The sequence below is a fragment of the Silene latifolia genome, chromosome 2, assembly GCF_048544455.1.
Source record: "Silene latifolia isolate original U9 population chromosome 2, ASM4854445v1, whole genome shotgun sequence".
Taxonomy (NCBI): domain Eukaryota; kingdom Viridiplantae; phylum Streptophyta; class Magnoliopsida; order Caryophyllales; family Caryophyllaceae; genus Silene; species Silene latifolia.
In genome coordinates this window covers 131,123,216-131,195,304 of record NC_133527.1, presented here as the reverse complement: position 1 = coordinate 131,195,304, position 72,089 = coordinate 131,123,216, and the positions used below count along the sequence as shown (strand labels likewise).

Below are 72,089 nucleotides of genomic sequence, written 5' to 3'. Positions count from 1 at the left end.
TAGCTTCTGGAACCCGATGGTTGGTCGATCGACTAAGGTTGGTGGTCGATCGACTGCTTGAGCTGCTACTTGTCTTTTATAATCTCGTGGATTTGTCTTTTGGGCCTTGAATTGCGCACCAAGCTCGTTCCTCGGGTGAATACTTCACGTTATATGTGATGCAGGATACTCGGGGACGGATTTAGCTCGATTTTCGCTGGATTCTTCACATTTCTACAATAACGTACAAAAATACGGAAGTAGGGAGAAATGTAGCATAAACTACATGAATGAGCTCTGAAATGCGTGTAAAATGGGATGTAAAACATCATATAAAAAACACGCATCAAACTTCCCCAAACCAAACCCTTGCTTGTCCTCAAGCAAGAACTAGACTCGATCTAATGACCTAATGGAACGAGTTCAATCTCAGAGCGAATTGCAACATGTGAAGCCTAAACCAATTTAATGCTTTAACCAACAATCAATTAGCAATGCGAATCATGCAAACGAGTTATGGAGTCGTTAAAAACATGTTGAACCGTCAACTGTGGAAACTTATCAAATTGGACTCTCACGGGTCGCTCAAATCACTCAATAAGTACAGGTGAATATATGTAAGATAGAAAGAAGTAATTGTAATGACGCTCACCTAACTACGACCTATAAGGACATGCCTGCAATATAACATGAAAGCAATCTCTACAACCGTACATACGCATTCCAACCAACAAGAGACCATGACACATGCCGAGGTATGAATATGGAAATGTGAGGTATGGGTAAGAAGAGGCAAAACATTTATGGTAAAGTGGAGGTACAGGTGATCAAGCTAGTACCAAAACGGAACCGAATGGCAACATCCAACTTCTTGCTCATAATCAACAGAAACGGGGCTATAGCAAGCACAAAACTCACAATCTCCAAAATAGTAGTAATCAACCAACTCCTCAAAAGATATGAATAACACATGGGAGCAAAAATCGCCAAAAGATAAAGATTGAATTATGCGAATTTGATTTTTTTTCTCTTTCTCGAACCTCGGTCGATCGACCTATAAGGGCAGTCGATCGACTGCTTAAACAGTACATAACTCTTTTTTTCTTTTTTTCGAATCATTTTTTTCATCTCCTTTTTTTTCTTTTCTATTTCTTTCTTTCTTTCTTCATTTCTTTCTCTCTTTTTTCATTTTACAAGCATCACCTCAACAGAGCATATGCCACCAAAACAAGTAACAATCCCAAAAACTAAACTACTAGCTTGACAAGGCAGGCTAAATGTAGGATGTAGTAAATAGGACAAAAAGGATATTTTTGGCAGTGTGGAGCTTATGGGTAAAATAAGAAAAGGGAGACCTCTACCACATGTGTCAACTAACCACAGACCGAATGCGTACAGGTATTAAGAAGATCAAGTTCATATTTATGCACATTGATATGACATGTCTTATAAGGAGTACTACTCACATTCCTAAATAAACCGGTCATAGATGTCACCAGTTATAGGCTCTAAATCTCAGAATATATAAGTAGTTTGCCAATTTTCAAAGTCAAGTCTCAAGTTCAGCAAATAATTAACGAAAACTCGTAGATGTGCAATTACAATTCTACAAATAACATGTTAATCAAGCAAGGCTTAGGCAAAAACAGGTGCAAAATGCAATATCATCCTTGAAATACTACCGTTCCGACTCGACCTATATGCTAAAATAAACGTGCATTTTATGGAAATTTTTGAAATTTTTCAATTTTTTTGGAATTTTTGTATATATATGAGAAATGAAATAAACAATGCAAAACAAAATGTAAACGTGAATGCAAGCAAATGATATGCGACGCAAAACCCTTCCCCAAACCAAATCGCACAATGTCCCCATTGTGCAAAATCATATAATGAAAGAAGAGAAACGGGAATTTGCGAGAAAATGAAGTAAATAAGACATGAAGTGAAAATCGGGAACTCACAAGACTTTAAGCGCAGCAAAAAGAAAACCTCCCCAAACCAGCGTGAGCTAGGAGGTTTCAGTAGCCAGCAGTGCTACTAAAAGTTACCTGAAAAGACAAACAAAATCCACGCATAAAATCGAGAAGACAATTTGAAGCGGTAAAATTGTGTACAAATGAGAAAATAGAAGAAATAAATAATTGAACGGAAAATAAAGTGGAGTAGAAAACTCCCTTAAGTCCGCATATCGACCAAACACAGCCGGGGAAAGGTCGTGAATAGGTACAGCAGTGTCCTCGGTCGATCGACTAAGTACAGCAGTCGATCGACCAATGTGGCAGGAACAGTAGCTCCTGGAAAGTACAACTCAGTCGATCGATCAATGTGGCCAGTCGATCGACTGAAAATACTGTTGTACTCCTTATTTCTTCGTATTTGCTCAATAACTTGAGCAAATGAGATCTAACAACCTGCAAATGCACAATAATACGCGCCCAAAATTGCGCAAAACCCAAAATATAGTCTTAAACGTATAAAATCCTAAGCAAGCAAAATAAAATGCGAAGTTTTCGCGCACACAAAAGCAATAAAAAGTGTCTAACAAAAGTAAATAAAAAGAAGTTTATAGAGAGCTCGATCAACTAATAGTTGATCAAGAAACACCATGGTATGGCCCACTTCGTCGGCTTCTGGCTACTAGAGGTAGCCTCAATGGTGCTTATCTGAGCAGCTACACCCTTCTTAGCTTCCATGTCCGTATTGCTCAACGGATCAACCTTCTTATCATCTCCCCAGTCAAGGATCTCCTCGGGCTTGTCAGAATCCAAATCAGACTTTCTGGCTTTGACCGGCTCGTCATCAACTATCTCATCAATTCCATAGCTCAGGCAACCAAGACCTCCTCTTTGAATGATAGGCTTCTTTACAGCTGGAACAACTTGCAACACTTCCTTCCCCAAACCAGCTCCTGCAACATCTAAAACAACAGATTCTTCCTCCTTTTTGCTCCCAGTCTGGGGCGGAGGGGTTATCACAGAAGTAGTAATAGAGATAGGCAATTCAGGAAGCACAAAGTACGATTTCTTTTCAGAAACCGTGTTACAAGTCACAGGCCACATGGGGTCCTTTTTCTTAGCAGGTTGGGCAAAAACAATAGAATGCTTTCCCACTTTGAAAGTCAAGGTTCCTAGACCGACATCTATGACTGCACCAGCAGTGTGCAGAAATGGCCTACCCAAAATAATGGGTATATGAGCATCCTCAGGCATGTCAAGTACAACAAAGTCGACGGGGAAAAAGAACTTCCCTATTTGGACACGGATGTCCTCTAAGACCCCTATTGGCTGGACCGCAGATCGGTCGGCCATCTGAACTGTCATGTCTGTCACTACGAACCTAGTCAATTTAAGCTTCCTAGCTAGACTCAAAGGCATGACGCTTATACTAGCTCCTAGGTCACATAATGCCTTCTCAATAGAGAAGGTACCTATATTGCAAGGAACAGAAAAGCTACCCGGGTCCTCTAGCTTATGGGGTGCAGTGTGAGACAAGTAAGAGCATGACTCTTTAGTTAAAGCGACAGTGTGAACATGTTCAAGCGACTTTTTCTTTGACAGGAGTTGTTTCATAAATTTAGTGTAGGCAGGCACCTGATTGACCAACTCAAGGAAGGGTACTTGTACATTCAAGCTACGAATAACTTTTTCAAATTTACTGAAAGATACCTGTTCCTTTGTTGGCACTAGTCTCTCCGGATATGGGGCTGTAAGAAGTACCTTAGCCCTCTCTTCTAAGTTGCGTATGCCGGAATCCGTGGACTTAGGCTAGAAGTCCTCTGCTTTCTCCTTGTTAAAGCTCGAATCCTCCTCAGACCGTCTCAAATGTGAGCCATTGACCGGCATCGGATCGAACTTCGGAGTTGGGACGAACCCATCAGCACTCGGGTCTGGCCCTAATACTTTCGGAGCTGTCGTACCCCGAAACAAATATTCCCCCAAGTTGTCGGGCATCGGAGGACGAACAATCTCGCTATCAGCAGTAATCTTGGTCGATCGACCACTCTCCTCAGTCGATCGACCAAGGTGCACAGTTCCAGAAGCTGCTGTAACCCGCATATCAGTCGATCGACCGGGTGGATCAGTCGATCGACTGATATACCTGGTAGACGCCTTTTTCTTTGAATTATTCGTTTCAGCTTTCTTTTGACTCGCATCCGCCTCATTCTTTTCAACAGCATCCTCGACCATGGCAGGCCCCTCCACGGTGGACCCACTCCTCAATGTGATGGCGTTTAAGGTCTCCTTTTGGTCGGTTTGAGTCGGCAAGTGTCCCGGAGCTCGAGAGGTACTCTTACTAGTCAATTGAGCAATTTGGCTCTCTAGTAGCTTCATCCCGGCCTCTCGTGCTTGGGACTCCTTCAGCAACAAGTTTTTGAACTCAGCAAAATCAGAACTGTGAGATTGTTGTTTCTTTGCCTGCGGCACATAAGGAGGTTTCTGATATTGTTGTTGCTTTTGATGAGGGGGCACATAAGGTTGCTGCTGCGGAGGTGGAGTTGGATTTAGGACATTCTGGCTACTCCACCTCAGGTTGGGATGAACATTGGGCTCATAGTAGGTGTTTGTCTGCCTATAATGTTGAAAGGCAGCACAAGACTCAAAAGGACGTAAAATTCGTTTTACGGCCGTCATATGCGATTCTTAGGGAGATGTTTGATATCACGCACAAACGCATACGCTAAACATAATATCGGGTCTACTTGCGGTCAAATATAACAGTGACCTAATGATCCCACGGTAAGTAGTTTCATCAACTGATTTACCGTCTTCATCTAATATCAATTTCTTATCTGCAACCATCGGTGTAGGCATGGCATGAGAATTTTCCATTCCAAACTTACGAATCAATTCCTTGATATATTTTTGTTGATGGATTTTAATGCCTTCATCAGTTTGTTGTATTTGCAGTCCTAAGAAGAATTTCAATTCTCCCATCATACTCATTTCGAACTCGGAAGTCATTAATTCAGAGAAATATTTGCATAGGCTTCGGTTGGTCGATCCAAAGATGATGTCATCAACGTAGATTTGAACAACGAAAAGGTCAGAACCCTCAGATTTTAGAAATAGGGTTTTATCAACTGATCCTCTATTGAATCCACTGTCAAGTAGAAACTTAGGTAATCTGTCGTACCATGTCCTAGGTGCTTGTTTCAATCCATATAAAACTTTATCTAACTTGAAGACGTGATCTTCAAATTTGCTATTTTTAAATCCAGGGGATTGTTCAACGAAGACTTCCTCCTGTAGATATCCATTTAGAAATGTTGTCTTGACATCCATCTGGAAGAGCTTCATTCCCTTATGTGCTGCGAATGCTATCAGAAGTCTAATAGCTTCAAGACGAGCAACAGGTGCGAAAGTCTCGTCATAATCTATTCCTTCTTGTTGATTATAACCTTGGACCACCAATCTTGCTTTATTTCTATTAATGACTCCGGCATCATCCAGTTTGTTCCTATAGACCCACCTAGTTCCAATGACAGATCGATCCTTTAGTCTAGGAACTAAGTGCCAAACTTTGTTTCGTTCGAACTTTTGTAGCTCTTCTTGCATAGCTATAATCCAATCTGATTCTACAAGAGCTTCATTGATATTTGTTGGCTCAATCATAGATAGAAAAGAGTAGAAAGAGCAGAAGTTATTCAAGGAACGTCTAGTTTGAACACCCTTCTTAATATTCCCTAGAATATTGTCCATGGGGTGTGAACTCTTGTATTTCCACTTTGTTGAAGTACTTGGTTCTTCATCGTTATTTGAGCTTGACCCAACTTCATTTGGCTCGGAATTAGAGGAAGTTTCCCCTGAATCCAATCCGGGTGTTGTATTAGAGTCGTTTATAACATCGGACTCTACGCCTTGATTTGGATCCAATGTTATAGTAACATCACCTATAACATTAGTTTGGGAGTCCTTATTTTGAGTCAATGTTATACTATAACTTTGGTTTAATTATTTTTATCTTTTAAGGAACGACCAAGTTCATCACTTGTTCCCTCAATCACATTGTCCTCCAATTCTAATTCTGGGGGATCGTCTCTTGAGAGACGGAAGTCGGGTTCATCCAAGTCTTCTTCCTCATCTTGTAAGGGCTTATCAAACACGTTATCCTCATCAAAGATAACGTGGACACTTTCTTAAATACAAAGAGTTCTCTTATTGAAGACTTTGTAAGCCTTGCTATGATCTAAGTATCCTATGAAAATCGCCTCATCACTCCTAGGGTCGAATTTACTTAACCGGTTTTTACCGTTATTGTGAACAAAGAATTTACTCCCAAAGCAACGAAGATGGGAGATATTAGGTTTTCGACCTCTAAGGAGTTCGTAGGAGGTTTTCTTAAGAATAGGTCGAATCATAGCACGATTATGAATATAGCAAGAAGTACTAATGGCTTCAGCCCAAAAGTTACGAGGTAAACCACTACACAAAAGCATTGTACGAGCCATATCTTCTAAAGTTCTATTCATACGTTCAACGACACCGTTTTGTTGAGGAGTTTGGTGCAGAAAAGTTATGCCCTACACCATTAACTCTACAATATTCTATGAAGGCTTGATTGTTAAACTCGGTGCCACGATGCGTATGAATAGATACAAGATTAGTCTTATATTTGTTTTGAACACGTTTCATAAGACAATCAAATTCATCAAACGTTTCGTCTTTTGAATGAAGAAAGATAGGCCATACATACCTTGAGTAATCATCTACAAGAACAAAGACGTACCTGGATCCTCCTCTACTCCTTACCTTCATTGGTCCACATAAATCCATGTGTACTAATTCCAAGGCTTGATCTGTGCTTACTAATCTTTTCGGTTTGAACGATGATCTTACTTGTTTGCACCGTGCACACGTGTCACACATCTTTTCTTGGTCGAACTTGATCTTAGGTAACCCTTCAACCAAGTCCCACTTTTTGATCTTGTTCAAGGTAAGTGAGCTAATGTGACCGAACCGTTTATGCCATAAACAAGGATCATCAAGTGTAAAATTCATGCATGAGAAAGAGTTAGTAGGCACAACATTTAAATCTACCATATAGACATTTCTTTTCCTGTGGCCTTCTAGAATAACATTGCTAGTTCCTTCAATAATAATGCGACAACTATCACTATGGAAGACGACTTTGTTACCTTTGTCGCACAGTTGAGATATGCTTAGCAAGTTATGTTTTAGACCGTCCGCGAGATAAACATCACTGATCGCGTGAGATTTAGTAATTCCAATTTTGCCAACGCCGATTACTTTTCCCTTTTTGTTGTCCCCGAACGTGACTTTTCCTCCGTTGAAGGGCTTGAGTGAAAGAAATAGATTCTTATCTCCGGTCATGTGTCTTGAACATCCACTGTCAAGATACTATTGATTGTTTTCTTTCACTACTTCCTGCGGAAAGGATTAGATACAGTTCTTAGGTACCCAAGCTAAGTTGGGTCCCTTATGATTAGTTACTCTATATACTAAATCTTTTCGAACCCAAACTTGTCTAATAACCGTTTTTTATAACCCTTGGGTTATTTTGCTTGGGAGGAGTTCTAGGTTTAGGGTTTTCTCTTGGTCTAGAAATTTCTCTAGGTCTATCATGACTGTTTCCCTTGTGAACAGGTTTACTAGGTTTAGGTCGACAAGGGTTTTGTGAAGTGCTAGGTTTCTTGGTGTAGTCGAAGGCCATGTCATAGAACCAAAGAAATTTATTGTTCCTTTCTTCTTTAGGTTCATTTATGGGGGTTTCATCATCCTTGACAACTGTGTCGACATTTTTATCATAGTCAGCATTTTTTTCGTATATCATGAGCCTTTTGACACAATTGTTTTGGATGTGACCCGTATGACCACAGTAATTTCAAATCATATATTCAGGAAGATCGGCATACTTCCTTTTTCTGAAATCAAAATCCGAAGGTGTTGATTTGCATTTAGCGTGATCTCTACGTCTGTAGCACTCATGTCCTAACCTCATCTTCATATTATTGTCAGATTGTTCGGTTAGGAAGTTTAGGACTTTTGTGCTACCCTCCCACTTACCATGTACCTTCCTAGCATGGAAGAGTAGATCCTTTAGGGTTTTAATCTCTTCTTGACATTTCGTGTGATCTACATCATTATCTTTCTTAAAGTTATCACGAAAGTCTTGGGAATCGTTTGTTAAGAATAAATACAACATCAGAATGTTGTTTCTTAACATTGATCATATCGGTCTTAGATTTCTTTAATTGCTTTGAGAGGGAATCTATCTCTTTCTTTTGATCTAAGATCACTGCTTCATCAGATGTGATCCTAGTTTCCAAAAGTTCTTTGGCATTTCTAAGTTCTAAAGTTATAGCTTCATTAGCTATAACTTTGGCTTGAAGATGCTTGATATTAAGCTTTAGGTCTGAAGTTATAGCTTCATTAGCTATAACTTTGGACTCTAATTCCTTCTTTTCAGCCATAGTAGAATCTAACGTTGTTGCTTTCTCAGCTATCATCTTAGATTTTAACTTCTTAGCTTTGGCCTTCAGAGTATGATTCTCTTCTGTAATTTCGAGAATCTGTTCCTTTAGATCTTTTAGCTCCAAGTCCTGTTCGTGACACTTATCGAGAGATTGTTCAAAGAATTCAATTAAAGCACTTTTAGACAATTTCTTAACGCGTTTTTTAAGCTCAAGATAACTTATCTCTTCATCGTCATCTTCGTCTGATTCTCCAAGAAAGCAATAGTTTGAGTGTGAGTTTGTGCTTTCATCGTCGCTGTTGGAGATTAGTTCAAGACTAACACTGCTGAGACAAAGGTTGGCTACTTCGTCATCTTCAGATCCCTCGTCATCTTCTGAATTAAGGTCTCCTCAACACGAAGCCATCATTACCTGTTTGAATTCTCTCTTTGTCTTCTCGCGTTTTATCTTGTCCTTGCTCTTCTCCCATGTTGGACAATCCTTGATCATATGATCAGATTCTCCACACTTGAAGCAACCTCTGTTTGCGAAAGATGACCTTGATTCTGTAACCTTTTTGTTGGATGACTTGTTGTTGTTGTTATAGAATGATTTTGTTTGTTTGTTTCGAAATATTTTATTTTTGAAGCGGCGTGCAAACAAAACAGTCTTATTCTCTAATTCAGAGTCAACTTCTCCACTCTTCAAGGCCATACTCTTATTTCGGCTTGGTTTAGCGTCATCTTTGTTAAGAGTAATTTTATGGGCCATGAGAGCACCGATGAGTTCTTGATAGGATAGGTTTCAAGATCTCGTGATTTCTCCATTGCAGTGACTTTAACACACCACTTCTTAGTCAGGCTCCTAAGAATCTTTCTAGAAATGTCCTCAGTACTGAATTTCCTACCTAGGTTTTTCAGTTCGTTTATGATGCTTGAAAACCTTGCGGACATACTATCTAAGGACTCATTAGGTTCCATAATGAATAGCACATATTTTTGCATAAGCAAATATATTCGGTGCTTCCTAACAATGGAAGTACCATCATAAGCTAGTTCAAGCCCATCCCATATCTCCTTGGCCGTTGAACACGAAGAAAAGCGATCGAACTCTGTAGAAGTCATGCCGTTTTGTAAGGGACTTATTGCTTTGGAGTTCTTTTCGGCCTTTTTATAGTCGGCCTCGATATAGTCTTCTTCTTTCTTTTCATAGGTAGTGCCTTCTTCGGATGCTACAAGAATTTTGTGCGGTCCATTTTGGATAATCCTCCAGCACTCCCAATCGTGACCTTTAACATAGTGAGTCATCATGTTTTTCCACAATCCATAATTCTTCCCATCAAAGACGGGACACTTGAGATATTTGGAATCCATTTATCGCGTGATAGGCAGCGAAATATAAAATGATAAGATAATAAAAACAAGATAGATCAGCCTCTTTACGGTTAGGCAATCAAGAACACGAGGCTCTGATACCAATTGAAGAGTCTATTGATCCTAAATACTCAAGAAGGGGGGTGAATTAAGGATTTAAAACTTTTGAAAGCTTTTTCGATTATGTGTATATAATTGATTATTTAAAGTTTATTGATCAAACTTTAACTAATCAACTAATGAATGTAAAACAAAATAAACAAATGAACCAAAGAGAGGAGACACACGGTTTTTGAAGTGGTTCAGTTTCACAAGTCGAAACCTACGTCCACTATTCTCGATTAATAAATTTAGTACCTTTCTACGGATTACAAATTTACTAACCCAACTCGTACAACTAACTCTAGCTGTAACTCAATGAGTACCGTTAAATACTCGAGTGACTAACTTACGCTAATAAGAAAGCACTAATGATTCTACTAAAAGTTCACGTTAATGAACGAGTAAGAAATCAAACAAGCACTATTATCTTATAATGATAACTTAACAAATGAATATACGAGTTTAAAACACACGACCTTTCAAAAATAACAAAACGGTTTTCTGCTTTGAAACACGCGAATTTGCTTTGTAAAAATAAGATCAATTTTTATGCTTAAGGTCTCTATTTTTAATGTTGCAAAGAGCAAAGTATTTATAGGAAGGAAAGAGCAAGGCAATTCGGTTCTGAGAAACCCTAATGGCCGAAAATAGGAGATATGTTAACAAATCATATCTTCTATTATTTCTTTCCTAAAAGTCTAAAAGATAATAAAGAATATTCCAAAAGATAGAATATAATCTATTCAATTATTATCTTTACTGTAAATTCTAAGATATGATAAGATTTTCGATAACAAGAATATCTTTTATCATAAACAAATATATTAAGTAAGATATACAAGATATGTAAAGATATTCCTTACAAAATAAAATCTTTACCAAATATACCTTAGGTTACACGAGATGTCATGGCTCATATGCCTCGTGACTCGTGCAAACTCTAGCTTAATATATGGGTTAGAATTTAGGTTTTAAGAGTAGCTTTGTTGAAACCATAATTAGTACCATGGTCCAACTCAAAAGTTGACCCAAAACACTTACTAGTCAAGTTCAACATAAAACCAAACTCCGCACTAAACCGGGCTTTATTAAGTAAATACTTTTATCAAGACATTTAAAATAAACTTTAAACAATTTTTAAAACAATTTTAAAACATTATATGTCGTGTATAATAAACTCAACATCTCAATGTTATAGTAGAAGAACTATAACATTGAGCTCTTTTACTAGCAATGTTATAGCTGCAAAGCTATAACTTTACCAACTCAAGAAACTCATTCTTGGTTACCATTACAAGATAATCACCTATACTATTCTAATCTTCAGGGAGATCTCTTCGAGTATAGGCTACGTCATCATCCAAGCTTGCTTAATCTTTAGACGGACTTCGTCTTCACATAAATCTTGAATGAATCTTCACATCGTTTGATCTTGAATTGAGGTTTGACTATTGTATACTTCTATTACAATTTCCTTTGTGCTTGTATTAGATAAGTCGAATCTAAAAGACTTAGACAAACGATTACGCGCAACAAGTATATAAATTATAAAGTACCTTGACATCATCAAAACATAAACATATAAACTATATGGTTCAACAACCACCATTAAGCTAATTTGCTATCATGGTCATACATAGAGCTTAGGACTGAGTCAGTATTGGGTCATGGGGTAGAGTCAGGTTTGGGTTAGGAACCTGGGACAAATAAGGTGGTTATCAATTGTCGGTTTAAACTCAAGACGGTTTAGTTTGATTCGGAGAACCCTGTTTTTGATTCTATTGGGTCGGATTTCAAGTGACTCAGTTTAGGTAAGCTTTTTCCAACTTTAGTCTAGTGGAGGGTGGAAGGATAGGTGAGCAAGAAACTATTATCCTTATATAGGATAAGTGAATAATGCATAATAATAAAGCTTAAAAGAACCAGAAATGAAAATACGTGTAGTGAATTGAGTTAAGAAAATGTCAAAGTTGCTCCATTAAAGAAAAAATAGTTATCAACACAATTTTTCTTTTTTACCCTCCACAATCTCTATTTTTCTACTATTTATCGGGATTAAGAGAGTATTTTCTGCTCGATGTCATTTCAGTATTAGAAAACAATTCTTATACCCTACACGGCTACACCCATGTGTAGGGTACTCCCTACCCCCACTGTTAAAAAAAAACTAAAACAAAAATTAACATATAAAACCACCCACTATTAAGTAGTTATAAGTTTATTATTAGCATAAACTTATCTTCCTCCTATTTCAAACCTAAATTTTCCCTATTTACCAAAAATATTATGCATAAAATTTCATTTTCAATCCAACTTGTTAGTTTTGTATTTTTTTTTTGGTGGGATGTAAGAACTTCTCATTAAGCACAATAAACTATTACATACTATATAGCAGTTTTGAAGATCAAAGACACAATTACAAAAGAGTACAAGTTGGTAATTGAGTTGATCTAATTCATCTCCTGAGCATGTTTTGCAGAATCCATTTTCAACCTCATTTGGCTTCTAATCAGCCTGATAATATGAACGATTAAAACTGATGGCCTCTACAACACTTCTTCTATTCTGGCTGTGTTACGCTGCTGCCACACAGAATAATAAACAGCCATTATAGCAACAAGACACACATTCTTCTTGTATGATGACGATTTCCTTCTGCCTATTCATACTATACCATTATCAATTGGAACTGCAATATACAAATACAAGCATACTCCTTCCAAGACAAGTTTGGTATACCCGCACTGCTGAAACAAATGGCAGATATCCTCTTTCCCTGTACCACAGATACAAAAATCTTCATTATCACTCACTCCATACCTGAATAATTTTACTTTTACATTTAAGGCATTCCTGAGCATAAGCCAGCAGAAAAAACTGTGTTTAGGCAAGTACCAGCTCTTCTAGATTAACCTTTTCCATCCTACCTTCTGTTCCTTATGTCTCAACAATTCATAACCTGAACTGACAGTGTAACCCTTCAGATTAGCAAGCCAACATCCATTTGTGTGCCCAGAATTAAAAGTATCTTTAATCATACAGATGGTCTTCCGGTTCCTACTCATGTGAGCCTTAGGAACATAAGTAGACCAAGCATCACCTTTCAGATAAATCTGGTTAATCCATTTAACCCACAAACTGTCTGGCTTGTTGTAAATCCACCACACTAATTTCCCCATTGTAGCATTATTCAGGTAAGAATATATTTGATACCTAGCCCGCCTTCATTTTAGGGGGTACAGACCTGATCCGAACTGACCAAAGGGGTTCTCAAATAGGTACTTATTCTATCCCAGAGGTAATTCCTACAAATGCTATCAATATTCCACATGACACCTTTGAGAATTAGAAAAATATTAGCCCAGTAAGTATAAAGTGATGTAAGCACGACTTTGACCATCACCATGTTGGAGCCGGTGTCCTCCAGTTAGTGCGGATAACGTTATTGCACGTACACTTGTACGGACAAGTGGGAGCTTGTTGGGGCTGGTGTCCTCCACAGTTAGTGCAATGACATATAAATCTCTAAAAGGATCAAAGGGTATACTTTTGTTTTATTATCAGTTGGTCCATGTTTATCAATAACGATTGGCTTGCTAGATAAGTTTGACGTTATTGTCATACAGATGGCGGTGATCAACTGGTCCCTAAAAGTCACACCTATAGGATACGTTTGAGAGATGTGACGGTATGAAAATATAGTCATGTTGATGCCTTATATGACTAAGCGGTTAGTCGGAGTTATTGACTAATAATTAGTCAAACGCGATGTTGAGATAATTATTTAATACGGATTAAATAATACTGGCTAAGGTGAATTAAGCGGTTAATTCGTAAATTGAATATAAACGGTTATATTTAATTAATGTATATTGAATTAATTAATTATACAATATTCTCATTGTCGGACAAGTATTAATGTGTCGACTGATTCATGTTACTAGTCGATATTTTAATATCCGATAACGGATGACGATTTATAATTAAAACCCGTCATATACATTTAGCAAAACGAGTCGGACCACGAGTTAAATAAGGAGAAAGTGGAAAGCCCACTCCCTCCCTTAGTAACCGGTCGGTCGACCGAGTAGAACAAAAGGAGAGACCTTCTCTCCTTTTGACCTAATCCTTCTCAGTTGAAGAAAAATTAGGGTTTTGGAGTCTTTTTCTCTGAAATTCTAGATCTCACATCAGAAAACTCACAAAAGCTCTCTCAATATTGCAAGGCAATCAGAGAGCAATTTCTAGCACAAGGGGCATAGTCTCAGACGATCTTGGGTGCAACGATTAGAAGGAAATCTGCGTTGATTTCTGTTCTTAGGCCGATTTACACAGGACCCGAGGTTGATTCTTATTCTTTTATCGTTTCTCTTGTTTTTCGTTTATGACCATTAATCACATGATAAATTACGTTATAGTCCTTAGTTTTAAGGGGTGTTATACGGATATTTCCCCTCAATTGGTATCAGAGCGAGGCCACGTAAATTTTTCATCGTGATTTTCGTAAAATGATTTGAATCGATAATTTTGCCTTGAAAACCGTGACATGTTGTTCACGTCTGATTTTCTGTGCTGTTGCAAACAGTCGATCGACCCATCTGATCAGTCGATCGATGACTGTAGTGTCTCGATCGATTGGTTTTGTTTTCGTTTTGTTTTTGCATATTGTTATTATAAACGGTCATTATAGCAATATGTTAAGGTTTTGTCAATTGTAGATTTAATTTAATACGGATTAGGTCAAAATTGCAATTGGTTTTATTTTGTCAAATCGATTTCACGAGGGTTGTAATGTTTCAGAATTGTTTTGCTCTCGGTCGAGCGTAATACTACTCGATCGAGAGCTATTCTGTGTTGTTTTACTCGATCGAGTACTCGCAGTACTTGATCGACTTTTTTTTAAAAAACCCTAGTTGTTCGATCGAGTGGAAAAGTGTTTTGGCAGGGCTGAAAAATTATTTTTCCGAGTTTTAATTTTTCTTTTGGCCATAAAATGTACATTATACGGATTATGTACACTCGCTTGATTGTGAAACGGTTCACACACGTACCATTTAGTTATTTTAAAGCGGTTTAAAGTAACGGATTGTAATGGATTAAAATTAAGTTGATAAAAGCGGTTTTGTCACATAATTTTAATCGTTAAAAGGTGGTTTGGATAAATTTAACATAATTACGGAATTATGTCACGAATAAATTTTGTTTTAGTTGATGCATCTTTTATTTATCGTTACTTTTGAATGCCATGAATGTTTTTATTACGTATTTAATTTTACAAACGGTTGTAACTTAGTGTGGCCTTAGTAGAACGTGTTACCGTAATGATGGAATACGGTCTTGGTTGTATTTTGAGATCTCGCATCTCCGTTTTGGATTTTTCCTTGTAATTACAGTTTTAATTTAGAATGTAAATAGGTTTATATTTTGTAAATTTTAAATTGTAATTTTGAGAAGACCAAAGATGGAGATCGGATGCTCACTCCCGCTGCATGAACCAAGATGGAACATCAAGACAAGTTTCTCGGATCCAACGGTGGATTCCAAAGTTGTATTATGTTAACTTTGCTAGGATAGGCCACACTAGGACTTTTATTTACGTTTTGCATTTTTTTTATGTTTTTCATCGTAACGATAGTTTGCATCATATTCCGCCTAAAACCAAACCACCTAATATTTGCATGAAAACTGACTCATATAGAGGTTACGCGTTAGTTTTCTATGACATACAGAGGCACACGGTCTTAATAAGCCATCACCTAAGTTAATTCATTCACGTAATGCTAGATTTTCGTTCACTTAAAATGAATTAAAACTAAGTTGATGGGATCTTCCTCGTACAAGCAAAAATTGAGAATAGTCTTTATAGGTCAAACTCCAATGAATCCCTTCTTCGTCGGTAGGCATAATATGACCCCTTCTACGTCGGGTAAGTTGGAACTGATTGACCTATTTTATCTCAACACTATGATCACTCGTACGATCCTGTGATTATGGTGGACTAAATATGGGATTTACGGAAATCTATCGACCAAGAGTTCTAACGGTAGAACTAGCCAAACAGTTGGCTTATCAATTTACGGAAATTGAGTCTTGGGATCATTTGTATAATTCTTGAGGTAGATCGATTATACAAGTGCAATGAGTCTACACGTTAAAATGAATTTTAAATAGACTTAAATCACCTCGATGAGTTGCTTATTACGTTTTGTTTTTCCTTTTTTTTCAGTGTAGAACACGATCATTCAAACTGCTAATAACAAAATGGTTGGCCGTACGGACGACCCAATGCCAAGTGCCACATTGGACCGTGAGTCCTGGCTTCGGATCTTCATGAATCAGATGAATCAGTCTACTCGACTGAAGAATGATGGATCAAACTTCGCGGACTGGGAGGCGGCATTACGGAATGCTGCCATTGCCGACGGGAAGCTCAAATATCTGATAGAGCCCATCCCGCCAAACCCAGGCCCCACGGCTGGAGCTAACGAGATCGCCACGTATAGCGATTTCGTCATGGAAGCGGGTGCGATAAAGAACGTACTCATTTTTGCAATGGAATCCAATTTGCAGAAACGCTTCATAGCCTAAGGTGCAAACAAGATTTTCACCACGCTCACTAAGGAATTCTCGAAAGCACCGAGAATCGTGACCTATGAGCATACTTGTCGCTTCTTTGAGGCGAAACTCCAGAAGGGCCAACCGATTAGCCCACACATTCTCAGCATGATTGAGAATGTCGAGAAACTGGAGGCACTTAATTGTAAGATCAGCGAGAACATCGTGATTGACCGCATGCTTCATTCACTCCACGATGGTTTTGCGCTCTTTAGAGCCAATTACTATATGAATGATTTGAAGAAAAGTCCTCATGCACTACACTCCCTTCTCGTACAGACCGAGAAGGACATGAAGTTTAGTGGGAGCCTGAAACAGGATGTTCTAGTTGTGTCAAACAAGGGCAAGGGTAAGGGCAAATATCAGGCAGACCTAGCAGTAGGTAAGCCGAAGTTTAAGAAGTCGGGATCAGGTAAGAGTGGGCCTGGTGAGTCGAGCACCTCACTAGGCGCGACAAAGAGCAAGGACGGTAACATGGAATGCCATCATTGCCACAAGACTGAGCATTGGAGGCGTACATGTTCCGTATACCGTGAGGATATAAAAGCAGGTCGCGTTACTCCTGTTGGTATGTCTACTTCTTCTTCTTTTATTCATATGATTGAGATTAACCACGCAAGTTACGGAACTTAGGTACTAGATACTGGTTGTGGTTCTCATCTGTGCAATCATGTGCAGGGGCTCCGAAACATCGAACCCCTCGTAAAGGGTGAGGTGGACCTGCGTGTCGGGAATGGAGCACGAGTGGCTGCCGTCTCGAGGGGAACATATGTGATCCAGCTTCCTAGCGGATTTGAGTTATTTTTATATAACTGCTATTATATACCCAGTTTATCTAAAAACATTATTTTAGTTTCTGCACTTGACAAACTTGGTTTTTTATTTGTAATAGAGAATAATAGCTGTGTTTTCTCGTTACACGGTATGATTTATGGCAAGGCAGTCTCCATGAATGGAATTTATGTTTTAGATCAGACCACCGAAATATTGCACGTAATGAATAAGAAGTTAAAGGTTGGTGACAAAGATCAAACTTATCTATAGCACTGCCGTATGGGACACATTAATGAGAAACGCGTTAAACATCTCATACAGAATGGAGCTATCTCGGCCTTTGATTTTAAATCATTTGGCACGTGTGAATCATGTCTCATTGGTAAGATGACTCGAATTTCCTTCAAAGGTGTTGGAATGCGGCACGACCTATTAGGACTCATACATACGGATGTGTGTGGACCTATGTCAATCACCGCACGAGAAGGCTATAGGTATTTCATCACTTTCACGGACGATTTAAGTAGATATGGCTATGTCTACTTAATAAAGCATAAAAGTGAGTCCTTTGAGAAATTCAAAGAATACCAGAATCGGGTACAGAACCAACTGGGTAGAAATATTAAAACACTATGATCAGACCGTGGTGGCGAGTATATTTCACACGAGTTTGATCAACACCTTAAGGACTGTGGGATTGTCTTACAGTTAACTCCACCTAGAACACCTCAGTTGAATGGTGTGTCCGAACGGAGAAATCGAACACTACTTGATATGGTTCGATCCATGATGAGTCACACCGTATTGCCTGATTCATTGTGGGGTTATGCTCTTCTGTCAGTTGCTCTAATACTTAACCGAAGTCCGTCTAAAGCTGTTGACAAGACTCCATATGAACTATGGAAAGGAACGGTCCCCAACTTGTCCTTTATACGGGTTTGGGGCTGCGAGGCTTATGTCAAGTGGAGACACGAGGATAAGCTCGGCCCGCGATCGGTCAAGACATACTTTATAGGTTATCCTAAAGGAACATTTGGTCATTACTTCTATTCGCCAACCGAACAACGTGTATTTGTTGCGGCTAGTGCGACATTCTTAGAGAAGGAGTTTTTCGAGAACGCGAAGAGTAATAGAACCTTCGAACTGTCGGAGATTCCAGAACCAAATGCCGAGCAACCATTGGAGGAACCAGTTCCTTCAATCCTGGCTGCGGTTAGTATTCCTGAGGAACCTAGGAGGTCGGGTAGAGTCTCTATTCCTCCGGACAGATACATTGGTATGGTCGAGGAACATGACATAGATGACATTCTGCTCTTAACGAGTAGTGAACCCGCAACCTATAAAGGTGCCATGACTAGTTCCGACTCAAAGCTATGGCTTGAGGCCATGCAATCCGAGATGGACTCAATGTATGAGAACAACGTATGGGATCTTGTTGACTTACCTGCTAAGGTTCGTCCCCTTCAATGCAAATGGCTTTACAAGATAAAGCATTCTGTGGAAGGTCAACAAGATATCTATAAAGCACGACTAGTTGCTAAAGGTTTCACTCAAGTGCCAGGTTTGCACTACGATGAAATTTTTGCACCCGTAGTCATCTTTGCGTTCCATTCGGATTATCTTAGCGATTGCCGCTTTTCATGACTATGAAATTTGGCGGATGGATGTGAAAACCGCCTTCTTAAACGGTTATTTGGAGGAAGAGTTGTACATGGTACAACCCGAAGGTTTCATCGATCCTGAACATCCTAAGAAAGTGTGCAAGCTTAAGCGTTCCATTTATGGACTTAAGCAAGCTTCTCGGAGTTGGAATCATCGTTTCGACCAAGTGCTAAAAGAGAATGGATTTACTCGATCGGTCGAGGAACCATGTCTATATATCAAGTCGAGTGGGAGCAAGATTGTCTTCCTAATATTGTATGTTGATGACATACTCCTGATTGGGAATGACATACCTCTCTTAACTTCGGTAAAAGTATGGTTGAAGAACCATTTCCAGATGAAAGATCTGGGTGAGGCACAAAGAATTTTGGGCATCCGTATCTATCGAGATAGATCACGTCGGATGTTATCTCTCATCAGAGTCTTATATAGACAAGATTCTAGAGAGATTCAAAGCATGACTAACTCCAAAAGGGGTTTCTTCCTATGGCTCCAGGGGTGCATTTGAGCAAGTCTCGTGCACCAGACAGGAAGAGATAGAGCGCATGACCCGGATTCCTTATGCTTCGGCTATAGGATCAATCATGTATGCCATGATATGCACACGTCTGGATGTGACATATGCATTGAGTATGACGAGTCGATTCCAACAGCATCCAGGTGAATCACATTGGATGGCTGTCAAGAACATTCTTAAGTACCTACGGAGGACTAAAGATTGGGCATTGACTTATGGAGGCGATCAAAAGCTATGCGCAACCGATTACGCAGATGCTAGCTTCCAAACGGATCGAGATGACTCGAAATCTCAGTCTGGATTCGTTTTTACTCTTAATGGCGCTGCAGATCGGCTCAAGAGTTCCAAACAAAGTGTTACAAAGAGATTCTACGATCGAGTCCGAGTACTATGCCGCGTCTGAAGCTGCAAAGGAAGCGATATGGATGCGTCAATTCTTACAAGGACTATCAGTAGTGCCTAGTTCGAATGACCCGATCACCATCTATTACGACAATAGAGGTGCCATCTTCCAGGCTAAGGAGCCTAAGTCTAGCAACAAGTCTAGACATGTACAACGGAAAGCTCATCTAATCCGAGATTACGTGGAGCAAAAGGAGGTAGTGATAGAAAAGATTGCTACAGATGATAATATAGCAGATCCTCTCACTAAACCATTACGACAAGATAAGCATGAAGGGCATGTTATTTCCATGGGAATGAAACGTGTTCCTGAGTTGTAGTACTCTTTTATGGATTAGATTCATTTTCTCGTGTACTCTATACGACATCATCGTTTTGATATTTATATATTTTGTTTTTCATGTGGAACTGTACGACAATTTTGAACACCACAAAGTGAACTGAACAAACATTATATTTTGGTCCTTAATTGCCCACGTGAGCTGATAACTCCGGCAATTATTTTGTGACATTGGTTGATGGTGGGTTCAACGAGCCATAAGTCAAACGGTTGACTGACCAATCACAGAGGCGAGTTTTACGGATATCTCGTAGGAAACAATTGTGACAACGACGTGGAGTCCTAAATGTTTTATAACATTCGGTGCCAGGTCGTGGATAGGACCTCCATGGTGATCCTAAGAGTCGATTCTTTTGACTATCGACCGTCTCTTGAGATTAAAGGCGATTTTGGGTGACTTTGGTTTCTTTCTCACGGTCATCCGTAACAGGGGGCCAAGTAGATTTTTTCTGGGTCATTTCATGCTGTGCTTAGATCGGCAGGAGTCGAGTTGAAGGAAATATTCAGCCTTTATCAGGTACTCGATATTTCTCAGGGCCACTCGAGGAGTCAGAATCGAAATGCATGGCCATGCTCGAATACGGATTCGTTTTATCAATTAAGTTACTCTCTATTCGGGGAAACCATTCTTGATACAGATCGATTGTAAAATACGACCTTTGCGAATACGGATCTGCAAATTGTTTTACATTGAGTGGGAGAAATTTTAAATGGATATGAGAATCGGTTATCGCACATATACTTGTACGGACAAGTGGGAGTTTGTTGGAGCCAGTGTCCTCCAGTTAGTGCGGATAACGTTATTGCACGTACACTTGTACGAACAAGTGGGAGCTTGTTGGGGCTGGTGTCCTCCACAGTTAGTGCAATGACATATAAATCTCTAAAAGGATCAAAGGGTATACTTTTGTTTTATTATCAGTTGGTCCACGTTTATCAATAACGATTGGCTTACTAGATAAGTTTGACGTTATTGTCATACAGATGGCGGTGATCAACTGGTCCCTAAAAGTCACACCTATAGGATACGTTTGAGAGATGTGACGGTATGAAAATACAGTCATGTTGATGCCTTATATGACTAAGCGGTTAGTCGGAGTTATTGACTAATAATTAGTCAAACGCGATGTTGAGATAATTATTTAATACGGATTAAATAATACTGGCTAAGGTGAATTAAGCGGTTAATTCGTAAATTGAATATAAACGGTTATATTTAATTAATGTATATTGAATTAATTAATTATACAATATTGTCATTGTCGGACAAGTATTAATGTGTCGACTGATTCATGTTACTAGTCGATATTTTAATATCCGATAACGGATGACGATTTATAATTAAAACCCGTCATATACATTTAGCAAAACGAGTCGGACCACGAGTTAAATAAGGAGAAAGGGGAAAGCCCACTCCCTCCCTTAGTAACCGGTCGGTCGACCGAGTAGAACAAAAGGAGAGACCTTCTCTCCTTTTGACCTAATCCTTCTCAGTTGAAGAAAAATTAGGGTTTTGGAGTCTTTTTCTCTGAAATTCTAGATCTCACATCAGAAAACTCACAAAAGCTCTCTCAATATTGCAAGGCAATCAGAGAGCAATTTCTAGCACAAGGGGCATAGTCTCAGACGATCTTGGGTGCAACGATTAGGAGGAAATCTGCGTTGATTTCTGTTCTTAGCCGATTTACACAGGACCCGAGGTTGATTCTTATTCTTTTATCATTTCTCTTGTTTTTCGTTTATGACCATTAATCAGATGATAAATTACGTTATAGTCCTTAGTTTTAAGGGGTGTTATACGTATATTTCCCCTCACACCAACCTCCCTACATAAGACAATTTTCTTGCACCAAATGATCAGATTTTCTCAACTATTGTAACACCCCCATTTATTCACGAGCCTTTAGCTAGACATCCCAAGTAAATATGAGCGTTACCATCTCGGTTTCCCGAGGTAGTGAATAACAAAGTACAACAAACCAAAGTACTTTAAATAAAACTTTAGCGATTACATGTTTATTACAAATTAACCAACTAAACTTAATATAAATTAAAGTACAACTCGCAGCGGAAATAAATAAAGTGATCTAATAATCTACGTGGTCTAGACTTCTAGGTAGACTGGCCAAGTCCTCACGCATCCCATAGCTCGCAAGTCAGCTAATTTTTAGTACCTGTCAAATCTGCTCCCCATTATGGTTCATCACAGGTGTTCATGAATACACAGTCAACCACGAGGTTGAGTAGGAATAAATACTAACAATAAGAACAATTGAAAGGCAATTCAAATTCCATTCACATTGCACTACTCCCTTAACAATGTGATCCTTCTCATAAATTAGAACACCTCCCTTAGCAACGTGCTCACATTACTTTGGTACCCCTCCTTTAACAACATACCGCTATCATGCAATAGTACCCCTCCCTCACAACGTACATATTACCATTCACCCAGAGTGCAAACTCCCTCAACAACGTACATCTGACTGTAGCACAGCTTATCACAATTTCCACATTCACAATCATCATTTACAATTAAATCACCTCATCACAATTATTAACTACAACCAACACAATGTAATATAATTCTCTCTTCCAACAATACAATAATGTCAACATATGAACAATTCACTTATCAACATATGATCAATTCCACTTATCAATATATGAACAATTTCACTTCATTAAAAATCATCCACCATACCGAACATTAATAAATAAGAGGTTAGTAGGATTTATCCCTACTTGACAAGCAAATCCAATTAACGCAGCTTAAGTCCGATTTAAAGAACTCCTTTAACGTAACCGTCACCTAAAAAATATAATAATCATATACAATTACTAACAATCTAATTATATAAAGTAGTTAGACTAATTATAAAATAATTTACTAATTATATAACTAATTATTCATTAATCATTATTAATAATATTATTACGTGAATTAATATTTATAAACCCGCCTCAAAAAAAAACAAACTCGACCATCAACCAAACCCATCTAACAACTCCTAAAATATAATAATAATATCAAGGTCACATGTAAAACAATTTTTACAAAAAAAAACCATACCAACACATACACCCCCACACCCACGACAACACCCACAACAACAACCCAAAATCCCGACTCTTAACCACCACCCAACCACCACCTAGCCACCACCACACTCACTCACCTTCCACGGCACCACAAGCCCAGACCAACACAACCAACCTCCTCACGAGCCCCTCCTAAACGCTTGCCCTAACCTGCAACAATAACCTACATACGAGATCGACGCAACTTATACAACTCACGTTTATAGCACTATTCACGACCACCACCACCCTTTTTCACCACCACATAAACCACCCATGACCATGGGTTCAGCCAATCCTAACCACCGCCATCACCACCTCTACACATGGCCACGAAACAGCCCTAGCCAACTGACACCATCGACACCAACAACAAATATACACATGACACAAGAAACCAGCAGCACCACCATACACCACTAGCAGCAGCCACCACGGTGGTCCCATAAGCAGCACCACAATACCACGGTCAGGTCTAGCCAAGTTGTGAGGGTTCTAACACACGGGTTCATGACAAACACCAACAAACAACCAAACATGCGACAACTCCGGCAACCACCCCACAACCCACCACCTTTAACCACCCTAACGCATCCCCAATGGCCGACCAACTACAATGGGTCCACCTGCCCAGGTCCAAGTCCGGCCAAGTCACAAACAAGGGTGAAAACGTATGTTAATCGTATGCAACAACCACCCACAAACCCGCCTGAAAAGGCCCTTTACTGAGGTCCCTGGTGGTCAATGGTGGGTTCTGGCTACTCCCCAGTGGTCTAGAAAGCGAGTTATAAAGGTTATAAAATCAATACATTAAGTTATAAGACGGTCTTACCTTGAGACGATAATATAAGTGAGTTCTTCTCTTTTCTCCCTTTTAATCTCCCTCTCTCTCTTTATTGTGAGATTATGAATTTTATGAGTGAATAAGGTCTCCAATTAGATCATACCATTTATTTATAGTGATAAGACAGGTCATATAGAGCGTTATTTAGGAAACTATGTTATATACTATTATTATTAGTATTAGGAAATCCAATTACTATTAGTATTATTGTAATTGTTTTTTTTTTTGGTAACATGTGAGCTTTTTTATTACTTAAAATTGATCACCATACACTAAGTCATTACATTCCTCTCGATCAAAATAAAATTCTACCAACTTCCTTGCATTAAGATATCTAATTTGTTCAACCAATTTTTGTCACTTGTTGATACTGCCCCTGCAATCTTCATCTTAAGTCGAGCATGTATCAATCTCATAATCTCCTGCACAATCCTCTCAGGCCTAGTAAGCTGCTGAGCAATCCTGAAGGTGTTCCTCTCAATCCATAGAGTATACCAAAATGCTGCAATGACCATCCTACATACCCTTAGCTGTAACTCAGATTATCCCATACAGTTAGTAGTAAGTTGAATCTGTAGCCAAGTCAACTAGTTGAATCTTAATCCTAGCGCCATATCTGCATCCTGAAAAAGAGATGCTGATGGGTTTCAACCCCATCTTCACGTAACACACATGCATTACTGTCACAAATCTGCAATCTGAACAACTTTTCACGAGTATTTAAAGCCTCATGATGAATCAACCAGCTGATGATTAAATGTTTAGGCACACACCATGCATCCCAAACATCTTTATGCCACACAAGAGAGGGGTGTCCTCCCTGCAACAAACAGTAACCTTACTTAATACTATAACCCTTAAGGTCATGTATCCATTGGTTATTCACATATCCATTGGACAGCATACCCCTAACCTTACATATATATGTTTCTCCAGTTCCAGTTGGAATCTGAAGGAGGAACATAAGAATGCCAGTCCTGACCTTTTAAATAGATATGATTAACCCATTGAATCCAATACCTGTCTGCCTTAGTATATAACTAGTGAACCAGTTTTCCTACACTTGCAATGTTCCAAATCTCTGCCTTTGATAGGCTATCTCACACCTATGCAAAGATAATTTCCCTAGACACAAATTAATGTAGTAATAGGGGTCGAACACAAGGAGACGGGAATTGCGCTATGAAATGTTATGGAAAGATTTCTATCAAGGTCGATTACGTTTGGTTTGGTTTGTTGGTTGGTTTGATGATTAGCAAATATAAAGTGATGTAAACTATATGATTAAAGGAGTCTAGGGGAGTCGGGTCACACATGCAAATGTAAATATATATTCATGCTAAACTCGGTAATAAAAACATTGTCAATTGTTTAGGATTAAAGACACCCACCTCACGATATTAGTGTCAACCATAGACCGGGTCCTAGAGAAACTCTTGTTTATGACTAGGTCTTCCTACTACACATGCTCAGTCTAATCCGATTCCCTGCCTCTCGACTTATAGAACGAATTAACAAACTTAATCTACGATTACGGCCAATAACCAAAGATTAAACGTGACAATGCAAACATGTGATAGAAACAATTAGACAATATTATATCAACCTAATTTATCATTTTACATATATTAGATTTTGCATGGGTTCCCTAGACTAAGGAAATTTAGCTACTCATGACGAAATGTAAACCATAAACAATATTGTATGAAATGCTAGACATGTTTATAGAAATGATATGAGCTAAGTGTTGAATCATAAAATATAATGACAAACAATGTGAAATAATAAAAGTACTAATGAGAAGACTATATAATAGAAATATAAACTAATAAAATAGAATTAGAATTACCGTAATGGAAATGGAACTTGAATTATAAACTTGCAAAGAAGAACATAAGAGAACCAAAAGCTTGAATAAATAACAAAATACTTAACAATATTGAAACTACAAATGAAAACTAAGAGAGAATTTTGCTTAAGGCTAGAGAGTGAAATAGTGTATGAAATGCATAAAGAAGATGTATATATGATATCCCTAATGACGGATTAAGGCCCCTATTTATAATAAAATAGGGGCATAACGTAAGAGTCCAAAAGAGGGTCAACCCCGATCGAGGGCGTGGTTATTCGGCTATTTTCCTTCATTTCTTGCTTTAATGTTATAAGGAATCTCATGCAACTTAATTAAGCCTCCTTAATCACGCGGTTAAATATGATAATTAGCACCTTAAGACCTTCCAAAGAGCATCCTAAGTTGAGCATCTTATGTAGAATTTTGTGGACTTGTAATGTGGGCTTCATTTTGTGATCATTCTACATTTCACATTTCTTCACGTTTGGCCTTGTAATTTCTTCCATGGTCCATTTAGCTTTCATACTTAGCCATATATTGTAGTGCTTGCACATTGATAGGAAAAATCCTCTAAATGCTTAGATTCCTACAAAATGTAACAAATACAAACAATACACCTAGAACGCAAGATTAGCTCACAAATATACTAATTAAAGTATGATATGCAATCACATCCGAGCTAAAATGAGGGGTAAAAGTATATATATAAAATGAACACATCAGCCTTCTTGACACTCAAAACTCCTTCTTTTTTGCTGCAACAAATCTTATCCCATGCCACCAGAGGTGCCCTCTGATATTTAGTCCCCCCTTCCTAAAAATAGCACCTACAGATAGCCTCAATTTTCCTTACCACAGCTTTAGGAATCAGGAAGATTGATCCCCAATAGTTGTGTAAAGTATTCAGTACAGAGTTGACTAGAATTAATCTTCCAGCATAGCTCAATTTTTTGCCCCAATGCCTCTTACTCTGGTCACAATTCTCTCCACCAATATATTACAGTCCATCCTTGTTAATCTCCCAGGCTGGATTGGGATACCCAGGTATCTAAAAGGTAGGTCCCCTTCCTTGAATCTTGATATCTGGAGAATCTCAGCTTTCAGTATCTCAGACACACCCCTAAACACAACCTCAAACTTAGAAGCATTCACCTTCAAACCAGAAGTTGCAGAAAAGGTGGAAAATGCTCTAAGAAGCAGCATGATGGACTTAACATCACCTTTGCAAAAGAACAAAAGATCATCTACAAATAGAAGATGGTTCAGTTTCAAAACCCAACACAAAAGGTGATATCTAAAGAACCATCTATTATTAGCATAGTCCAAAACTCTAGTTAGGTATTCCATACAAATGGTTAACAACAAGGGTGAAATAGGACCCCCTTGCCTTAACCCCCTCTTTCCTCTAAAATACCCAAACATAGCACCATTAAGATTGAGAAAAAAAGTTGTACAGGTCAGACAACTCATTATAAGTTGCCTACTTCTCTCAGGGAAATTCAGAGCTTCCATCATCTAATCAATAAACCCCCACTCAATTATCATAAGCTTTATGGAGATTAAGCTTAAATATACATCTTGGGGATACATTGCTCCTATTATAAAGCCTAATTAAATCTTGACAGACCAAGATATTCTCCAAAATGCTCCTGCCTTGAATGAATGCGCCCCGGTTCCTGCTAATGATGTCAGATAAGATCACAGCCAACCTTGTGCAAATAATTTTAGATATAGTTTTGTAGAGCACATTACAACATGCTATGGGCCTGAAATGTTTTACACTAGCAGGCCTATCAACTTTAGTTATCAAAGTAATAAGTGTTGCATTAAGGTGGTTCAACTTCTTCCCAGTCTCAAAAAAAATTAGGATTGCAGCAGTCACCTCTCCTCCAATTACTTCCCAGGCATCTCTGAAAAATTGGCTTGTATAGCCATCAGGTCCAGGGGACTTCTCCTTAGGTATACTAAAGAGAGCCAGTTTCACCTCTTCTGCTGTCACAGTTCTGTTCAAGACCTCCCAATGCTCCTCATTACAACATTTACCCCTTCTAACCGCATGGAAATTAACTGGTTCAGTTGCAGCTTGGGAACCCAGTAGATCTATGTAATACTCCAGAAATGCATTTTGATTATGATCGCCATTAGTACACACATTACCATTCTGGTCCTCAATACTCAGTGCTTTATTTTGTAACATTCTCTTTCTTATGGAGTTATGGAAGTAGGCAGTATTGATGTCCCCCTCCAAAGACCGCTGAATTTTGGCCTTTTGAATAAGGAAACTATCGCTAGTAGCAAGTAACTCCTTCAATTCTTGTGCCACATCATGTTCTTGCTGCATAAGTTCAGTATTTCGAGGAGTGATAATCAATTCTTTTTGAATGTTCTCCAGCATTATAACAGTTAAATTATAACTAGTCTCAATGTCTGAGAAACATGTTTTGTTCAGATTTTTGAGAACAGGTTTTAGTTCCTTCAGTTTTTTTACCACCTAAAACATCTTTGTACCCCTATGCTTTCTCTGCCAAACATTAGCCACACATTCTTTAAAAAATTCAGATTGCCCCCACATGTTAAAATACTTAAAACACTTTTTACCACTCATGCCACTCTTCCTGTCAGATATTGTACAAGGAGAGTGATCAAACAATCCAGGGGTGAAAATGAGCCATATAGTCACCAAAACCTTCCATCCACTCAAGATTACCCATTACTCTATCAAGTCTACTATACACCCTATCCACTGGTTCTTGCTTATTAGACCAGATAAAAAGAGCCCCAGTCGCCTGAATATCCTCCATGTAGCAAAGAGATACATATTCTTGAAATGGTTCCATCTCCATGTCAGTAGTATTCCCTCCCAATCTTTCAAAAGGGGACAAAACAGTGTTAAAATCCCATGTCCAAAGCCAAGGGTCAGTACAATGCAATGTTTCAACTTTAAGAAACTCCCATAATTCCTGTCTATCATGAACTCCATTGTGGGCATAAATCATAGTCAAAAGAAACAGTCTATCATCATTGCAATAATTGACTCTCATATGGTTAAATTGAGAGCCATAAGCTAGAAAATGAATAGTGAAGCACTCAGGTTTCCAAAAAACCCAAATCCCCCCCCCCCCCCCTATGCCAACTACAATTAGTAGAAATACTCCATCCATCACACAAAGTTATATTCTTCTTTAACAAATAACTAGGTTTAATTTTTGTCTCTAGTAAACCAAATAAACCCACATCATTATTCTGCATAAACCACTTAACTAGCTTTTATTTATTGATGTCATTGAGGCCCATTACATTCTAAAATCCAATGCTATGCATTTATATTGGTAGGAGGGGGATCCTTATCACTCTGATCTACATCCCCCTTTGGTGTAGCCAGTCTATTCAATGCCTCTATGAAAGTGTATGGCCCTATACTGCCAGAAACCCTAGCACCAATAGGATCACTCTGTTTATTCATTCTTATAATCTGCCTAGCAGGTGTAAATCTAATAGTTCTAGCCAAAGGAGGGAACACTTCAGGTGTGAGGAGGTTATTCAGAGGTTCAGTCACAGGAGGGGTAACTTGGACCTTCTGAATAGGTCTCCACACCTGTTTTGGTTTGTTCTGAGGTTGCATTGCCCTAACTCTGGTTTTTTGAGGAGATTTCCTGCATTTTTCCTTCACATGCCCCATACCCTTACACAAACTATAGGTAACTGGTAACCATTCATACTCAACCTTCACCTCAATCACTTTCTCAGTCTCATCCAAGAATCGAACTTTATCAGGTAAAGCTTGGTCAATCTGAAGTTCAACCATAACTCTAGGCTTACTCAGTCTAAGTCTGTCTGTGGTTGCTTTGTCCTTCTGCACATACTTTCCAACCAGACCAGCAATTTTAGGTAAACAGTCTCCCCAGAATTTTATAGGGATACCTGTCATTTTCACCCAAACAGGAACAACATCCACCTTTTCCTTTATCAAGTAAACTTCAACATCTCAGGGTTTAATGATGATAGGCTTATTCTCAAACATACCCAGAGGATAGAAGAGTTGTCTTACATTCAGAGGTTTTAAACCTAACTAAGAAGATGTCATTATCCATAAATGAGACTCTATCAACATTAAACTTCTCCCATACTCTATAAACGTACTCCTCAATTACCTCCCACGGAGGATTGGCACCAAGGATATTACAAAATACAGAGTTGTTCCAGAATTCTACCTCAGTTTTAATGTCTTCATGGGTAAATTGTAGCATATCACAAGGTTCTTCTTCCTCTGCAATCGTCTCCATGATTGGAACATTCCTTCCACCCGTCCTCAACGTCCAACCAAGTTGACTCGGCTCCTCAACAGCTTCACTCAGGTTTAGAATAGGAATCCCAGTCAGCTCCCTCATCGTCTTTGTATGTCGGGCATCTGCTGAAGTAGGACCTTAGAACATGAAGCATGAGCTGGCTGAAAAACAACCTTATCATTCTGTGGTACCACTGGTTCAGTAACAGCCGTCTCCTTTTGTTTATTAGACACAATAGATGATTTTTTTGGTGTTTTTTATTTAATTTGAGTACCTGAAGATGCTAAAGGAGAGAACTGATTCTTAGTAAAAGTCATAATCGCCATTGTTAGCTGAGATTTCTTACAGCGGCTTTAAAATTTAGGTTAGAATTTCAGAACATTTTCTCTTTCTATCTCTAAACATTTTTTTGAACTATTATTATTATTATTATTAATTTTTTTTTGCAAGAAAGATATTTCTCATATATATAAAAAAATATACATGAGTGAGAGATTTCTTACAAACATATCCTCTAAAGTGACGACATTAACAAAAGGTATTGAAAGCCTCTATAATTGCATCTTGTACAGTGATCTGAGATTTGTTAAGCAGTATAAAACAAGTGACTACTTGAATCTCCTTAATGATGATGCATGCCTCTTGCTCCCGATTATCAAACACTCGTCTATTGCGTTCTTTCCATAAACAGTAGCAGCCACACAACATCCAAACCAGCGAGTTCTCCAATGATTCCTAGGCTTCATGATATAAGCTTGTGCAAGCAGACGGTGCAGTTGAGAAGAAGCAGAATTAACACCAAACCAGCACAGAACAAAGGACAACACAGTGGAAGAATAAGCGCATTTAAAGAACAAGTGTCTTGAGCTTTCTGCCTGGCACTTAAAGAGATAGCAACGATTAACCAAGCACATCCCTCGTTTAGTGAGCAAGTCAGTGGTAGCAAGCTTCATTTGAACAGAAGCTATAGGATGACCTTAAATCTAGGAAGAAGGAGGCAGCTCTTAACCACTTTGAAACATAAAGTGAGACTCTCTTTTGGCCTGAGCAGGTTATAAGCCCCGCCAACATAAAACTTGTCAGAGGTGCCACAGCTTTTCAGAGCAGATTGAGCTTCAAGGATCCCTCCCAAACGACTAATCAAAGTATCCCTAACATTTATAACCCCTCGAAGACTTTCAAATTGGGAGTTCTGCACAGAGAGATCCCAAATACTACACTGATCTAAATAGTACTTAGCCACCCAAATGGTCCAAATAGAGCCAGACCCTCTATCTAGATGCAAAAGCCACTTGAGCATACTATCCTAGTTCCAAGCTGTGATATCCTTAACCTGAAAACCTAGCTCTTCCTAAGGAGTACAGATGCTTTGCCGACTCTTAAAAATCTGCTTCTTAGTGCCTTCATCATAACCCCAGAAGAGCTAACGACAAAAAACTGAAATGGCACTACAAATGCCCTTAGGCAAGAGTAAACTACCACACCAGAAGTTGTATAAGCCAAAGACAATGGAGTTAATAACCTAGAGCTTACCAGCATAAGAAAGAAACTTGGAAGCACATGAATGAGCAAGGGTTTGAATTTTAAGAACCAATGCTTTATACATATGACTAGTAAGGCTAGCAGGATTAAGAAGGAGCCCCAGATACCTGAAGGGGAACTTCCCCTCTTTGAGGCCAGTATCCTTCAAGATCAACAGCTTTAGTTGACTAGTGACACCACACCAAAGTAAGCTTCAGTCTTCTCAAAACTGGCTTTCAAACCAGACCAGCAAGAAAAAATCTGGAGGGTGTCAGTAGCTTTCCTGACTGGTGGTAGATCCCCACGCATGAAAACCATCAAGTCATCCGCAAAAATAAGGTGAGTAAGCTTCATTTTAGCACATTTTGGATGGTAAGAGACCTGCTTATCATGGCACATAACTCTAAGAGCTCTAGACAAAACCTTCATACTAAGAACAAAGAGAAGGGGGGAAAGAGGGTCACCCTGCCTAACCCCACTCTTGCCTTTGAAGAAGCCATAATTAGATCCATTAATTTTTAAGGAATACCAAGCCCCAGTGATACAACCAAGGATCCATTTAGTGAAGAGCATAGGGAAACCAAAACCAAGAAGCATATTCTTCAAAAACTCCCACTGCAAGGAATCAAAAGCTTTGCTAATGTCAACCTTGAGCATACACCTACGAGTAAGATTTTTCCTAGTATACCTCTTAATCAAGCTCTGTGTAAGCATAGTATTCTCATGAAGACTCCTCCTAGGTATGAAGGCAGCTTGCTCCATGCCTACTAGTTTGGACATGACTGACTGTAATCTGCCAGTCAAGATCTTACTAATGGTCTTGTATATAATAGAGCAACAAGAGATTGGCCTGAAATCTTACACTTTGTACATATTTCTTCTTAGGTATCAAAGAAACAAGAGTAACATTTGCTTGGTTAGGTAAGAAGCAGGTTTTCAAGAAGTCTTCCACTGCAATACAATAATCCTCCTCAACAATACCCAAAGCAGACTTAAAAAATCCAGCAGAGAAGCCATTTAAGCCAGGGCTCTTGTTAGAGTGGATGGAAAATAGAGCACTCTTGATATCAGACCTAGTGATGGGGCCAGTAAGTAAAGCACAATCATCAGCAGCAAGGCAAGGGCCATTGTTCATAATAATGGGGTCAATTTCCTGAACAGGAACAACAGTCCCCAGTAGTTGCTGATAATTATCCACAAAAGCATCCCCCACATTCTGAAGTCCATAGTGAGTGACCCCCTGGACATCCTGAATCTCACTAACATACTGACTTTGTTGCCTTCCCTTAATATTAGCAAAGAAAAAAGAAGAGCAGGTATCATTATGCTTAAGGTCATGCAGTTTAACTCTTTGAATAAGGATTTTTGCTTCTACTTCCTTCAATTTCCATAATTCCTGAGAGAAAGCCTGCTCTTTGTTAATCAGAGACTCAGACAAAGGTTCCTGCTGGAGCTCCTGAAAATAGCAGTTAAGCTCCTCTCTCTTGACATCCAGTCTATGTTCAATATTAGAGAAGCTAGCAGAGTGGAGGTCACGGAGAGCCAACCTAACTTTCTTTAGCTTCCCCATAAGTCTATGCATAGAGTTACCCTTAACTCTGCAAGCCCAAGCACCCTCTACAATGTCCAAGTAATCTGGATGATCAATCCAGCAGTTAAGGAATTTGAACTGCTTTCCAGGGATAGGATCATCAGTAAAATGCAAAAGAGCAGGACAGTGATCAGAAATATTAGGGGGTAAAAAACTAGCAGTAGTCTGAGTATAAGATAATAACCAGTCAGCATTAGTTAAAACCCTATCCAGCTTAGAATAGACTCTAGTACAACATTCCTGCTTATTATACCAAGTAAATTCACTACCAGTGCCAGATAAATCATCTAGGCCACAACTCTCAAGGCACAAGTTAAAATTAGTAATGTCATTTAGATCAGGAGGGGTGTTACTGATCTTTTAGTGTGCATTCCTGACAATATTAAAATCACCCATTCATGACAATATTATTATTATTATTATTTTATTATTATTATTATTATTATTATTATTATTATTATTATTATTAGGGTAAATTGATAACTTATACCTAATATAACACCAATTTTTAAATTTTATACCTAAGATAATTTTTTTTCAAAACTTATACTTAACTTCCTATTTTCCTTCTTACTTAATACCAAATTTCATCTCCGGCAAGAAAAATGACCGGATTCCGGCTAAAATCAAATTTGACTGATAAATTATGTTGTTGTTTGCCAAATTTGCCCCTAATCAACTTCACCTAATAATTTTTAATTTCAACCTTCAACACCCCATCATCACCCCCGAACACCACCACCATCGCCCAATGCCATTACCACCCTCCACCGCTGCCACCACCGCCCAGCAATACTACAACCCACTACCATCTAAAACAACCGCTTACATACACCACCACCGTTGTCCAATACCTACCATGTCCATCTAACACCACCAACATTATCGCCCAACACGCACTATTACTACCTAGCACCACAACCAACATCCTTCAACACCATCACCAATACCACTCATCACCACCACCTCAAGCATTTCTAAAAACCAAAACCACCACAACCACGCCCTATACCTCCAGATCTGACCCACCATTCACACAAACCAACTACCACAAGCCGCGACTAGATTAATGGCGATGGAAGAAGGTCGTTGCTGAGGGTGCATATATTCTGGTGGCTACGTTTCACCATGGTAATCAATTGGCTGAGTTCATAGGCGGAGGCACAGGGGAGTTTGGTATTGCTCGGTGGCTGTCGGAGACGGCTTAATGAGGATGGGACGCAAAACCGCAATGGGGATCAATTTTGGATTGGTGGCGAGAGGCAGAGAGAGGACGCTTGTGACGGGGTAGCAGGGAGGTCGTCGGTAAGGTGGTGTTCGTGAATGTTTATGAGGTAAAGTGGTCGATAAATTGTTGTTGGTTTTGAATTATGGGGGAATGACTAATGAGTATAAGATGGGTTAAAAATTAAGGGCAAAACGGTCCCTTCATCATTTTTTTTGCCGGAAATGCAACTTGGTATTAAGTTTGGAAGAATTTGGGAAGTTAGGTATAAGTTTTGGAAAAAAGTTATCTTAGGGATAATATTTGAAAAATGACATTATACGAGGTATAAGTTATCAATTTACCCTTATTATTATTATTATTATTATTATTATTATTATTATTATTATTATTATTATTATTATTATTATTATTATTATTATTATTATTATTATTATTATTATTATTATTATTATTATTATTTTACATAAAAGTTTTGGATCTATATTTCATAAAGATAAACATGACGTACAAGATCCTTGCCACTCTTTCCTACAAAGGAGACCAGGAAGGCCCCCTAAAAGAGAAAATAACCTACTAAAAAACTTAAGTCAATGAACCACACAAGCGCAATGTTATAGCTTGCTTAATAACAATACAAAGAGAAACAGTTGAGGACTTAGTCCCCTTAAAAATTCTAGAATTCCGTTCCTTCCATATAAAATGAAAGGAAGCCATCAAGCTTGCCTTTTGTTTGCTAGATCTGAAAGCAGAGGTGAATTCTTGAATAATAGTGTCCAGAGAGAAGCACAGAGGGAGTTGAACCCATTAAACAACATCAGCCCAGACTTGCCTGGAGTAGGGACAGTTGAAGAATAAATTATGCAAGTCTTCCATACAGCATTCACAGAGCACATAACGATTAACCAGATGCAATCCACGGGTAATCAGTTTAGCCACAGTAGGGAGGCTATCAGTCATGACCATCAGACCGGTAAATGAATATTTAGGGTGACAACCTTTGCCATGGACAATTGAATGCCAAGTGACAGGTGCACGCCTGAGTCTTACCAAATTATAGACAACATTATAATCATACCTCATATGAGAATTACACCTCTCAAGCAGCTGCAGGGCTAGAGAGGGAGAGCCAGCTATTCCAAGAAGAATATCCTTCATCTTAACCACATTGTTCCAATACCAAGAGTTAGAAATAGTTTGTTTGGCTGACCAAATACTATGTCCTTTAAGAACATAAGCCTGAATCCATCTAGTCCAGATAGAGTGAGGTTTATTATGCAGTTTCCAGACCCATTTGACCATTTGCGCACATTTCCAACTTAGTACTTCTTTAATACCTATCCCCCCCCCCCCCCCCTCTAGTTTAGGGGAGCATAGTAATTGCCATTTGAGGAAAACATGCCTTCTAGCTCCATCAGAAATACCCCGCATAAAATCCTTACAAATCTTGTTGATCTTCTTGACTACCACCTTAGGAAGCAAGACACTTGCTCCCCAAAAATTGTTTAATCCAAAAATTACAGAATTAACAAGTAAACTTTTCCCTGCATCACTCAAGGTTTCAATGCATAATTTTATCTTTGAGTTTATCAAGCAGGGGTTGATAGTCTTGATACATAACTTGAGTGATCCGTGCATTGAACAAGGGCAAACCCAAATATATGAAGGGAAACTCACCCTCACTGAAGCCAGTAGTAGCCAAGATAAGAGTTTTGATATCAGGTGCAACACCTCCAAAATAAAGGTCAGTCTTAGCAGGGTTTGCAGTCAGTCCAGAGAGAGTACTGAATAGGTTAAGGCAATCAGCAACAGCTTTGACAGATGGTAGATCACCTCTAGTGAAGACAAGTAAGTCATCAGCAAAAATAAGGTGAGTAAGGTTTAGCTGAACACACTTTGGGTGATATGAGAAGTTTTCCACCTTAGGAAGTGTTCTTAGGAGCCTTGACAACACCTCCATACAGAGGACAAATAGGTAAGGGGACAAAGGATCCCCTTGCCTGAGACCACATTTCCCAGGAAAAAATCCTTGAACCTCACCATTGATCAGCAAGGAGTAGTGAGGGGAGGTAATATAGGCCATTATCCAGTCCACAAATGCAGAAGGAAATTTAAGATAAGCATACAATCCTTAAGAAAGGTCCAATTTACAGAGTCAAAAGCTTTCCTGATGTCTACCTTTAATAGACATCTAGGGGTGAGATAGGCACGACCATATTTAGAAACAAGCTCATGGGCTAGCATAGTATTATCAAAAATATCTCTGTCAGCCACAAGTGCAGCCTGTTCAGGGCCAACAATGGAGTTCAGGACCTGCTTAAGTCTATTGGCAAGTATTTTACTTATAACCTTGTAAAAGGTAGTACAACAGGCAATAGGCCTGAAATCTTTGACAATGAGGGGGGTCTCCATCTTGGGAATAAGGACAAGCAGAGTGGAATTAGCCACCTTAGGCATGGAACATGTATAAAAGAATTCTAAAACAGCATTTTTAAATCCTGGCCCACCATATTCCAGGCATCCAGAAAGAATCCAGAAGAATAACCATCAATACCTGGGCTCTTGTTTCTGTCAATTGATTTTAATGCATCCAGAATCTCTGGCACTCTCACAGGTTATACAAGGGAACAACAGCATTCTGCAGGCACTGTATCATGAAGAAATAAATGGGATGGCAAAGGCAAAACTGAAGTTGAAGTGCCCAGCAAAGATTTATAGATGCAAGAAACCCCTGAGCAACCTCATGAGAGCCAGTGCATTATCTACCAGCTTCATCAAGGATGCTACCAATATTATTTCTAACATTTATGGCAGAGATCTTAGAATAGAAGTATTGAGTACTGAGATCCCCAAGTTGGAGATGCTGGACCTTTGCCCTTTGATAAAGGACTTGCATCTCAGCTTTCTTAACCTGAAGATACTCCTGCACCAAGACCTTCTCCTCCCTAAGAACATTAGAATCCAAGGGAGAACATCTGAGCTTGTCCTGACAATGCTTAAGAGCAGATTTACAAGTTGCCACTTTGTCAGTAAGATTGGTAAAGGAAGAAGTGTGAAGCTTCCTTAAACCACTCTTAAGCCTCTTAAGTTTCTGGAACAAAGAGACAATATGCCCACCATAGTAATAAGAATTCCAACCCATGTGCACAGTATCCTGGAACTGAGGGGAGAGAGCCCAGCAGTTCAGATATTTAAAGGTAGATCTGCAAGGAGAAGCCATACCATCAACATTGACCAGGCAAGGAGAGTGATCAGAGACTCCTGCATTCATAAAAGTTGCAGTATAATGGAGACTAGCAAACCATTGAGGAGAAGCCAAAATTCTGTCCAGCTTTACCCACCTGCTGAGACCATCACCCTGTTTATTATTCCATGTATAATGGCAACCAGTGGCAGGGTGGTCCACCAAACTACAAGTGTCTAAACACTGGCTAAACTCAGCAATGTCAGCTAACTGAACATGGGTAGAGCCCAACCTTTCATCCATATTTAAGACAACATTGAAATCTCCAAAACATAACCAAGGCACTGACATCTGAGATGAAATGGATTGAAGATTTGTCCAAAGCTCCCGTCGATCATGTCTTGCATTAAAAGCATACACAAAAGTAACCTCAATATGCTTTTGAGAAGCAATATGAAGTAAGGAACAATGCATATGTTGAGCAGACCTATGGAGAACTGTGAGAGTTATAGCAACAGGGTTCCAAAAGATCCATATACGACCATTGTAATGCATATCATTATTATGAACTAGCTGGTAATGAGAAAACTTACTACTAACATCCTTGATGGCTGTGTGCTTAACATGAGTTTCAATTAAAGCCCCACAGTCCACCTTATTATTATTATTATTATTATTATTATTATTATTATTATTATTATTATTATTATTATTATTATTGTTATTGTTATTGTTATTGTTATTGTTATTGTTATTGTTATTGTTATTGTTATTGTTATTGTTATTGTTATTGTTATTGTTATTGTTATTGTTATTGTTATTGTTATTGTTATTGTTATTGTTATTGTTATTGTTATTGTTATTGTTATTGTTATTGTTATTGTTATTGTTATTGTTATTGTTGTTGTTATTGTTGTTGTTATTGTTGTTGTTATTGTTGTTGTTGTTGTTATTGTTGTTGTTATTGTTGTTGTTATTGTTATTGTTATTGTTGTTGTTATTGTTATTGTTGTTGTTATTGTTGTTGTTATTGTTGTTGTTCTTGTTGTTGTTGTTGTTGTTGTTGTTGTTGTTGTTGTTGTTGTTGTTGTTGTTGTTGTTGTTGTTGTTGTTGTTGTTGTTGTTGTTGTTGTTGTTGTTGTTGTTGTTGTTGTTGTTGTTGTTGTTGTTGTTGTTGTTGTTGTTGTTGTTGTTGTTGTTGTTGTTGTTGTTGTTGTTGTTGTTGTTGTTGTTGTTGTTGTTGTTGTTGTTGTTGTTGTTGTTGTTATTGTTGTTATTATTACTATTCTTTAAATACTCGGTCCAACACGTCTTCCTGACTCGTCCATTATTTTATTATTAGTTACCGACATATTTGCAATTAATAATATAAATGTCATTTAATTAATTATTCAAATTACATAAATTATTCTTATAAATACTTATTAAATTACGGGATATTACAGTCTTTCCCCCTTAAAATGAACTTCGTCCCAAAGTTCGCCCATAACTACTACAACAACATTTATAAACATCCACACAACTGAGCCTCATTCCAACTTATGATCATTGCAACATAATTAACTTACTTAATCATTATCAAACTATATCATACTTATAAAAATGTATCACAAAACTAACTCAAAACATGAAAATGTATCACAAAATAAACTTAAAATATGAGGTGTCACATTCTACCCCCCTAAAAATAAACTTCATCCCGAAGTTTCGGAACTACTATTACTTTATTAAACTACTAACAACTGAAATATTTATATAAATGATGAGACTCTAATCCTCTCAATAAAACTAGTTACCCTTCTCCCCATTCCCTTGCACTGTACTATCTGTTCCAAATGTCTTTCCACCATAACTCTGATTACCCCCATTTCCTTGCCTATTGTTGTAGCTCCTCTGGGTACTTCATTGTCCCGGATACCTATTGCTCCCAATACTTAGTGCTGGAGTTCGATAGTTCCCTTTAGTAGCCCCTTTATTGTTGTTGATGGGTGCACTTATACACTCAAAAGCTCGGTGACCCAACCTGTTGCAATTGTAACATCTCTACCCAAATATTGCACTAGAGTGTTGACCCCAATTACCACCACCCAAGCTCACTCCACCCCCATAACTAGATCCTCCAACTGAGAATTGTTTAGGTTGAGTACTGTTTTCCTTCTTGCTACCCCCAGCTCCCTCACTTGGTGTCTCAATCTTCCTCTTTTCCCCCTTCACCTTCCTCTCCTCTTGCAACATATCAGCAATCCTCTCCGCATGCCCAGCTCTTTGATAAACATCATCCATGCTACTTGGCTGACTAGCTGCAAGCCTCTTCTTAATAGTTGTTGTCAACCCCTGTTCAAACCTTAATGCTAGTATCTCATCACTGAAGTTCAAATCAGACACATATTCTGCCAATTCCATAAATCTATTGTGATAGCTCTCCACCGTCATTTCATCAGTCATCTTGAAAGAATCAAATTCAGCCCTCATTTTACTCCTAATATGCTCTGGTACAAATACAACCCTCATAGTCTCCTTGAAACCCCTCCAAGCTAGTAAGAAAAGATCCATCACTCTCCCTCCAAGCTTCCCCTATGACCTCCTTACTACGCTTCCACCACAAACCAGCTTTTCTCCTCAAATAGTAAGCAGCTTGATCTACTTGCAACTCCGTAGGACATCCTAGCAACTCAAAAAGGTTTTCAAACTCTCTATGACAATCCCCAAGTAAAGATGGTTCTCCTAATCCGTCATATTTCGTCGGGTTGTGCCTTGCAATACTAGCACTCATCTTTGCTGGATCCTGAACTGATCCCTTAGCCTTCAGTGCCGCAGTCAAATCCTCATTCATAGATATCAAACGGTCAATATCCTCTTGGGACATAGTAGAGGGTGTAGGTGTATATCTCTTTGGAGGCATGGTTTTATAAAAGTAAAACAAGACAACATAAGTTTCTACCCGAGGAAAGACGGCTTAACATTTTTAAATATTCTATACCTATAAAACAAGGTGTGGTCAATTCTATCCTTTCTTACCCCTCTTTAGGTCCTCCTATCATCACTCCCACATCCCAACTATCATAGGTTAAGAATTGATAAAAATATTTATATTAAACTTTTGGTAGAACTAGCGTTTTCGGAAATCAAAGTCAAGCTGTAACTTTCAAAAATCACCATTAAATAACTGTTACATTCTACGTTGAGTTTTTATACTTTCCAGAAAATATAAAGAGTTTTCAAAACATGAGAAACAGGATAAAGCCCAAATCTCGAATAATCATTTTATAAAGATTTTTACATTTCAGTGGGTCGAAACAGAAACTGATCAGCAATTTGTCAAAAACTTGGGTCAACTTATAAAAATCACTATTAATTGTCATAAATTTATCTTGCAACGTGGCTTATCAATTTGAAAACATATTTGAATCTTTTAACATAGGAGTTGGAATTAAGCAAAAATATTAAGTAGAATTAAATGAGAAATTTTACAAAATTGTTTGTCAAAAACATAACTGTATAGGAACATTTTGACCACTGTCCACCAAAATATTTATTTCTTCCAAACCGTAAAACGTTTAAAAATGAGCCCAATGACATTAGAAAGTTAACTCATTGGGTTATCACTCATAAAAATTTCAACCTTAGACGATAAACAGAGGTCAAACGGCAACTAAATCAAATAGGGGTAAAATCTGATAAATAAGGTTCAGCTTCTACATTCCTTTTTACTAGATCACAAGCCCTCATTAAATCCCTCCTATACTTGTATAAACACAACTTAGTCATCATACTTCACACACATGACTAGGCATCTATTCTATAACATCCCTATCACAATTTTATTCATTGCACAATATTGTAAATTACATGGTTTCGGGATTCACATAACCGCATATTGCTAGACATGATACTACTATAATCATCCAATCACATAATCAATACCAATTTGACAATTACTTTCATGCTCATGATCAAAAGAATTCAACGTCAAATACTTATTTCATCCATTCCACTCTCCTTAAAATCAAGGTTATGTCCTGTAACCTCGGTCATCAACAAAAAAAATAATTTACATCCAAGGCAACAATTACTCCTAAGAAATAAACAATATTCATATTAAATTACCCCACTCTTCATTATATCTCAAGGTAACCGGTTCAAAACTAGAAGGGTCGGGGTTCGGAGTGAGGGTACCTTCTCATCCTAAGCCAAAAGGGCTCCTAACAGTTTCTACTCGGGTTCATTTTATTAGACACATCCTATATTCATTATTAAATTCATTGGTTAGGCCTGAGGATCGTTTTGCACTGATACCACTTTGTAACACCCTCATTTATTCAGGAGCCTTTAGCTAGACATCCCAAGTAAATACGAGCGTTACCATCTCGGTTTCCCGAGGTAGTGAATAAAAAAGTACAACAAACCAAAGTACTTTAAATAAAACTTGAGCGATTACATGTTTATTGCAAATTAACCAACAAAAACTTAATATAAATTAAAGTACAACTCGCAGCGGAAATAAATAAAGTGATCTAATAATCTACGTGGTCTAGACTTCTAGGTAGACTGGCCAAGTCCCCACGCATCCCATAGCTCCCAAGTAAGCTAATCTTTACTACCTGTCAAATCTGCTCCCCATTATGGTTCATCACAGGTGTTCACGAACACACAGTCAACCACGAGGTTGAGTAGGAATAAATACTAACAATAAGAACATACGAAAGGCAATTCAAATTCCATTCACATTGCACTACTCCCTTAACAACGTGCTCCTTCTCGTGACTTAGCACGCCTCCCTTAACAACGTGCTCACATTACTTTGGTATCCCACCCTTAACAACGTACCGCCATCATGTAATAGTACCCATCCCTCACAACGTACATATTACTATTCACCCAGAGTACAAACTCCCTCAACAACGTACATCTGACCGTAGCACAGCTTATCACAATTTCCACATTCACAATCATCGATAACAACTAAATCACCTCATCACAATTATTAACTAGAACCAACATAATGTAATATAATTCTCCCTTCCAACAATACAATAATATCAACATGTGAACAATTCACTTATCAACATATGATCAATTCCACTTATCAACATATGAACAATTTCACTTCATTATAATCATCCACCTTACCGAACATTAATAAATAAGAGTTGAGTAGGATTTATCCCTACCTGGCAAGCAAATCCAATTAACGCAGCTTAAGTCCGATTTAAATAATTCCTTTAACGTAACCGTCACCTAACAAATATAATAATCGTATACAATTACTAACAATCTAATTATATAAAATAGTAAGACTAATTATAAAATAATTTACTATTTATATAACTAATTATTCATTAATCATTATAAATAATATTATTACGTGAATTAATATTTATAAACCCGTCTCAAAATAAAACCAAACTCGACCATCAACCAAACCCGTCTAACAACTCCTACAATATAATAATAATATCAAGGTCACGTGTAAAACAATTTTTTCAAAAAAAATCCATACCAACACACCCCCACACCCACGACAACACCCACAACAACCCCAAAATCCCGACTCTTAACCACCATCCAACCACCACCTAGCCACCGCCACACTCAACCACCTTCCACGGCACCACCAGCCCAGACCAACACGACCAACCTCCTCACGAGCCCCTCCTAAACGCTTGCCCTAACCCGCAACAACAACCTACATACGAGACCGATACAACTTATACAACTCACGTTTATAGCACTATTCACGACCACCACCACCCTTTTTCACCACCATAAATCACCCATGACCATGGGTTTAGCCAATCTTAACCACCGCTGTGGACATGGGCCACAGGCCGGCCTGTGGATTTGGGCAAACTACCGATCTGCGGTGACGGGCCACCTGCACGCCGAGTCAATCTGTGGACATGCAGCGGTCTAGAAAGCCACGCTCGGCGGCGTAAAAATGCTTTCGACCGGATCGCTTTAGATCAGTCGGTTTCGTCTCGGCAAAGGTCTCGAAACGATTAGAGATGTTCGGAGTCGCCACCAAGCATTTGTGGGATGCCTGGAACCCGTTCGAAATCCACTTTATACCTCGGTCAAGCGAAGCACAAAGCAGTGTTTGACATAGGTACAAAAGATAAGGACTCGTCCCCCTTTTAGCATTCTATGCCTAAAATGACTCTCGTACGCCCTGGATAAGGCCATCCACTATCCAAAGGTTCTGAGTAAGGGGTGAGGGTACATATTGGGAAGCCCTTTAATCGGGCACCCAATCCCGCCCGCGTTAGCGGCTTCTACTGATCGATCGTGGTTGTTTAAGTGTAAAAGTTTATAAAACGGTGTAAATGCGTGAATGCACATCCAAAAGTGTTAACCTAACATGTGAGCTTTCTAAGTCGGTTTGTTAATCCTAAATATCAAGCATAAGATGTCAAGTTGGATTTAGATTGATTTACATATGAAAACGGAAATTAAACATACATTTACCAAATTCGGGTTATGATGCTTAACACGATCCATTTATTGAAAAAGGGTGTCAAATGACAAAGTGTAAAAACGTAAGCTTGTCAATCTGATCCGTCATGTATTCGGATTAACCGTAATTAGGATCGTCCTAGACAAGTGCTAAAAATGAGGCAGAACAGTGCCAGGCAGCCCTGTTAAGGCGCGAGCCTATTGGCGAGGTAAGGGGCTCTGCCCAGGTTTTGAAATATGAAAGCAGGGGGGCCTCTTGGGGCGCGAGCCATGGGGCGAACCAAGAGATGCCTCCTGGTTGTTAAAATGGTTGTTTAAAACCGTATTTATGAATAAATGATTTGCAAGTATGATTTGCATGACTCAGAATAATTACTATAATATTAGTAATATTCGTTGTCGGATTTGCAAGTTTGAAAAGTATAGTTTACAAATAAAAATGTAAAATGCTTGATTTGAACTAATCATGTTAAGTTCATTTCTTTGTAATTAGTCAAGTTAATCATCGTACTCGGATTAAACCGACATGGTATAAAGAACCATGGATGATTATGAATTATGACTAATATATTTGCAAATATAAACAAATGAGAAAAATGGTAAATAAAAGAAAAGGGTGTTAAAATACCCATTAAAATGTAAGTAACCAATACATGTTTATCGTAAAAATGAATTAAAATGGTAAATAAAATAAAAGGATTTCCTTTAAAATATAATTAACCAATTAATATCACCGAGTCACGGATTAAACTGTCATGGTATTAAGAACCAAGGGTGATTATGATTTATGGTTAAAAAAGTTTGTCCTAAAAAAGATTGAAACATTTAAAATGGTAAAACCCGATTGCAAATAAGAAATAAATAAAGAGGAAAGACGAGAACAAACACAGATGAGTCTGGCCCGAGACCCACAAGAGGCGCGAGCCACTTTGCATAGCAAAGAGCTTCTGTCTCAGGCCAAAACTCGGTTTTGGCTCGTCTAACCTAAATTTGAATCGTGTTATGCATTGTTCATGCTTATAAACTCATCAAAACAGTAAAGACATGAATTAAAGTGAGATATTTACACCCTCAAACTTACGTATTTTGATGTTTGCGTGGTGGACGACTTTAGAGACGGTTTTCTCGTTGTGACTACTCGCAATCAAAGAAGTTTAAAAAGAGTGCCTTAAAAAAGGATTTGGTTTTGAAAATATGTTGAAAATATGTTAATTAAAACATGTTGATTAATGTTGAGTTGGTTGAATGGGTCGGTCGAATGCACGGCGACGGTACCAAACAATATGTGTAAGGCTTGTATTTATGATCGGTAGGTCGTAAACACTTGTCGATTTTATGACTTAGGAAGTCGGGTCTAGAAGTTTAAGGGAGAAGGAGGGGGCGGACTCTCGCATAAATATTGTAGTGTGTGATGGTTGGTATTTATAGAGAAATGTGGTATGGTAGGTCGGTCTATTTTGCTTGGTGGCTAAGGAGACACCTGCTTTAGGCGCGAGCTACCTCGTGATGCAATGGGGTGTACTGTCCCTTTCGCAAATTTAGATTTTGCATTTGTTCTAACCAATGTTTTGTTGGTTGTGATTTGTGGTCTTTGATGGTTGCTTAGCCATGTAAGCTTCCTCTTGGGTGATATTTGGGGTAGGTATTTTGTGTCTTTGACTCGGGTTTGACCCGTGTGAGTCGGGATTTGAATTTCGAGTCGGTTTTTGGCTCGGTATCGGTTTTGACTATAATTAGGGTCATTTTAATGGAAATGACATGATGAAGACATTCATGGCATTATTTTCGACATTCGAGATTTGGGTTGACTCGGGTTGACTCAAGTTGACTCGAGTTGCGGGTTTCTGAGTCAGTTTTTGGCCCAGTGTCGGTTTGGACTCTAATTAGGGTCATTTTAATGGAAATGACATGATAAAGGCATTAATGGCATCATTTTTTACATTCGAGATTTGGGTTGACTCGGGTTGACTCAGGTTGACTCGAGTTGAAGGTTTCTGAGTCGGTTTTGGGTCCGAAGACGGTTTTAACTCTAAATAGTGTTATTTTAATGCAAATGAAGTTAGAAAACTTTTGAAATCATTTTTCATATCCGAGTAGTGCATTAAACCGTCTCATGTATAGCCAATCCACGCATGCATATCAAAAACACGTTATAGTCCGATCATCATCGGGTGGTTTTTGGAAGGCGCAGATACTGGGTATCTACAGAGCCCCCACTTTGACTGGGGCTTGGACAGCGCGAAAGTCAAAGTATGATCTCCAGGTCAATCGAAGATTACAACCTGAAGACCATTGTAATGTCGAGGTGACTTAAAAGGGTTTGAGCCAAGGACCTGCCGTCGAGAAGGGCGACGCCCAGGCGACTCGAGGGTACGAGCCAAGGACCTGTCGTCGAGAACAGTTTAGAGTCTGTCGACTTTCGATTCGGGTCGTTTAAAGTCCATTAGACTACGTATAAAGGCTCTCCAACCATAAGAAGGAGTCATACCTGAGGCATCTTCGGGATACGTCCTTGAATCTTTTGCGCACAAAGTCTCGCCAGCCGGTGTTGAAGGCGGTGCATTTTGAGGCTCGCCAGCCATAGGAAAGAGCCATACCTGAGGCATCTTCGGGATATGTCCTTGAGTCGTATCTTGTGTGCATGCAAAGGCGCGCCAAATGTGATAAGGAGTCGTACCCGAGGCATCTTCGGGATACGTCCTTGAGTTGTGTCTTGTTTGCGGACAAAGGCTCGCCAGCCATATGCGTTGTAAGGCTCGCCATCCATCTATGGTCGAATGATCGACTGTGGAAAATAGCCTAAAATATCGGGCTTATTTCGAGATATTGTCTGGTAATGACTTCCAACCAGGTTGACGTTGATAGATTCGGCTAGGGAGCAACGAACTCCAACTTGATGGGGTCCTAAATGAACTCCGTGGGGATAAATCATTTGAGCAAGGCTCTCTGGAAAATCATTTAGGGAGAGCGCTGTATCGGGATCATGAATGATGTTGTGAGGATCTTCGAAAGACCTGTGGGACTATCGTTTGAATATCGGCACTCGCTGGGGAGTTAGAAACTTCTCAGAGCTCGCCGGGTATATGAGTTGCTGCTCGTTGGGAGATAGCGTATGCCATGTAATCGATGGGGTTAAAGCCCTTCGACTTGACGGTCGGTGTTTGTTGGGAAAAACCCCGTACTCAGTTGGAGTGAGTTTGTCTTCTCATGATTACCTGCATGGTTAGTGACCAGACAAATCCGCATTCGCATAGAAAGCACATAGCATGCAAACATATAAGCACATAAGCATGTGAGCAATTAGCACATAAGCAACTAGCATGTAATATCTCACGCGAGGGGAGATAGAAATTTTGATTGTTGTGAAGCTTAAAATTGAGTCTTGATGCTAGTAGATCCGTGATTTGATAGATTGGAGGCACATGATCGTTGCGACATTGACTCACACGGACGCATACTGCCAGACTGTCAAACAGGCGCTCGTGAACGTGATGTAGACTTAGTGTTGACACGACACGGGGGTGACTCTGACAGACTTTGCACATGTAAGTGCAACTCCTAGCCAAGAAAGGGTGACAACACGTATCAAATCCCTGGAGTAGAAGGTTCGCTCGGCTGGGGAACAAGAATTGATTATCTTCTCCAGACATCTTTGTCTCCGTTTGCTTGTTTTGAGATCCCTTCTCGAGTTTTTATGATTCGGAGAGCGGAACCAAGACCTTGTCGTCGTCCGAACCGAGCACTAGGCTATGGGCAGTTTTATTTTGGACTGTAGTTGGGACTCAAAAGATGTATGGGGATAAAGGATGGGTGGTGTCTCGAAAGAGAAGCCCCCCAGAGTGATAAGGTGGGAATTTGGCAAAAGGAGGAATGGGCGACGTCTTAAGGAAGAAGCCCCCAGTAAAGAGGTATAGGATTAATTTTTGCAGCTGGGTAGGCTGATTTTGAGGATTGATGGTGATGATTGAGATTGAAATGGGTGTGCGGTTGTGTCCTTATTGGGGGACTGCCTACGTATTCGCGTGTTTGCGAAATCAAACCAGATCGTAGTTCTGAGCTGGTTATTGAGGATTGAAAATTGGAATCATTTTGAAAGGAGTATACGGTTGTGCCCTTGTAATAGGACTGCCTACGTATTCGCGTGTTTGCGAAATCAAACCAGATCGTAGTTCTGAATGTGTGTGCAATGGATTGCAAATTGAAGATGTGAAAATTGAATGTTTGTGGGGGTGTGGGAGTGTCCTAGTAATAGGACTGCCTACGTATTCGCGTGTTTGTGAAATCAAACCAGATCGTAGTTCTTAATGTGTGTGCCTAAGTTAACTTTTAGGACCTTAAAGTGATTTTGAGGTGTATGGTTGTGTCCTTGAAGGACTGCCTACGTATTCACGAGAAGTGAAATCAAACCAGATCGTAGTTCTGAATGTGTGCCTAAGCGAGTTGTTAGGACCTTAAAGTGTGAGGGTCACGACGGTAAATTCCGTTTGGTGACTCGAAAAATTGATTTGAGTGAATTCCCCTCGATCATGAATCGAAGAGGTCTAATTTGTAAAAATTTTCCTGATCATGTGAGCACACTAAAAAGTGGACCCTAAGGGTAGATTGGGTATGTCCCGTTCTCGGTAGCAAAGTATTCGAGGACTCCGTATCTGGGTCAGGGTGAAAATGGCTTCGACATTAGGGAATGTGGAGCTTGGTAATAATAGGTTTGTTTGACAACTAAAAATATGGAGTTGAGGGTCACGACGGTGAATTCCGTTTGGTGACTCGAAAGTTGATTGGAGAGAAATCCCTCTTGATCATGAATCAAAGAGGCATAGCTGGTGAAAATGTTTCTTGTTGTGTGAGCACACTAAAAAGTGGACCCTAAGAAAGCAATGTTTTTTTAAGACTCTGAATTTGGGTCAAGGTGGAAATGGCTCCGGCATTTTGGAATGTGAAGCTTGGTAATAAAAGGGTTGTTTGACAGATAAAAATCTGAAGTTTGTATTTTGTGGTGTTTAGGCCGGTGGGTTGCGGCTTGTAATGTGGTGCGGAATGGGGTCTCCGGCTTGATGTGGCCTGAGCACGAAATGGTTGGTAAATGTGGGATCAGAATCCCATGTCTGGACCTTAAAGGTTAAGGTGCGATATTACGAGCTTGAGGGTAATCCTCAGAAGCATAGATAGTTCTCCTTATAACAGTCTCTAGAAGGACTTAAGGGTGAATCGATGTTGGTTATGATCTTGAGGGAAATCCCCAGGATCCTAGATAGGTCTCCCTGTAACAGTCTGTAGAAGGACTTAGGGGTGAAGGAGTTTTGGTTGAGGTTTTAGTGTTTGATGTTTTGGACTTGTCTGTCGGTCCGGAGTTTGGTGTGTTGGACTCGTTGGTCCTAGGCTTTGGACTTGTTGGTCCTGGACTTGGCATTTTGGACTCACTTGTCCAGGATTTTGTGTGTTGGATGCTTTCTTTGGATTTTGGCCTTTTTGGGAAAAGGGTTTCAATCTTGTTTTGTTTTGATTTTGGCTTGGGTCTTGGCCGTGACGTTGGGTGAGTAGCCTTTGGCTTTGATTTTTTTGCTTTGAGTGAATTGATTTCGGCTTTGGTTTTTGCTTTGGCCTTGAACTTTGGCTTTGGGTGAATGGATATTGGCTTGGGCCTTTGACTTTGGCCTTTCGCTTTGACTTTGGGTGGATGGCCATTGGCTTGGGCCTTTGATTTTGGCCTTTCGCTTTGAATTTGGGTGAATGGCTATTGGCTTGGGCCTTTGATTTTGGCCTTGAGCTTTGGCTTCGGGTGAATGGTTGTTGGCTTGAATGGCTTTTGGACTTGGGCTTTTGCTTGGCTTTGGCCTTGAGTGAATGGATATTGGCTTGGGCCTTTGATTTTGGCCTTTCGTTTTGGCTTTGGGTGAATGACCGTTGGTTGGGCCTTTGATTTTGGCCTTTCGCTTTGGCTTTGAGTGAATGGATATTGGCTTGGGCCTTTGATTTTGGCCTTTCGCTTTGGATTTTGATTTATTGGTTATTTGCCGTCCTTCGTTCGAGGCAGGTAAAGGTGCAGACAGGGATGTACCCGTAGGTGAGAGGTTGATTCTTGGTGATAGGGTGTTTTTTGTGGGGAATGGGCTTGCCTTCCGTCATTGATCACGAATAAGGAGATGTTCTGGTTTGTTATCTAGGTTCATCGTAGAATCCCTTTGATAAAAGCTCGTTCGAAATTGGGTGCTAATGAAAGGTTTCTATTGCCAGACAGGGAATAGGTAAAGAGAATGGACACGGAGTTTCGAGTCCTTTTCTTGCTCAGTACCAAACGTCACTCGAGTGTACTCACATTGAATTGGAACATGTTGTTTTTTTTAAATCAATTCTCAAATCAATTCTCGTTGTCAACGGGAAATGGTAAAGGGGAGAATATATGACAGCTGGAAATTGTGCTTTTATTTAGATAAATAAGATGTTAGCACAGACTCGATGAATACATGTGAATCATGGGGACAGCCCCCAGTTTGTCACTTAGGAATAAAAGGACAGACACTAGGATAGATATGAGAAAGCCTAAGACTCGGACCCGGACTCAGACTCAATCGTAGATACGAACTCCTAATCACCATGTTCCCCCTTGAAGGTCTCTTTCGCAGTGCGGAGTCTATTGATCGAATACGAAAGAGGAGGGGCGAATTGAGTATTAAAACGATGAACACTTTTTCGAAATATATGATGTAAAATTAATTGTTTGATTTTATTGATTAAAATCAACTAATTAATTTACTAATAATAAGATGCAAAATCAAAACAACAAAAATAAAGAGAGAGAGAGAAGAGAGACACACAGGATTTTTGAAGTGGTTCAGTTTCACAAGTCGAAACCTACGTCCACTATTCTCGATTAATAATTTTTAGTACCTTTCTCCGGATTACAAAAATTATCAATCCACTCGTATAATCAACTATATGATTATAACTCAGATTGAGTATCGCTAAATACTCTAGGTTGCTCTTACGTTAATAAGAAAAGTACAACGATAAATACTAATCTCACGTTATGCGAGTGAGTATAATATCTTTGTGCACTTAGTATCCTATAACGATTTTTCTTCGAGTGATTGACAAAATTGATGCGCAACTTTTGTATAAGCAAATTGTAAAATAAGAATTAAAGCTCAAAGAATTTTGCTTAAAATATTTTTCTCTCTAAAAGTGTATATGTGTGTCACTATTAAATGATGAATGAATGAGAGTATTTATAGTAGTAGAGAATTAGGGTTTAGGAATGTTCTGGAATTAGGGTTTAGGAATGTTCTGGAATAATAAAACCTAAACGACTTGATGAACAAGTACGAGGCAAGGAGATGGAGTTCGGCCTCCTAGGAATTCGGCTTTCTAGGGTTCGGCCACTAGGGTTCGGCCTCCTAGAGTTTTGGTCGGCCCATTCGGTCCTCTTGCTTCTATAGTCCACAACAAATCGAGATAGAATTTAGTTAAAAACCTAGGTTGCATGACGACATAAATATCGTGTTACAAACCAATAGTTTATTCAACTTAAATTCTTATTAATTAATTCCAATTAAAATAAATATTCTCTTATCTTTATAAATCACTAAAAATATATTTTCCAAAAATTAACGCATCATTTTGTCTAGCAATGAAGTTATGGCTGTGAGGTCATAACTTCACTAATCTTTAAATCAAACAAAGTAAAACCATTACCGGATGACGACCTATACTATCTAATCTTCAGTAGATCTTCAGTAAACGAATCGTCTCTTCACAAGTCTCTCATCTTGAGTCTCGTGGTTGATTTCTGATCTTGATCTTGCTTGAATACAACAATCAAGTGTCTTTGAAGTCGTACCTCCTTGGTCCAAACTTCAAGCTTGCATCATCGTAATTGTTCCTTTCTAAATTAAGACTTAAGCACACAATTACACGCATATGTTTATAATATTAAGTCCACATACAAATCATTATAGTCATTATCAAAACAATTAATTAGGACTAAAGGTCCAACAAATTCCCCCTTTTTGATGATGACAAGTCTCCTATGATTTGTGTCTAAGTCTAGTTCCCCCTTAACATAATACTTCCCAAATTATAGAACAGTTGAGCGCAGAAACTAATAATCTTTTCAAAGTTATAACTATAGAACGCCTTGAGAGAATTAACTTGAGACGGTCGCAAATCATAAAAACAATTCCCCCTCTTGGCATCATTGAAAAGATGAGAACAAACATAAAACAACTAGAATAATATATTATGAGACAAGAATTAATCATGAAAAAACATATTATATTAAACGCAATCTAGTTCTTAATTAGCATAATAATATTATAAACCTGCAATCACACAAGGAATAAAATGCGGAATTGAAAAAGCTAATATCCATAAGAATGGATTTTTATTGTGAGCAAAGGAATTAAAAAGATGAGGCTAGGTTGGATGGGTGTGGCGAGGTGGTCAAGGGTAGCGTGGACTCGGCGATTGTGACCTAGGACGCGTCCGATATTCCCAGTCTTTGAGTCGCGCGTGACATTGGTCTAGAAGTGCAGCTTGAGCAGTCAATCGAGTGTCGAAATTACCAATCCTCAAGGTCATAGCTTTAACTGCTTCATATATCGTTTGCATCTCAGACCTCATCTCCTTTCCAGATTGTAAAAGCTCATCACCAAACTTAACCAAACTATCCAAACCTTCCCTCATATGAGTAGACTCGGAGTGTGTTCGCACGGCGGCCTTAAGAGCACTATCGATTTTCGTGTCAAACCGTGTCAACACGGTATTGAGACGCGCCGGACTAATACTACTTGGTCCACTAGTATCAACTCTCTTTTCCTTTTTAATAAGATCGAACAACTCACTTAATTTCTTGTCTTGCTCATTAATCCTTCCAAGAATACAAGTGAAATTCGATTCCATCTTAGAATCCAATATCTCAAAACTTACATTGCTTTTTCCTCCTTTTTCTCCTTTTTCTCCTTTTGATTCAAAACATAAGTCCGGGCCATTAATAACGAGCTTCATATAAGATAAATAAATATCGCTCATCTCGTCATTTGTTATTACTCCATAACTCTGCTTCCCAATAACTCCTTTCTTCTCTAAAATTCGTGAGATCCAATTCCCATAAGGCAAACTTAAAGTAGAAGCTAAATCATCCATCTTAGCTGTTACACTAGCTTGTATAATTTTATGAAACACAAGCATAGGTAGACTAACCTTTTCTCCTTCAAGCCAAGCCTTCATAATAATCATCTCATGAACCCCGAATTTATCTCTACCTTCTTTGCGAGGCACAACGGTAGTCCAAAGAAAGTTCAAAAAGAACCTCAAAGTTGGCGAAAACTTAGTTGTTAAAAGAGTTTCAGACGAAGTTGCATCCTTTTTGAAATACCGTTTCACTATTAACCTGTCATCAGGTGACATACTTCCCCATTCTACGCTTGGATTAATTTTGATTCCTCCTCCAGGAACTCGAGCCAAGTCGCAGAAATCGCCAGGTGAGACACGTATAGATGTCTCATTAACCACAGCAAGTAAATTTCCTTCCTTAAATTGAACAGTAGCATAAAATTGATATACTTCAATAGGAAAGACTGGACCACTTACAGCAACAATATTTTCCCATCCTTGATCTTTGAGAAAATTCCTGAAAAACCCAAGTGCTTTATATTGTTTTAACCAATCAATCGAATATACTCGTCCTGCGTGAATGCGATATTGAGCAACTTGATTGATATTTCTTCGTTCTACTTGAGTTAATCGAAGATTATTTAGTCCATTGTTGGTGTAATCATCCATATGCTGTGCGTAAAGAACACGTGAAGAACCATCTTGAAGTATATAGCGCTCAGTTTTCGAGCCTACCTCAGTTTCCGAAACCAATTTTCCCTTACCCTTAATCAATTTTCGTCTTTTTGTGAGGTTGTCGGGTAGGTCGACGGCGGACCGTGGGGAACGAGGGGTTTCGGGCGGCGTGACGGAGCGCGTGGTTCTCGGGGGTGATTGGGTTACCTTCTTTCTAACAACAACATGTTTCTTGGATTGAAAACGGGTTGTAGGTTGATTTGTCATTATTAATCTTGAAGGTTTTGAAAAAGTATTAGGGAAGAAAATAATTGAATTGATGAGAATTATGGAGAGATTAAAAGGGTTTAAATAGCATAAGGAATTTGTGTTTTGGTAACAATAGAATTCTTAAAGATAGAAAATAATACCAATTTCCTAATTTTTAATGCCTTTCCTTTTTCTTTTTTTCGGCACTTTCCCTTTTTTATTCTCGTGCCTTTTTTTTCACGGCACTTTCCTTTTTTTTTTCGTGCTTTCCTTTCTTTTTTTGGCACCTTTTTTTTTGTTTTTGGTATTATCTCCTATTTCTTATAGGATAAGAATAAGAAAAGAATCCTATTTTATGTAAGATTAGGAAAGAATAATTTGTATTGGAGTTTAGGCAGGATTTGTGTAGGAATATAATAAGATAAAAATATCTTTATTATATTTAGGCATTTTATTGTAGATTTTGTCGAATTTTGTACGAATATGTGATCATACAGAATATAAAATATTACCATACACATAAGCAAGATATAACACGTAAAATAAACATTATTTAACATAATTAAACTTGCAACAAAAATATACGGACACAATCGTACAATCTCATCTTCCTAGCCAGTATGACGGATTTAATTATCACTAATTAAACCAATCTCAAGTCTCAATAAATCAAAGCGTTTTCTAGCTAACGGCTTAGTCAAGATATCAGCCCATTGCCTTTCGGTACTAAAAAATTCAAGTGAAATGTTGCCTTTCTCTACATGATCTCTTAGAAAATGGTGTCGGATATCTATATGTTTGGTCCTCGAGTGTTGGGCAGGGTTCTTAGAAATTACGATAGCACTCGTATTGTCACACATAATAGGCATACGACCTACATTTATACCATAATCACATAGTTGTTGCTTTAACCAAAGTAATTGAGAACATACCAGTCCAGCAGATACATACTCGGCTTCCAGTGAGACACATTGCAATCGAATTTTGTTTCTTTGATCCCCATGTGATAATACAAGGTCCAACAAACGTAGCAAACCTAGAAGTGCTTTTCCTATCTAAAGAGCATCCCGCATAACTCATCCGAATACCCTACTAGATCGAAATTACACTCAAGTGGATACCATAAGTACAAATTAGATGTACCAATTAAATATCTCAAGATACGTTTAACTGCAATCATATGTGACTCTTTAGGACATGATTGATATCGTGCACAGACACATACACTATACATTATATCAGGACGACTTGTAGTTAAATATAAAAGTGAACCAATCATACCTCGATATGTAGTCTCATCGACACACTTACCATGTTCATCTATAGTTATCTTCTTTTCAGGTACCATAGGTGTATCGTAAGATTTTGCATTTTCCATACCGAATTTTCGAATCAGTTCCTTGATATATTTCTGTTGGTGAATCTTTATACCATCCTTTGTTTGTTGAATTTGTAAACCTAGAAAGTACTTCAATTCTCCCATCATGCTCATTTCAAACTCAGAAGTCATTAGATCTGAAAAATACTTGCACAATTTTTCATTAGTAGAACCGAATATAATATCGTCTACATAAATTTGCACAACAAGTAAATTAGAACCCTCGGATTTTAGGAACAAGGTTTTATCGACAGATCCTCTTATAAAATTATTTTGTAATAGAAACTTGGATAATCTGTCATACCATGCCCTTGGAGCTTGTTTCAAACCATATAAAGCTTTGTCTAACTTATAAACGTGGTTTTGAAACTTGCTATATAAAAATCCGGGAGGTTGTTCTACATAAACTTCTTCTTCCAAATAGCCATTAAGAAATGCAGTCTTAACATCCATTTGGAATAATTCCATTCCTTTATGAGCAGCAAAGGCAATAATGAGACGAATAGCCTCAAGTCTTGCTATGGGTGCAAAGCTCTCGTCATAATCGATTCCTTCTTGTTGATTGTAGCCTTGGACAACTAGTCGTGCCTTATTTCTTGTAATAAGTCCTATATCGTCTAGTTTATTTCTGAACACCCATCTTGTACCAATAACAGTTCGATCACTAGGTCGTGGCACTAAGTGCCATACCTTATTGCGTTCGAATTGTTGAAGCTCATCTTGCATAGCGGTTATCCAATCAGGTTCAGCAAGAGCTTCTTTGATATTGGTAGGTTCAATGGTTGACAGAAACGAGAAGAACGAGTAGAAATTATTCAAGGACCTTCTAGTTTTAATGCCTTGTTCTAGATCCCCTAGGATTTTGTCCAAAGGGTGGGAGCTTTGATGTTTCCACTTTTTGAGAACTCTAGGCTCATTATCATTTGATGAACTCGCACCATCTGCAGACGAGGAATCATGATTTATTCCCCCTAAGTTAGACTCGGGATTTTCTTCAGAAGTATCACTAACTTCATTAGAAATTTCAGGATTTGGATCGGAAGTTACAACATCATTAGGTATAACTTCAAGATCTTTTTCTTTATCTAAGGAAGGGTCAATAGTATCATTAACTACGGACTTATCACTTCTCTTAGGATCGTTTGCAGAATTATCTAGTTCATCATCGATACCTTGAATATCTTCATCTTCATTTAAGGGCTCATTTCTTGCTAAAAAGAAATCGGGCTCATCTGGATCCTTTTCTTCATGTTCAACTTTATCAAGCATATTATCTTCGTCAAAGAGAACATGAACACTTTCTTCTATGTGCAAGGTTCTTTTATTAAACACTTTGTAAGCTTTACTATGATCCGAATATCCCAGAAAAACAGCTTCGTCACTTCGGGGGTCAAATTTTCCTAAATTGTCTTTTCCATTATTATGAACAAAGCATTTACTCCCGAAGCAACGGAGATGTGATATATTGGGTTTTCTCCCTCTTAAAAGTTCATAGGGGGTCTTTTTCAAAATAGGTCGGATCATAGCTCTATTATGCACATAGCATGCGGTACTAACAGCTTCTGCCCAAAAACTTCTAGGGAGGCCACTACACAAAAGCAAAGTATGAGCCATATCCTCTAGGGTTCGATTCATACGTTCCACGACACCATTTTGTTGTGGGGTACGTGGTGCGGAGAAGTTATGCCCCACACCATTTTCCCTACAAAATTCTATAAACAACTGATTATCAAATTCCGTGCCGTGATCTGTCCGAATCGAAATTAGCTTTTTGTCATATTTATTTTGGGCAAGCTTCATTAATACCACAAATTCATCGAAAGTTTCATCTTTAGAGGAAAGAAAGATTGGTCAGACATACCTTGAGTAATCATCGACTAGAACAAATATATACTTTGATCCACCACGGCTTCTAACTTTCATAGGTCCACATAAATCCATGTGTACCATCTCAAGTGGTCGTTTAGTGCTAACTACTCTTTTAGGTTTAAATGAGGATCTAACATGTTTGCAGCGGGCACATGAGTCACACATTGTCTCTTGCTCGAATTTAATTGAGGGCAAGCCTTCAACTAAATCCATGGACTTAAGTTTCTATAAAATAGTTGGACTAATGTGTGCAAATCTCTTGTGCCACAAGCAAGACTCATCTGAGGTTGCTTTCATACACGAGAAGGAATTTGTATTGACAACATTTAAGTCAATCATATACACATTCCTCATACGGTGACCCTCAAGTAAAACATTACTAGTACCTTCAATTATGATACGACAAACATCGGCATGAAAAACAACTCTATTTCCTTTGTCACATAATTGAGAAATACTAAGTAAGTTATGTCTAAGACCACTTACCAAATATACTTTATCGATTGAATGGGAGGTTGAAATTCCGATTTTTCCTACTCCAATAATCCTACCCTTCTTGTTATCTCCAAAGGTAACTTTGCCACCGAAGAAAGGCTCTAGTGAAAGAAAAAGATTTCTGTCTCCTGTCATGTGTCTCGAGCATCCACTGTCGAGATACCATAGATTATTTTCTTTCACTACTACCTGCAAATGAATTAAATACAATTTTTAGGTACCCAAGCTAAGTTGGGTCCTTTATTGTTAGTAACTCTGTAGATTTGATCCTTTCTAACCCATACTTGTCTTATTATTCTTTTGGCTTTAGCATTGGGTTGTCATGGTCTTTGTCTAACAATCGGAACATAAGGTACTCTAGGTTTTGTTCTAACAAAAGTAGCTCTAGGTCTAGTACCTTCATGTGACGCTCTAGGTTTGGAGTTATGAACTTTAGGCTTGAATGTATGCTTTCGATTCTCATTTATTTTGTTTGATTTTGAAGGAACAGATGAGTAATCAAAAGCCATATCATAATTCCATCAAAACTCGTTATTGCGTTCTTCGTTGTCGTTAGGTTCATCTATAGTAGAGACATCATATTCTATTATGAAATCACAAGTCTTAGCAGTTTCGACATTCTTTTGCTTATCCAAAGAAAGTTTGACACAATTGACTTGAATATGTCCAGTAGAGCCACAGTAATTGCAAATCAAGTATTCTGGAAGATTAACATATTTTCTTTTTCTGAAATCATGATCAGAAGGATTAGATTTGCATTTATCATGGTCTCTACGGCTATAGCATTCATGACAAAGTCCCATCTTCATGTTATTATCAGATTGTTCAGTGAGGAAGTTTAAAACTTTTGTGCTTGCTTCCCATTTATCATGAACTTTTCGTGCATGTAAGAGTAATTCTTTCAAGGACTCAATTTCTTTTTCACATTTATAATGATCTACATTTGAATCCTTGGAAGAGTTACCTTTCTCAAAGTCTTCACGAAATTTATCAAAACGTTCATTCAAGACACGTTTCTCATTTTCATGTTGTTCCTTAAGTTCAGACATACTATTACTAGCTTCTTCCAATTGCTTAAAGAGAAATGTAATTTCTCTCTTGTGTTTGGAAACCACACTATCTTTGCCATTAAGTTCATCTTTTAAAATCTCATTGACTTTCTTCAACTCAGAAGTTATAGCATCACTAGCTGTAACTTTAGCTTGAAAATGCTTAATGTTGAGTTTGAGCTCTGAAGTTATGGCATCACTAGCCTTAACTTTTGATTCAAGAGCGTTTTTCTCAGCATTTGTCATGTCTGAAGTTATAGCTGGAGTAGCCATAACTTTAGATTTGAGCTTTTTGGCTTTGGCTTTTAGAAGTTGGTTCTCCTCAGCAATATCTAGAATTTGTTCCTTAAGGTCTTTTAACTCTAAACTTTGTTCATGACAATGATCAAGGGATTGTTCAAAATACTTAATTAAAGTATCCTTAGAAAGTTTCTTAACTTGCTTTTTAAGTTAAAAAAAACTTACCTCTTCACCCTTGAATCTGAATCTGAATTTCCAACAAGACACATCTCAGCATTTGAAGCATTGCTTTCATTGTCGCTTTCGGAGAATAGGTCAAGACTGACGCTACTTAGACAAAGATTGGCAGTTTCTTCTTCATCTTCGGATTCGCCATCTTCAGAGTCCAAGTCTCCCTAACAATATGCCATCATAACTTGCTTGAATTCCTTCTTTGTTTTGTCACGTTGAGTTTTGTCTTTAATTTTCTTCCATGTAGGGCAATTTTGATCATGTGATCATTATCACCACACTTGAAGCATCCACGATTAGAGAAAGACCATTTTGACTCAGAACTTTTCTTTGGAGTTTGTTTTGATTTGTTATTTGTTTTATTTTGATTTTGATTGAAAGCCTTTTTCTTAAAACGTTTAATAAACAATACGGTTTCATCTTCAATATCTGAAGAATCATTAATCTTGCTAGACTCAGCTTGTAAGGCCATCTTTTTGCTTGTGCCAGCTTCCTCCTCATCCTGATTCAGAGTAATCTCGTGAGCCATTAAGGTTCCGAGTAGCTCCTGATAGGATAACGAAGTTATGTCCTTACATTCCTCTATGACAGATACTTTATGTCTCCATCTACGAGACATGCTTTTGAGAATTTTTCTAGCAATTTCCTCGGAGTCAAAAGTTCTTCCTAAATTCTTTAGCTCATTGATGATGCTAGAAAAGCGAGAGGACATGCTGTCAACTGACTCGTTTTTCTCCATGGCAAACAGCTCGTATTTTCGCATTAGTAATGCCATACGTTGCTTTTTGACAACAGTGGTTCCCTCATAGGCTAATTCTAGACCATCCCATATTTCCTTGGCAGATGAACTGGTTGAGAAACGATCGAATTCAGTAGCAATCATACCGTTTTGCAATAAGCTTATTGCTTTTGAATTCTTCTCAGCCTTTTTATAATCCGCCTCAATATAGTCTTCTTCATTCTTTTCGACGGTGGTGCCATTAGTGGTTGCAAGTAAGATCTTATTCGGACCATTCTTGATAATCAACCAACACTCCCAGTCGTTTCCTTTAATGAAGTGGGTCATCATATTTTTCCATAAACCATAGTTCTTCCCATTGAATATAGGACACTTAAGGTGTTTGGAATCCATTTGATAAAAAATAAATGCAGCGAAAAAAGATAAATAGACTCAAAAAAAATATATCAGCCTCTAGCCGTTAGGCTTATCAAGAGCACGAGGCTCTGATACCAATTGAGGAGTCTATTGATCGAATACGAAAGAGGGGAAGGGTGAATTGAGTATTAAAACGATGACCACTTTTTCGAAATATATGATGTAAAATTAATTATTTGATTTTATTGATTAAAATCAACTAATTAATTTACTAATAATAAGTGCAAAATCGAAACAACAAAAATAAAGAGAGAGGGAGAAGAGAGACACACAGGATTTTTGAAGTGGTTCAATTTCACAAGTCGAAACATACGTCCACTATTCTCGATTAATAATTTTTAGTACCTTTCTCCGGATTACAAAAATTATCAATCCACTCGTATAATCAACTATATGATTATAACTCAGATTGAATATCGCTAAATACTCTAGGTTGCTCTTACGTTAATAAGAAAAGTACAACGATAAATACTAACCTCACGTTATGCGAGTGAGTATAATATCTTTGTGCACTTAGTATCCTATAACGATTTTTCTTCGAGTGATTGACAAAATTGATCCGCAACTTTTGTATAAGCAAATTGTAAAATAAGAATTAAAGCTCAAAGAATTTTGCTTAAAATATTTTTCTCTCTAAAAGTGTATATGTGTGTCACTATTAAATGATGAATGAATGAGAGTATTTATAGTAGTAGAGAATTAGGGTTTAGGAATGTTCTGGAATTAGGGTTTAGGAATGTTCTGGAATAATAAAACCTAAACGACTTGATGAACAAGTACGAGGCAAGGAGATGGAGTTCGGCCTCCTAGGGATTCGGCCTCCTAGGGTTCGGCCACTAGGGTTTGGCATCCTAGGGTTTTGGTCGGCCCATTCGGTCCTCTTGCTTCCATAATACACAACAAATCGAGATAGAATTTAGTTAAAAACCTAGGTTGCATGACGACATAAATATCGTGTTACAAAATAATAGTTTATTCAACTTAAATTCTTATTAATTAATTCCAATTAAAATAAATACTCTCTTATCTTTATAAATCACTAAAAATATATTTTCCAAATATTAACGCATCATTTTGTCTAGCAATGAAGTTATGGCTGTGAGGTCATAACTTCACTAACCTTTAAATCAAACAAAGTAAAACCATTACCGGATGACGACCTATACTATCTAATCTTCAGTAGATCTTCAGTAAACGAATTGTCTCTTCACAAGTCTCTCATCTTGAGTCCCGTGGTTGATTTATGATGTTGATCTTGCTTGAATACAACAATCAAGTGTCTTTGAAGTCGTACCTCCTTGGTCCAAACTTCAAGCTTGCGTCATCGTAATTGTTCCTTTCTAAATTAAGACTTAAGCACACAATTACACGCATATGTTTATAATATTAAGTCCACATACAAATCATTACTGTCATTATCAAAACAATTAATTAGGACTAAAGGTCCAACACGCAGCATCCAGCGGCTTGAATGTTTGAACTTGAGCATTGACCCACTTGAGCATTTCACTCTCGTTGTTGGGGATGATATGAGGACAATAGTCGATGAGGCTTTTATCTCCTTACAGAAAGAGATGTTCATTAGGGTTGTCTTCATCACTTGGTTGGCAGTGCGATGAAGCTATCAGTTCATGATTGTCGATCATATTTTAAATAACATGTTTCAGTTTGAAGCATGTTTCAGTGTCATGACGATTCCCTTGATGATATTGGCAATAGGCACTTCCGTCCCAGAAACGGGATTTTCTGCTTTCAGACGGGTCCGGAGTGGGCCCGATTGGTTGTAGCTTCCCTTCAGTCATGAGCTTTTGAAGAGTTGTGGCATAGGTTGTGTTGATTTTCGTGAATATCCTTTGAGAACGTTCAACCTTGTTGTTTGATTTGAGACATTCAGGAGGATTGTCTTGACTGAGAGGTGCAATTATGATTTTGCCAGCTTCAATCATATCTTGAATGGCATGCTTGAGTTTGAAGCAGGTTTCGGTGTCATGGCCCTTGCCTTTATGGTATTGGCAATAGGCATTAGGGTTCTAGAAACGAGATTTCTTAGCCTCAGATGGATCCGGAGTTGGTCCAATCGGTTGCAGTAATCCTTCTGAAGTAAGTATCCGCAGAGCGGTACCATATGTTATTCCCAGATCTGTGAATACCCTTTGATGTTTTCCCATGATTCCAGCATTGGTGTTTTTTGGGATGTTTTTGTGAGTTTTGTTTTTGGTAATCCTGGGCGGAAACAAGATTTGGTCGTTGTCAATGGGAAGTTTTTGGGATGTTGCTTGGTATTTTGAAAGTGATTTTGGTGAGGTGATTTCTTTGTTGGTAGGTTCTTGGGTATGGGAACCATCGGACAATTCCTCATTTTCAACAGCTGTTGGTTGGTGAACGGAGGGTTGGCTTTCTTCTTGATGGTCAGGTTCATTTTCGGTATTACCAAACCTTTTCTCCAAATGAGCTACTCGAGTGTTCAAATCATCGATAGCCACTTGCAGCTTTGAGAATATGTTGTTGATGGAGACGGAGAGCAACAATATAGCGCTTTGTATGCCATCATCGTCAATTGCATGAATTTTCTCATCGTCAGGAGAGATGAGATGAGAGCAGTCTAGGAAAGATTCTTGACTGTGTCCAATTGGGTTTTCTGGATGGTTGTTTTTGTTGTTTGTTGAGGAAGGTTGTGAAAATTCACCCTTTTCGATCATATTAAGGATGGCACCTTTCAGAGGGAGACACATTTCAGTATCGTGTCCGCGACCTTGGTGATAATGGCAGAACAGTTTTCCGTCCCATCTACGTCCTCGCTTCTTTGGTAGAGGGTCCGGAGTTGGACCAATCGGTTTGAGCTTTCCTTTGGAAATTAGTCTTTCCAAGGCTGTGGCATAAGTCATACCCAAATCAGGGAATGACCTATGAGGTCATCTGGTTTTGTTTGGTTGAGTTCCCAGGGGGTTTGCTTCAGTGGTTTTTGTTGCCTTCCAACTAAGGTTGACTTTGTCGTTGGCAAGTAGCCGGCTTTCAAGGAGCTTAACCCTTTGCTCAATATCAGAAGAGGGAAAATTCCCGGGTATCATTTTGTCTTCAACCTGGGAGAGACGAGTGCTCAAGTCTTCCACGGTAGCTAGGAGTCGTAGGACCATGTTGTTGGTTTCAGCAGAAATCATGGTGGATGCAGATTGATCGGCTTCTTGAGTTTCTGGTTGGCGATTGACGGCACCCAAGGGATTCCTATTTGACATAACGATAGGCGTTATAACTTGTCTTGGAAAGAGATTACACAAACAAAAGCAAGTACGACACATATGTATAAAAGGCAGTTATGTCGTGAAGACGCGACGGTGTGACTACGTTATGAGTTCATTAAAGATCGTGGATGACCTCTTGTGTTTGAACTCTTGGTGCATGACTTTGAACTTAGACTCGAGTGTCGACTTTGGCATAGTGATGCTTAGACAGATGACTTCTGATGAGATTTGGAGGTTTGTTGCTGGCGTGACCCCGTTGGACAAGACATATACACAAACTTGACCTTTGACCTGTAATGTAGGGGAAAGACGGGTTTAATACTCGAAAGGTTTTGACTCTGCTAACGTCATTTAAGATGTCTCGACAATTAGGCGACACGACCTAAACCAGAAGGTAGGTACTAACTTCGGCGTAGATCTGGCGATATCGAGATGACTTGACGTGAAATCGACTGGACTCTATTCGACTCGAGGCTGAATCGGAGAGGTGGACTGAAATTTTCGAAAATAGAAATTTTCAAAAAGATCCATTTGTCGTTTTATGGATGGCTTCCGAAGAGTAAGGATCTTCGAAAGGTCGGCCATTTGAAGGGGTTGTCTTAGATTTGTTTTCAAAAGACGGTTTGAGTTAAGATTGCGGCGGCTATGAAAACAATGTGTTGTTTCCGAAGACGGTTTTTGAAATACCGAATCACGGATTTAAAAATCGAGAATCGAAGAATTTGGAATCGTCATCACAATGGTCATGAAAACGGTTAAATTTGTTTCAAAGGATTTAAAATTGGGTTAAAAATTTGAAAACGGTTAAATTGGTTTTCAAAGATTTGATTTTGGATTGAAATTTGAAAACGGTTAAATTTGTTTTCAAAGATTTGATTTTTGAATTGAAATTTGAAAACGGTTAAATTTGTTTTCAAAGATTTGATTTTTGAATTGAAACTTGAAAACGGTTAAATTGGTTTTCAAAGATTTGATTTTGAATTAAAATTTGAAAACGGTTAAATTTGTTTTCAAATAGTTTGAAATTGTATTTGAAATTTGAAAACGGTTAAACTTCTTTTCAAAGATTTGATTTTGAATTTGAAATTTGAAAACGGTTAAATTTGTTTTCAAATGATTTAAAATTGGAAATTATGAGGATTGAGTCCGTCATTATGACGGGTTAGAAAACCGTTTTAACCTTTGAAAGACGGTATATAAATCGAAAAGTGTGAGAATTGAAATCGTCATTACGACGGCTTAGAAAAGCCAAATTTGATTTCGAAAACGAGATTTGAAATTTGGAAAGTTGCATGGGTTGGAATCGTTATTACGACGGTTTGAAAAACGTTTTTATTTGAAAATTGATTTCGAATTTTGAAAGTTCGAGGGTAGAATTCGTCATTACGACGGCGTAAAAGGGCTCTTTGAGAATGCAACAGTCGGCGAGGGACCGAGGTTTGAAACGGCCATTATGACGACGTAAAAGGGTATTTTGAAATGGTTTGTGAAAACCGAGTTTTGAAATCGTTATTACGACGGCATAAGAATGTGATTTGAATGGTTATAAAAAATCGGGTTTTGAAATGGCCATTATAACGGCATCAGAAGGCGTGTTGAAATGGTTGTAGAAAACCGGTTTTGAAAATTGTCATTACGACGGCCTAGAAAAGCGTGTTGAAATGGGTATAAAATCGGGTTCGAAAATCGTCAATACGACAGCCTAGAAAGGCGTGTTAAAATGCAACGGTCGGCAAAAGACCGAGGTTTGAAACGGCCATTATAACGGCATAAAAAGGTGTTTTGAAACAGTCTTAAAAGTCGAGTTTGAAAATCGTCATTACGACGGCCTAGAAAGGCGTGTTAAAATGGTCGGCAAAAGACCGAGGTTTGAAATGGCCATTATAACGGCGCAAAAGGTGATTTTGAAATGCAACGGTCGGCGAAATATCGAGGTTTGAAACGGCCATTATAACGGCACAAAATGTGTTTTTGAAAGTTTGAAAATGACACGGAAGGACTTATGATCACATAACACATAAGCACTCACAGTTCATTATATTATGCATAATGCTGACACGGGGTTTAGCTTAAAAGGGTGGGTTACACACCAAGCAATCAAACCCCGATTTTCGAGAGGGATACCAATCCAAACAAAATGTGTAAGGAGGGTGCCCTAGCCTCGTTCTCGAAGGTGATGAAAGCTCTTTGATGAAACAGAAATGTGTAACGTCAATGGTATGCTAGACTCAATCGGGATTCGAAACGCGGGGATGAGAAAACTCACGCTGACGAGACGAGCCAATTGGTCGATAAAGATTAGGTTGTGGGCCCGGACAAGGAACCCGACTTATGACCGTAATATCAATTAATGCACTATAACCACGATCTCGTTCGAGTTTAACCTCTACGGAACACAAAGACACAAGTGTCCTAGTTTTCCCCAGCGGAGTCGCCAATCTGTGGACATGGGCCACAGGCCGGTCTGTGGATTTGGGCCACCAATCGATCTGTGGTCACGGGCCACCTGCACGCCAAGCCAATCTGTGGACATGCAGCGGTCTAGAAAGCCACGCTCGGCGGCGTAAAAATGCTTTCGACCGGATCGCTTTAGATCAGTCGGTTTCGTCTCGGCAAAGGTCTTGAAATGATTAGAGATGTTCGGAGTCGCCACCAAGAATTTGTGGAATGCCTGGAACCCGTTCGAAATCCAATTTATACCTCGGCCAAACGAAGCACAAAGCAGTGTTTGACATAGGTACTAAAGATAAGGACGCGTCCCCCTTTTAGCATTATATGCCTAAAATGACTCTCGTACGCCCTGGATAAGGCCACTCACTATCCAAAGGTTCCGAGTAAGGGGTGAGGGTACGTATTAGGAAGCCCTTTAATCGGACACCCAATCCCGCCCGCGTTAGCGGCCTCTACTGATCGATCGTGGTTGTTTAAGTGCAAAAGTTGATAAAACGGTGTAAATGCGTGAATGCACATCCAAAAGTGTTAACCTAACATGTGAGCTTTCTAAGTCGGTTTGTTGATCCAAATATCAAGAATAAGATGTCAAGGTGGATTTAGATTGATTTACATGTGAAAACGGAAATTAAACATCCATTTACCAAATTCGGGTTATGATGCTTAACACGATCCATTTATTGAAAAAGGGTGTCAAATGACAAAGTGTAAAAACGTAAGCTTGTAAATTTGATCCGTCATGTATTCGGATTAACCATAATCGGGATCGTCCTAGACAAGTGCTAAAAACGAGGCAGAACAGTGCCAGGCAACCCTGTTAAGGCGCGAGCCTATTGGCGAGGTAAGGGGCTCTGCCCAGGTTTTGAAATATGAAAGCAGGGGGCCTCTTGGGGCGCGAGCCATGGGGCGAACCAAGAGATGCCTCCTGGTTGTTAAAATGGTTGTTTAAAACCGTATTTGTGAATAAATGATTTGCAAGTATGATTTGCATGACTCGGAATAATTACTATAATATTAGTAATATTCGTTGTCGGATTTACAAGTTTGAAAAGTATAGTTTACAAATAAAAATGTAAAATGCTTGATTTGAACTAATCATGTTAAGTTCATTTCTTTGTAATTAGTCAAGTTAATCATCGTACTCGGATTAAACCGACATGGTATAAAGAACCAAGGATGATTATGAATTATGACTAATATATTTGGAAATATAAACAAATGGGAAAAATGGTAAATAAAAGAAAAGGGTGTTAAAATACCCATTAAAATGTAATTAACCAATAATATCATCGAGTCACGGAATAAACCGTCATGGTATAAGGAACCAAGGATGATTTTTGTAATGGTCAAAATATGTTTATCATAAAAATGAATTAAAATAGTAAATAAAAGAAAAGGATTTCCTTTAAAATGTAATTAACCAATTAATATCACCGAGTCACGGATTAAACCGTCATGGTATTAAGAACCAAGGGTGATTATGATTTATGGTTAAAAAAGTTTGTCCTAAAAAAGATTTGAAACATTTAAAATGGTAAAAACCGATTGCAAATAAGAAAGAAATAAAGAGGAAAGACGAGAACAAACACAGATGAGTCTGACCTGAGACCCACAAGAGGCGCGAGCCACTTTGCATAGCAAAGGGCTTCTGTCTCAGGCCAAAACTCGGTTTTGGCTCATCTAACCTAAATTTGAATCGTGTTATGCATTGTTCATGCTTATAAACTCATCAAAACAGTAAAGACATGAATTAAAGTGAGATATTTACACCCTCAAACTTACGTATTTTGATGTTTGCATGGTAGACGACTTTAGAGACGGTTTTCTCGTTATGACTACTCGCGATCAAATAAGTTTAAAAAGAGTGCCTTAAAAAAGGATTTGGTTTTGAAAATATGTTGAAAATATGTTAATTAAAACATGTTGATTAATGTTGAGTTGGTCTAATGGGTCGGTCGAATGCACGGCGACGGTACCAAACAATATGTGTAAGGCTTGTGTTTACGATCGGTAGGTCGTAAACACGTGTCGATTTTGTGACTTAGGAAGTCGGGTCTAGAAGTTTAAGGGAGAAGGAGGGGGCTGATACGTTCATTTTGTATAGTCTTTTTAGCCTATTTTAGCACGTATTTCTATGTACTTTCGTACTGTTTATATAGTATTATGCCCCGAATTGGCTACTTTGGTTCGTTTTATCTGTTTTGTAGAAATGAACGTGAAAGTAATGGAATCGAACCATTTTCGTCCTTTTTGCATGCATTTTGAGGAGACGGGATTGTTCAGAGTGAGATCTTGCATTGGGATGCGTGAAGGAACGGTTTACGAGGCAGTCGGTCACGAGTTGGAGTTGTTTTGGAAGAAGAATACTCGATCGAGCTGTTTTACCACTCGATCGAGTGGTTTCTATAGCTGAGAATGGTCGATCGAGTAATATTTTACTCGATCAAGAAGCGCTGGAATTAGAGGTTACTCGATCGAGTAACAATTCTACTCGATCGAGTAGATTATTTTGATAAATGCTCGATCGAGTGGTTTCAGACTACTCGATCGAGTGGTTTTGGCTTTCATGGGCTTTAATTAGCCCGTAAACTTGTTTTAGTTATTGGACTTAGTAGTTTTTCTATTTAAACGCACGTTAACTAGGTTATTAGCATCCAAGTTTTTATCTTATCATTCATCTTCACAGTAAAAGACTGCGTTACTTTTCCCTTCACTGTAACTTTTGCTTTCGGATTTTCTCGCTCGAATTTGTTTGTTCTTTACGCCGGATTGTTGCGATTGTAATCTATTTCTCCCTTTTAATATTAATCTCTCTTTCATTTACTTTAATTATTTGTTTTACTTCATTTAATTTTCTACCCTAATTACTTTTATGCAATTTCATTATCGTTTTATCATGTTGAATGTTAGTTTATTCATCGTTATTAGTTTTGACAATATTGATAGCATGAGTAACTAATCTATTTCATGTTGGGATTAGGGGATCTACGGTAAAAATGTGACGATGTAGTAAACAGGTTAGATGGCTTAATTGTGAGACTCTGTCCCCATTGCAATATTGTAACACCCCCTCATACCAAGGTACCTTACCAGGACTACCCCAGCATGAAAGGTTGTTACCATCTCGGTTGCCCGAGGTTAGTATATATCAAAAGCAACAGTCCAAACACATTTATTAATGTACGGTAGTTATAAAAGTTACATAGTCTCCAAAATCTAATAAACGAATTATCCAAAAGGCAACAACTACCAAAACAATAACTAAGGCTCGTGATGATGTCATCTAATCCAGCGTGGTGACTCTCCCATGACTGCCCCAAGCTCAATAAATGTATCACCTGTCACAATCTGCTCACCATACCCGAATGGATCACCGCAGTTTTACAAAACAACAACACGGGGTCGGTACTACTCAATCAATATAAGACAACAAACATTACCACCGGTGATCATCGATCTCACACAAGAACCGACTACACACCGAAGTGTGTAGCCCCGCAGATTACCCATCGCAAAGGTAATCCCTCGCCGCCGATGGGTGACCGCAGCCGATCCCCACCTAGTCCAGCTCATCAACGAGCGACTAACAATCCTTGTCCCTTAATGTGCACATCCCCTCCCGTGACGGGTTCCACGGAGGGCGAACTAGGGTGTGAAGCCACTCCCGCAAGTGACTCCACCACAATCATACACACACAGCATCACAGCTGTCACAACATCACAACCGTCACAACACAACCACACCAACACCGTCATCACAACACCCATACTCCGATGATCAGCAGATAACAGCACTTACAACACAAGCACAGTCTTAAATCAATTAATAGTAACTGAGTAGGGAAACCCTACCTTTTCGCAATCCGATATGCTCTAATCAATCATACAATATGCATAGCAATTACCACATCGTCACCTACAATAATTATAATAAACAATTAACACACATATAATGACCAAACCCTAAACCCCCAAATTAACCCAAAACAATAATTAGGGCAAAACCCTAAAAGACAACTTAATGAGACTCATGAAATCAGAGACTTACCGACATAATCGACGCAAGGCAATATTCGTTAGACTCACGAACAATCCACGCAAATGAGAGGGAGATTAGGAGAGGATTAGAGTTACGTTGTGTAGTTTAGGTTTTGTAAAAATGTTTTAGAAACTGTATAATGCGTCTCAATATAACTCTAATCCTTTCTAAATCAACCTCGGAAAATATTACCCGTCAGACCGGATACTCGGTCGAGTATAGAGTATACTCGGTCGAGTATTACCCATACTCGGCCGAGTATTCCTGGGCAGTAGCCAAACAGAATACCCAACACACTTTACTCGACCGAGTAGGCCATACTCGGTCGAGTACCAGCCTATAAAATCCGTAGTGTTACAATCTTCCCCCCTTAAAAAGAACTTCGTCCCCGAAGTTCCAACCCAACCTATAAAACATGAACACCTAACACCAGCTCCACTAACCACGCTTACTAGATAACATATCCTCTCGATATTGACTCCATAATATTATCAAATAACCACAATATAACGTTGCCAACCTTGTCTCACTTCCATAACACTCACTAGCAACTCAATACCAAGACAATCCACAAACAAGATCAACCATCGAAACGGAATGTTACATTCTACCACCTTTAAAAGGAACTTCGTCCTCGAAGTTTACTCACACTCATCAACATCATCATCCAGCTGCCAAAACTCTCGAACTCATAAATATCATCATCCACTTTTATCAACACTATCGAAAAAAATTCTCACACTCCTAAACATCGAACTACTACAAGCACAGCCATGGCCTTTTAACACTATCAACCACTATATGTACCCATCCATTCCTTATGCTACACCAACACTCTACGTCCAATAATATTACAACATGCACAACCCTCAAACGCTCTTTGCCGCATCCTACTCCTCTTAAGACACATGTTACGTCCTCGTAACTCACTAATACTAGATCCTTGGCTATACCTCTCATTATCTTCATCACCACCACATGTGAAAGATACCCGCCTATAATCTAAACACTTACTATACCTATATCCAAGGCTCTCTTACTTAAACAGTTCTCATATCTCAACTCATTCTGCACTCCATCTAACCAAAACCACACAATCCTGATCATAACAAACACTCTAACTCTTCCACATTACCGCGACATGACATATCTCTCTATATAAACTATATAAAACTCTTATCGCCAAAAGCATAACTCACAATCCACACTTGTTACGTACACTCACACTCGATCCTCAAGTTCCTTTCTTTCATTACCGCAAGACTCATACATAACTTAACACGACACTAATTACCCAACACCCTACACTCACTGTCTCAACAAAGAATTATGAACCACCCGCATATATCGATCATTACCACACATGTTCTACAAATCACTTGCCATTAACATGTCTACCAAAGCCTCATCTAGAACAAGATCAAAATTATCAGTAACAACATATCCCAACTGTGTCCCATCAACAAAATATCACTATACCATGACAACAACGAAACATATACAACTCTCTTTCATATCATACTCTACCCTCATTCCCAAACAAGTGGTAAGAAACATCAACAAACAAACAAAAGTCTACATGTCTAACCAAAACTCACAAGAAACAACAAAGAACAAAACAACAATCTATGCATAATCGGTCTCAGACTTTCGAAACTCAAATCGTAACCACCCCGTATACTCCACCACA

The 72,089-nt window shown here is 38.6% G+C and overlaps 1 protein-coding gene across 1 annotated transcript; it reads right to left on the bottom strand.

Moving 5' to 3' along the window:
* Nucleotides 1-36,662: 36,662 nt before the first annotated feature.
* Nucleotides 36,663-40,317, bottom strand: LOC141641320 (uncharacterized). Its single transcript, XM_074449989.1, has 3 exons — nt 39,846-40,317; nt 37,347-38,375; nt 36,663-37,078 (listed from the first exon to the last, which is right to left on the bottom strand). Exons 1-3 carry the CDS (start codon nt 40,315-40,317, stop codon nt 36,663-36,665), a joined length of 1,917 nt encoding a protein of 638 aa, XP_074306090.1.
* Between the last annotated feature and the right edge of the window lie 31,772 nt (nt 40,318-72,089).

Bases quoted from the DNA above. Each gene is read 5' to 3' on its own strand.
- LOC141641320 (XM_074449989.1), bottom strand. From the start codon at position 40,317: ATGGATCTTTTCTTACTAGCTTGGAGGGGTTTCAAGGAGACTATGAGG. The intron at 38,376-39,845 runs GTAATTGGGGTC...TTAAGCACACAG, and splicing joins TGGAGTGAGCTTGGGTGGTG to CCATCAAGGATGTTAGTAGT. The intron at 37,079-37,346 runs GTAGATAATGCA...ATGGTGGGCCAG, and splicing joins TAGCATCCTTGATGAAGCTG to GATTTAAAAATGCTGTTTTA.